The 70,445-nt window shown below is 44.7% G+C and overlaps 3 protein-coding genes across 4 annotated transcripts; 2 read left to right on the forward strand and 1 right to left on the reverse strand.

Annotated features, from left to right (window-relative positions):
• The first annotated feature begins 4,211 nt into the window (after window positions 1-4,211).
• On the forward strand, window positions 4,212-9,789 carry FGF19 (fibroblast growth factor 19). The gene is made up of 3 exons (XM_075426232.1): window positions 4,212-4,428; window positions 4,518-4,621; window positions 8,009-9,789. The coding sequence occupies exons 1-3, from the start codon at window positions 4,212-4,214 to the stop codon at window positions 8,339-8,341; spliced, it is 654 nt and encodes a 217-aa protein (XP_075282347.1). The 3' UTR covers window positions 8,342-9,789.
• Window positions 9,790-13,916: 4,127 nt separating this feature from the next.
• Window positions 13,917-45,814, forward strand: LTO1 (LTO1 maturation factor of ABCE1). Of its 2 annotated transcripts, XM_075427338.1 has the most exons (6): window positions 13,917-14,076; window positions 17,343-17,413; window positions 18,393-18,507; window positions 38,504-38,542; window positions 42,522-42,577; window positions 44,791-45,814. In XM_075427338.1, exons 3-6 carry the CDS (start codon window positions 18,443-18,445, stop codon window positions 45,018-45,020), a joined length of 390 nt encoding a protein of 129 aa, XP_075283453.1. In that variant the 5' UTR covers window positions 13,917-14,076; window positions 17,343-17,413; window positions 18,393-18,442; the 3' UTR covers window positions 45,021-45,814. The 2 variants fall into 2 exon arrangements, with proteins under 2 accessions (XP_075283453.1, XP_075283452.1); XM_075427337.1 differs by lacking the exons at window positions 38,504-38,542; window positions 42,522-42,577; window positions 44,791-45,814 and adding exons at window positions 14,660-14,765; window positions 18,856-21,697 and having other exon boundaries at window positions 18,390-18,507.
• CCND1 (cyclin D1) lies at window positions 32,097-51,452 on the reverse strand. The gene is made up of 6 exons (XM_075427335.1): window positions 51,370-51,452; window positions 49,650-50,056; window positions 47,688-47,903; window positions 47,029-47,188; window positions 41,463-41,611; window positions 32,097-35,498 (listed from the first exon to the last, which is right to left on the reverse strand). The coding sequence occupies exons 1-6, from the start codon at window positions 51,428-51,430 to the stop codon at window positions 35,343-35,345; spliced, it is 1,149 nt and encodes a 382-aa protein (XP_075283450.1). The 5' UTR covers window positions 51,431-51,452; the 3' UTR covers window positions 32,097-35,342.
• Between the last annotated feature and the right edge of the window lie 18,993 nt (window positions 51,453-70,445).

The following is a 70,445-nucleotide window of genomic DNA, read 5'->3' on the forward strand; positions in this document are numbered from 1 at the left end:
TGCACTCATTCACAGCCCAGGGAGAAATATTGTCACCTTTATGCCTCTTGGATTGCAGAAGCAGCTGGGCAGCAGAGTAGTCCTTGACATATGGTGGAGTAACCTCTCCTTCTTAGGCAGGTTTTTTAGCTTGTGCTGTGCTGATAAGGCTCTTTATAGAACAACCCTGTGCTCGAATAACCGCATATCACAGTGTACAATGTCTTCACTTCTGCCTTCCCTCGTTTGCCTGATGTGCTCTGCTCTACCAGAAGCAAGAGAAAGGACTGGACTGTTCTGCTGGCCCTCTGCCATGGGGGAAATAAAGGCTTTCTTTTTGCTGTCACCTCTGGGGTGACATGCAGGAACTACAGCAGAAATCAGAAACCAAAGGAATTAGCACTAATATCTCTAGCTCTGCTTGGGACCTTACTTCCCTCAGAGTATTTACAGCCCCTCTAATTCTCTCACTTCCGACTTCAGAGACAAAGTGAAAGGACTTACAAATGTCTTCTCAAAACTAATATTGAATCACGTTCATGTAATTCCTATTGCTAAATCTGCAGGAGGTCCCAAAAATACCCCAAAGAAAAGAAAAAGTCTTTGAAGTTTCTGTACTATTTTCCTTTTTCTGCAATGACTTCTATATCCAAACGTTTCACCACGATGTTCTGTAGATATTCTGAAGTTATTCTACTTCTGAGCAGATGTCTCTTCATCCTAGACACATCTAGCTCATCACATTGTGACCCTCAGTCAGCCTTGGATGACTTGCTTACATAAATTTTGCTTTGATCTGCACCACAAGGTAGCCTGCTATGACCCACCTTCCACTCATGGGTGACCTCTTGCTCTATTTCTGATCATTATTTGTGGAAGTTTTCCTTGATTCCATTGCAGTTGGTTCCAGTGATCTTATTGTCCAGTTAGGCACAAGCCCTCTGTTATCTTTTTGGCGTGTTCCAGGATCTCTGAATGTTTGACTTATCAGGTGGTTACGTTCTTCCAAAACACATTCGGTTCGGCCTTAGTGTTACAGAAAGCTGAAGCTCTTGTTCTGCAGAAATTACACTGGGACATTGAAAAGTGTAGTGGAAATAAATGATTCATTACAACAGGTGAAAATGCTTTTGCAGTTGTGTGCTATTTGGTGAGGAGGTATTTTTATTCTACAAGACTTTCCTCTTGGATTTTTTTTTTCCCTATCCCCATTAAAAAAAAAAGTCCTGCATACATTACCAGGTTTTTTTGTTGAAGGCTCTGTCTATATAGGGAGCAGGTCCGGCACTGGAAGTGACAGTGTGATTTACCCTGTAATATACTTGTTCTGCAAATCATTTTTTTCTGCTATATATTTGTAGAAATATGTAAAGACATGACTTTCTATTGAACTTTGGTAAAAAGATGTCAGTAAACGATAAAGTTCAGTGACATAGATAGGAACTGAAGTGTAAATCACATGTTGCAATGCTTTTGTTTTGAAAAGAGTGAGCTTCATTCGTTTATTTAGCTCTAACTAAAAATAAGGCACTTTATCTGGGTTAATCATCTAGGCTTTTATTCCAGAGCCAATAAAGAAATAGGCACTTCCAGAGATTATTTAACGCATATCTCTTAGGCAGCTGTTCTGAGATAGGACTGGTACTATCCAGTCCAGATAAGTACCTGGAGGCACTTACTCCTGTCACTGACTACGGAGTTGGAGTTGGCCAAATGATTGAGATTGGACGCTTCCTACAACAAGAGAGGCCATTCCAAAAAAATGTGTGAAGTGCTTCATTTTCATTTTAATTGGATTTGGTATGAACCTTTAAACATCAGTCCCCAAAACGTCAGCAACGGTAACCATGCCAATAACGTTTAAAAGCTCTCTATCAGTTGTTAGGAAATTCTCCCTTACAGCTAGCTTTTTCACTGATTTGAAATATCATTTAGTGCAAATTATTTGCCCTTTCTGCCTCAATTTTTGACCTTCACTAGGGAATAATAAGGCTGTCAAAATGAATAAACAAGTTGCAAGGATAAAGTCATTGCCACTTGAAAGAAGTTTGACCTCTTGATGAACAAAATGTATACTTATGATGGTGAATATTATTCACACTATAGTATAGCAGAAATAGTAATCACAAAATAGCTTCTATTCACTGAGATGCACAACAAAATGAACTAAAAAAGCCTTTCAGATCCATTTCAGACCATAAACTCTGTGTGTGCGGTGGGTGCTCGATACCTTGAAGAATGCATATGTAGCCAGGATGAGTTACGTGCACAACTGCTGTGGGGCCCAGGGTTGCAGGGTGGTGAACTGCCTTTGTAGCAGTCATCTAATAAACATTGCAGAATTCTGTAGGGGGGGAAAAAATTAGGGTCTCGGATGCCTTAGTATTATTTACCGGGTTCATAATGTTGTGAACTTCTGTGACATTTGAAAGGCCAGAATTCCTCAAATCAGACAATGATTTGGAGAACACAGCAGGAGACACCTGCAAATGAAGTTGTCCTGACTTTTATTCGTTATTCATCAACCAGGCAGAGAAAACCGGGCTCCTTTCTGGGTGCCTCAATCTGGTCATCAAAAAAAAAATAGCAGTCAAAATCAGTAGCTGCTTTTGAAATGGTTGGTGACATACAATCCCTCGCTGCAGGGAGCTGGTGATGCAAGACCCCGACCATTCTAACACTGATTAATCAATGTGATTAACTTCAGCACCTAAGCTACACATGATAATGAATATTTAGCGTTATACAAGTGCAGACCACTGTCCTACAAGACTCTATTTTTGTATGACTTCTATTTGCACAACCTCACTGAGCTAAGATTGCTCATAAAGAGAAGTTACGTGTATGAGTTTACATTATTTAAACATTACATTAGTATTTTACATTATTACAGGAGGGAGACGCAAGTGTACAGACAAAAGGATGAAAGTCAACAGGTAGCAAAATATAAAAGCAGTGCTTAAAGCACAACTTTGTGGTTTCAGAGAAATTGCTGGGGGCATGGGGTTATATTTTGCTTAATTGTTATTTAATGTGTCCTATGGGGGAAGGATTTTTCTTCTTTATGAAATCCCACCGGTACCCATTTTCCCCCTCGAGATCTGAGAAAATTCCTTAAATGCTTGGTTTGGAGGGACAGCAGAAAAGCCAGCAGCGATCCCCTAAGTGCCCCTGAGATGCAAAAAGCCCGGTACAAACCCAAACGCGCGCCTCCGCTGCTTCCCACCTCTTCTCCCGCACTCGCTGAGCGAGCTCCCGCGAGAGCAGCCCGCGTGGAAATAACCCACGCACAGACCAGGAGAAAATCTGCTCGATGCTTAGGTCGGATGCCTGGCTGGGAGTAATGCAGTTTAAAAAGAAAAAACACAGTTTGTTGATTATTTCCCACCCTCCATCTCTTCGTGGACACGGAGAAGGGGAGCTGGAGACCCCCCCCCCGGCAGCTCCTCAGGGCCGAGCCCAGCCCGCATCCCGGGTGCCCGGCTCCATCTAGTGACACTGCCGGGGATGGCCGGGCGGCGATAGAGCCCGGGAGCAGCGCCGGCTCCCCCAGAAGCCTTACCGGGCCGTACCGGGCCGTACCGGGCCGCCCCGTCGCGGTCCCAGGGGACGGCGGCCCCGCTTACCCCCCGGGCAGGGGCCGTGCGGCGGGGCCGGTTTCCCTTGGCGAGGTGTAAAAAGCATTCCCCGAAGGCGAGTTTTATTTCTGGAAAAATTAAAAAAATAACGGGAAAGCAAAGGACGGGCGAGCGCTAAGGCGGGAGCCGGGCTGCGGCTGCCTCAGCCCGGGCTGGGTCCCACATCCCCGCGGAGCCGCGGGATGGGGTCGGGTCCACCCAACGCCCACCCCCGCCCCTTCCCGGCTCCCAGGGCTGCGGGACCGGCTGCCCCGGGGGGACGGGACGGGACGGTGCGGCGGGAGGTTCCGGCCGGGCGGGGAGAGGCGCGACCGGGGACTCGGGGAGGGGGAGGAAGCTCGGAGGTGCGGATGGGGAGGGAGCGACTTCAGGGTGTCCCCTGCGACGTGATGTCACCCGATCAATATTTTCAGGGGGGAGTGACCAATTCCCGCTATGAAATGGGCTCTATATCGGAGCTGGACGCGGCCAGATCGATCGGGCTGATAACGCGGAGCTATAAAAGGCCGGGGGGCCGGCTTCGCCCCGCGCTACATCCCCGAGCCGCAGCCAGCGCAGCCTCCGCTCCCCCCGCGCTCCCCCCCCATCCCCGGCATGGCCCCCCGCCCCGCCGCCCTGGCCCTGCTGGCTCTGGCCTCCGCCGCCTCGTCGGTGCCGCTGCCCGACGCCGGTCCTCACGTTAACTACGGCTGGGGGGAACCGATCCGGCTGCGGCACCTCTACACCGCCAGCAAGCACGGGCTCTTCAGCTGCTTCCTGAGGATCGGCGGCGACGGGCGGGTGGACGCCGCCGGCAGCCAGAGCCCGCAGAGTGAGTACCGGCGGCGGGACCGGGACCGGGGGCGGGACGGGGCCGCGGGGCTGACGCCGTTATCGCCTCCGTTGTCCCCCCCTCCGCAGGTCTGCTGGAGATCCGAGCCGTGGCGGTGCGTACCGTGGCCATCAAGGGAGTGAGGAGCTCCCGGTACCTCTGCATGGACGAGGCGGGGCGGCTGAGCGGGCAGGTGAGACGCGGAGGGACCGGTGCCCGGCGGCTCTGCCCTGGGGCTCGCCTTCCCCCTGGGGAGCTGCTCGCCAAAGAGCTGCTGTAACTTTACTTTCGCTCTAGTCGGTGATGGGTTAACCAAGCTTTCGGGTCCCACTCACCCCCCCGCGCCGCCACCATCCCCTTTTCTCTCCCCTCACCCTTTTCTCGGGGTTCTTGGCACTGTCGCCTGCACGCAAGGCCGTCAGGGTTATTAGAAGGCAGCAAGGAAACATCATCTAGAAAGCAAAGCGGGTATTGCGCATCCCCCGCCACAACAGGCTGAAAATACAGTCCGGGGCAAAATTGCCTGGATGGCTGCATTTCTGCCGCAGAGATTAAGTTGGGCCATAGAATCAGAATAATTTCTCACCATTCAGGTCAGGTATTCTGAAAAAAAATCAAGATTATTCCTTTGGAAAGGAGACGCAGGCAGACGGCTGCCGTGCAAACGTGGGGTTGCCATCCCTGAGGTGGTACCAAACCGAAACGGGATTTTGAGGGGAAGAAGGACTCTTCTCCGCTGTCTCACTTCTGACCCGCGATAACAGCACACCTGTGAGACTCCAAAGAGACTCGCTGACACCGCTTTGTCAGGTCATGCTTTTTTCCCTGGGTATGTCAGCCTATCAGCTAGTCATTATCAGCAAAGTAAACTTGGTTTCTTAAGCTGCGGGAGTAAGTTGCCAACTCTAGAATTCGCAGGGTAAGATTCAGATTCCGCCTGTGTATGACTACTTTACAGGAGCCCGAGTTTCACGGAGCGATGGCTTTTTATTACGCCATAGTAAAGATACAGCTTGGTTCTGCTTTGATACTCCGGCAAAACTTCTGCTGATTTCAATCGGGCAAGGACTTGGCCCGTTGTCAAAACTCCCAGTATCTTTACAAAGAGCGATACTGGTGTAGCGATGTTTCTAAATGCGTATACGGTGTAGGATTAAGCCTTTCTGTCTGAATCCCCTTGCTTTTCTGGGCTGGAATCGATCGATGCCGTGATAAGGTGCACAGGTTCAGCCAACACAGTAGGTCAATTATTAGCTTGATGTTTTAATGTATATCCAAAGCAAAACGACCGATGAAAACAAAGCAGAGCCTGGGTCCTGCTCCCGCTGGAGCTGCTGGCCGGACTTTGGCGGTCACAGAATTTAAAAAGAACTTTCATACAACACTGCTATGAAGGTATATGCCTATGCCTATGCCTTGACTGAGATCGGGTTTGTTGGTGTCTAGTAGTAATTGCACGGTTTTTTTTCTGAAAGTAGAAGGGCACGTAGCCATGTTGTCACATCTGTATGTTGCGGACACCTGCTGTCACCTCTCTGCTAACAGCCCGGGCAGGCAGCTCTGCAGGCAGCTCTTTGCCTTATCAGCTCAGGAGTGGAAGAACGAAAGGGCAGATATGGTGTGGGGACTGAACTCGGCAACCTCTCGCACGCCTGAAGCACGCCCTTTTTTAACACTGGGAAATTGATGACTAGGGTTGATTTTTGAATGTGCAATATGCCGTAGTCTGTAGTCTAGGGGGAAATCATGTAACTGCTGAATATACCGACCTACTACAAATTCCTCCTGTGAAAAAAATAGTCTGGAAATACTTACACCGTGTTAGGTACTTTAAAAAAAATATATACTAGTCAATCCCAATGAAATGAATGGGGAACGATACAGCTGAGACACATGGGACACAATCAATAACTGCTATTTGTAATGTGCACTTGCTCAAGAAGCTTTTTTATTTCATCATCCTAGCTAGTGAGGCTAAGCTCTCAGAAATAAAGACAGCTAACACTTCAGCTGTAGATTTGTACCATAGACATGTATTTTTCTGAGATATAAAGTGTGTAGAAGGATAAATATTGCATAATTTTAATTGGAGAAAATGCCTTTTTTAAAATTACTTGATTAGTTTTAAAAGTGCCTTGAAAAGAAAACTAAATGCATACGTTTAATCGTACTCCTTATTATTGAGGGTGTTTGAGAAAGGACTGAAGATTATCAGCTACGATCTCTATTCAGACAGGCAGAACATCCATGTCAGGACACTTTTATCACTGCAGACTGAGACATAATCAGCAATTGTCTTTTATTGACCGTGAGTTCAATCACCTGCAGTGGCTGAGCCTGATACAGCGCTAGTGTAACAATCTGGAAAGGTCTGATCTAGTAATACACAATCCTAATCTACTATCTGCTCAGCTTGTCGCAAATGTAATTCTACAAAGTCATACCTAAGAAAATACATTCTTCTACACAAAATTTTAACTTGTGCTGTTATTAATCTGATAGTTCTAACTAATGTGTAACGAGAAAAGAACACCATGTTAAGTAGTCTTTTGTAATTTCAGTAAATGCTGAGTAAAAAAACCCAGCAGTTACCTCTCTAGTAATCATTTCACTATTTGCCCGTGTTTGTGTAAGTGCTGCCTTTGACAGCACTGCTTTTCTGCGGGCCGGATCCTGAAGCCCTTGCACAGGGAAATCTGTAATAGAGCTGGAGTTTCATACCCGAGAGTTCTTGGCTTCGGGCTTATGACTGCAGTGAAGTACTGTCAGCAATTAAGGACAATTTATATAAATGAGTGCTGTCATCTGAGATTCCTTCTCCTTCTGCTCAGATCAGGATAAGGGTGGCAGCTGTGGAGAAGTACCCATCCAGGATTCAAAGCTTATTTAATGTGATGGATGTGCATTAACTTCAGGAGTTCTAGATTAGGTCTTTTAATGGCCTCATAACCCAAAATGCATACTGTGTGCAGTCTGAGAAGATAGACTAGACTACACTAGACTAGACTAGAATGGGTTGGGTTGGGTTGGGCTGGAAGGGACCTTAAAGATCATCTCATTCCAACGTCTCTGCCATGGGCAGGGACAGCTTCCACGAGACCTCGTTGCTCAAAGCCCTGTCCAACCTGGCCTTCAACACTCCCAGGGAGGGGGCAGCCACAGCTTCTCTCGGCAACCTGTGCCAGGGCCTCACCATTCTCATAGCAAAGAATTTCTTTCTTATAGAACAGAATATTTCAACTGCACAGGACCTACAACTATGATCTAGTCCAACTACCTGACCACTTCAGGGTGCTTCAGGGCACTTCATCTCAGCAGCTGTGGTCCATCACTGAAAGAGCAGTCACCAGAGCAATGGTCCCACCTGCATCCCTGCAGCAGCCAGGCAGAGCGGCAGTGGGCAGCTCACCAGCAAGGGGTTTGCAAGGTTCCCCGAACTGGGGCACTGGTGACGAGCCAGAGGGACACCCCCACTGACAGCAAAGGGTGATGGGCTGGTTGCTTCCAAGGTTTACGTTGTGGTTGAATACACTAAGTCTGGTGGGCGTATGTGTAATTCTCATTATTCCTTGCTGTTCAGCTCAGGTATTCCACCGAGGATTGTTCCTTTGAAGAGGAGATTCGTCCAGATGGCTACAATGTGTATAAATCAAAAAAATATGGAATATTGGTGTCTTTGAGTAGTGCCAAGCAAAGACAACAGTTCAAAGGAAAAGATTTTCTTCCACTGTCTCACTTCTTACCTATGATCAACACCATGCCCGTGGAGTCAACGGACTTTGGCGAATACGGTGATTACAGCCAGGCGTTCGAACCAGAGGTCTACTCCTCGCCTCTCGAAACGGACAGCATGGACCCCTTTGGCATCACCTCCAAACTGTCACCAGTGAAGAGCCCCAGCTTTCAGAAATGACTCTGATCACGCAGACGTGTTTTTAAAGAAGGATTGCAGGGTTTTTAGCTTTTCATGTAGTGATATTTCGAACTTTTTTGAGTATATCAGTATGGAGCCACACTTTTCCTTGCAATGCTTTGTACCTGTAAGAGATGAGTGCCCAGAGGCTTTCCTGAAGAATTGCCTATCCATAGTTTTATTTGGAAAAGAAGGATTAAGTAAGAAAATCTTAACAAACTTCATCAGAGATCCTCCATTACCATGGTGATTATAAAATAATTATAGTTTTTCTACATCAACTTCATTACCACTTATGACCATTCACTTGTTATTTCTGATCATAGGAACAGATGCAGAAAAACCTTTGTCCATTTACAGGGAGGTTCAGAGGCCTTAAAGACAAACATTTGGAACAAAACATGATTCAGGAAAACCTAGCAAGTGTGGTTTCGTGAACTAGTGTTAACGCTGTTTCTTGAAAAGCTGCTGACAATGTCCTGGGGAAACTTGCTGTTGAAAGCATACCACTGAAAAAACAATCCTGCTTGTATATTGAGCTTTTTCTTCCCTTAGGAAATAAGGGAAGAAAGAGAAAATTTCTTCCTTCCCTTATTGCTACAGGGTACTTTGGAAAACTGGATCTTTGATTTCTTTTATAGGCTCATTGACGCTCACTGTGGCACCATCATCATCCAGCAGAGAGTTCTCATTCACATTCGTGAGAGCTCCATGCGTGGTTGGAAGAGTGCACAGAACTAGCATTTACGTCCATCAGCTAGCGAATGAGCAGCTCAAATTCATGGTTAAATTAAGGTTCTGTTGTATATAAGCACGTGTATCATTAGCAAACAGAGCGCAAGACTGGAAATGGATGATGTATAGGTCAAATCAATTGCAAAATAAGTTTTTGTGTTTAACCTCTAACCGTCAGCAATTCTTTCCAGCCCCTTCCAGGCTTCGTTCTGCATCCCTGAGAATCAGTGGAGAGACAGCTTGGTGACTTCCATGCCGCAGAACTGGGTCAGCCACGCCATCCTTCTTGCAGGAAGGGATGAGTACCTCGTGGCCCAAAAGTGGGTGTCTGATGTCTTCAGTTCTGTTCTCCCGTTGTAACAATTTGGCAAAGGAATAACCAAAGTGAAACAAAAGAAAAAAAAGAAAAAACCCCATGACGTGAGAAAAGGGGTTCAGGCATTCTACTTGTTTCCAAAGGTTCATTTATAATAGAGATTTCTATACAAGAAAAGCTCCACTGGAAATACTGGTGTTCTTCTGACCTAGCACTTCATTGCCAATGCAATATTTATAATTAATTTATTGAATACATACATCTGTTTATTTTGTTACTGTTATTTATGCTCAAAATTCTATTTATATACTCCTGAAGGTGGGTTTTTTAGTTGTAACAAATTTTGTGAAGTTTTGTAATCATGAAATTTTAGCAGACGATAGCTTTCTAAATTTCTGTGGATTATCAGTAGTGTAATGTGTACATTTGCAATAATAAAAAAAATCATTTTCAACACAGAAATCTAGCTGACTCTTTCATCACTGCTTTAGTCTAGAGACTTGAAGGAGCTTTAGTACACCGTGGCATCTGGCTCCGCAGCAGCTGGGTGACGATGGCGTCCCTTGTGAAGGTGGCCGAGGTGAGGCACAACAGACAAGGACATGGAGAGACAAAGCGGTATTCCCAATGCTGGAATTTGACTCTGTCTGCTGCCAGTTACTGATGAGCTCCATGTGAAACAGCAAGTCTAGGAAAAATATCTCAGTTACGGAGAAGCTTTGGAAACAGCTCATGAAATTTTGACCCTGGGATATGTGAAGGTCACTCCATCTAGTCCTAAGTAATTATTCTTTTCATACTCCAAATGAGTGAAGCTCAGCTTTAAGCTGTTGGAGCGTGTCCTGAGGTTTTCCTCCCATTCCTCCTCATTCAATCATAGAATCATGTAGGTTGGAAAAGACCTTTAAGATCATGGAGTCCAATCATAAACATTAACACTGCCAAGTCCACCACTAAATCATGTCCCTAAGAGTCACATCTACATGGCTTTTAAATACCCCAGGGATGGTGACTCCACCACTTCCCTGGGCAGCCTGTTCCAGTGCTTAGCAACCCCTTCAGTGAAGACGTTTTTCCCAATATCCCATCTAAACCTCCCCTGGTGCAACTTGGGGCCTTTTCCTCGTCCTATCACTTTGTACTTGGAAGAAGAGACAACCACCCACCTTGCTACAGCCTTCTGTCAGGTAGTTGTAGATCTAGGCTGGGGAGTGCTGCCTGTAGGCATCATCAGTTACACTTCACCTGTGATAAAGCAGTCATGAAATTTGCATCATTCTATAAAACATCTCTTTCACCTTCCATTTATGTTGTTCAGCCCTGTCCTTCACACTGCTTCCAGCCTCCAAGGTGCCAGACAACTAAAGGAGAGCTAAACCCCAGCTCCTCGGAGGATGTGATTCCTCGGGGAGACGGAAGAATTCCCTGTCAGGTGTGGTTTCTTTCATTCTTCTTCTGCTGCGCAAACTCCACCTGCAAAATGCAAAAAATCCTGTGGGTGGATGGCTGCTTCCTTTTAAAAATGGGAACCATATTCAACTGTGCAGCCAGCGAGAAAACCGGTGATTTTGCCTGAAAAAAAGTTGATTTCTGGCAGGAAAAGAGCCTGAGTTTGGAAATGCTGTGAGTCACAGAAATTGCAGCTTTCTTGGCTGGCAAACATCTCCCATGGCATTTCCCATTCTCCTTTGTGCTGAGCCACCGCCACACATCCGGAGGCTTCCCGCTCCTCACGTACTGGGAGATGCAGTCCTGATTTTCAAGTTGTTTTATTCCAAAAGTTTTCAGACTTGTGGGCATTCTGTTTTTCTGTTTTTCATTTCCAGTTTTGATCAGCCACTATATTTTCCTTAAACTTTCGATATCTTTCAGGACCCTTTTGTAAAAAATAAAAACCAGAAAACAAAATAAAATAAATGAGAACTTTAAAAGTTTGGTCAAAAATCCACTTTTACTTTTCTGCTAAAAAAATGCTCAGTTTTGATGGGAAACGCAGTGAATAACAGAGTTCAGAGGGCACACTTCAATTTAACCAGTAAGAGCTTTTTTAAGTAGTTGTAACATGGTTGTCCGTGAATATTGCTCAAGAGCACAAAGATGAGCAACTTTACATTTGTGAACAGCATCTTCAGCTCTCCGGCGACTCTGTTTGCTGACATCTTTGGATTTGCATCTTCCCCCCCAGCAGCAGAATGCTCCTTGGCGCAACAGCGTGGTTCGAGGCTGGTTCAATATTTACTCAGACGGAGGGAAGAATGCCAGGAGCTGAATTACCCACACCGCTTCCTGGAGCACTTTAGTTTTCCTTGGAGGTTTCCCATCCAAGCTCTGACCAGACCTGGCTCTTTTGCTTACAAAATCCAACAACATCCCAGCCTGAGGTAGAAGGATTAACTGGGAAATGCTTTCCTTACCGTCAGACACCTGACTCGCTTGGGAACTGGGTGTGCAGAACCTCCAAACACCATCGCCTTGGTTCTGTGGGAATGTGAACACCACCACCACTGTTCGGTGCACGTCCCAGCTGATCATGGTTCCTCAAAGACAGCAGGACAATTGGCCGTGCTTTCTTTTGCAACAGTACATTTTACAGCCCTAAAAGGTTTTTAAAGGTCAGGTGTCAAACGTCTCCGTGTGAAGTCTGGGTTAGGAGCTATGATGTGCAAATACGAGTTGTTAGAGTAGTGGGAGGGCTGTAGGAAAGGAGATACTGGGCATCTCCATTTCCACTTTGGGGAGGTGTAAAAAGCTATAAATCCTCTATTCAAGAGCCATAATGTCAACTTTACCTCTGCTCAAAGCGCTGAAACTATGTTTGTGGAAAATTTGGGATCACCCTTTCTACTCTGCTGGTGTACTCTGTATACGAACGGAGAACGGCACGATAAATAAAATAAATGTACTTTCTTTCCTCAAAAAATGTATGGAAGCCAACCCTCCTTTCGGGCAGCGTCAGATGCAATGAAAGCAGAGACGCATTTCCCTTAGAAGCGAAGGGAAGTGCAAACAAGACATCATTAGGGCTCTGAATTCGGGGTGAATTTGAGACAGTCTGGGCACACAGCGAGTTTATCAGGAACCCCACTGGATGAGACTGACAGCTGAAGGTACATAAGCATGTCCCCAGATGAGACCAGTGTTTTGTAGCCTTCTTGTCAAGACATTATTACTTTTTTCAGCATTTTTCATTGATCCTACTGTCTGCTGAGATCAAAGCACTTGGTTGTCATTAACTTCCAAAGCAAGATTGAAACCGTAGTTATGAGCTTAGAGGAAGCCTCCAGAGACACCTTGTGTTGCCACTGACGTCAGTGAAACCCATGTTGACTTGTGATCATGTAGTTGTAGAGCAGATAGCTATTCACACCTGGCAAACCTTCAGTGATTTCATGTGAGATCCAGCGATATTTATGCTTTAAATTAACGCAGAGGACAAGCTGGCCAACTGACTACAGTCGCTCTGTGTAAATCAGTAAAGTCCGATGCGATGGAGCATTTTTAATGAGCTGTGACTGCTGCATCTGGTGAGCAAAACCCTGATCAGCATGGCTTTATTTTCACTCTAACGCAGTTTTAGTTTTATTTTTCCTTTTGACTCATCTCTGGATTTGAAAGCTCTTTTCGAGTCCTCTGCCCTCCCGCGTTTGGCTGGGAGGGTAACAGACCCTCTGTACCCCCACTTGGATTGGCAGACTACTGTGGAGTGCCCAGAGCCACACTTTCGTTAAATAGCTGGAAAACAGGAGTGTAAGTTAACATTAAAATATATGCTTATAAATAAGCATAAAAGCTTTCTTTTACCAGTGTCGGTCAGTGGTAACAAATCAATGTTTCAACAAAGCAGTCTAGAATGGCACACTAAGGTTTGGTTTGGGCGTTTACACCAAAAACGCGCACATTTAGGGTATACACATCAAAAACACACTAATTGAAAATCAGAAATGTCTCCAGCCAACCCAAAACCGGCTTCCATCGGAGAGGGCTGGAAAGGAGCCTCCGCCACCGGCCCCTCGCACTCCGACGCGGGGTGCCCCAACCGACCTCGGAGCAAGCGCGGAAGGAAGGCCAAGAAATCAGCGAAAAGGATTCACCGCCAATAATTTTTCTTGGTTTTCCCCCCGGTGCTGCAGCTCCTGCGAGTTCCACGGGGAACAGACCCCAAACTCCTCCTTTCGCTGTTATCGCTGCGGTTTTTTCCCCCGCGCCACCTCCCGCTTACGCCCCGACTCCCGGCGGGGCAGCCCCCAACGACACCGGGGCCGGGCTGGCCGGCAGGGGACCAGGGGCGGCCCCGCTGTCCCGACCCCCCCTCTGTCCCGACACCACCCCCCCCATCCCGACATCCCGCGCCCCCCCCCGGCAGCGGCCCCTGGCGGCGCTCGGGCGCCCCCTGCTGCGCACACCCCGCGCCGTCGCCCGCGGGGGGGCGGCTCCCGCCACTGGGGCGGGGCGAAGCCGGAGGGGGCGTGGTCACTGCCTGACTGGGGCTCGTCCCCTCGCCGCGCCAGACCCGGCCGAGGGGCGCGGTGGGCTTGCGCGCCTGCGCGCTGGCAGCGAGCCGGCCGCGGCCCCTCCGGCTTGCCGTCGTTTCCCGGCATGCCGAGCGGTCGGGCCGTCGGGGAGCGATGGCGGCCGCGGCTCCGAGCTCGGATATGTTCGATGAGATCGTGATGGCCGAGGAGAGGTGGGGTTGGTGGAGGAGCATTGGCTGGGGCACGGGGACCGCGGTGAGGCGGGCGGGGCTGGAGCGGGGCTCCTCGCTAGCCGCGGGGAACGGTCGGCCTAGGGGGAGAGGCCCGGGCCTAGGCCTGGGTGTCCACAGCCGGCGGTAGGAGCTGAGAAGGAAAAAGTGAGGGGCGAAGGGCGGGTAATGAGCCCGGGGAAGCGGCGAGAAAGGAGAAGAGCCAGGGAAATTCTCCCGTTTGCTCTTGCTGAGTGACCGACCTGCTCGATCTCGGCTCTTTGAGTGGAAACTTGACCGGGAGTTGCGAGTTTGTAGTTAGAGGCGTTATTCTGGTGAAAGTATTGAGGTGATGGGCTGCAGATTGCGTTGTTCTTGGCAAATTGTCATACCTTTGTTGGAAAAGATCACAGTGTGCATAATTGTGTCTTAAAATATATATTAAGTTAATGCTGTGTGATATTTCTGAATACAGACAGTTGCATCTTGGAGATCATGCAGCATCTCTTTGTGAGTTGGTTGTGCGCAGCGTGACTTTGGTATGAAATGAAAATAGGTGGTAAGAAATACACTCCTGCCTCTCCAGGTTTCATGGTGAGGGGTATCAGGAAGGCTACGCTGAAGGCAGTCATGCTGGAGTTGTAGAGGGAAGGAGGTATGGATCGCTCCACGGCGCCAAGATTGGGTCTGAGGTAATTGGGAAAATACTTCAGAAACGCACTGTTTTTTAATTAGAAATTTATTATGATACAGAAACTGTTGTGCAAAGCCCGGTACATTGGTATTCTGAGGCCCGCTATGTTACACTGTTTTGTATGTATCCAAGAGGACCCATAAAACTAGTTTAGAGGTGGTGTTTCGATTTGAGCTGTTAAATAGATGGTTTGGTGTTTTGTGAGCTTATTTGCTCTATGAGATTTTGATTAATTTTTTTCTGAAAGGGAGGATAAGAAGAAACAAATTCAAACAAGCTTGCTCAAAAAAAAATCACAATGTACTGTACATTTATTTTTTGTAACCCAGAATTGTGGCTGACGGCCCCCCTATACTATCTCTGTGGCTCAGCATTAGGGAAAAATGTGGAATATTGAGACACTTTGGGTGGAAAATTGTAAAGGGGCAATTCTGGGTGTCTCTGTTGCACTCTTTGTTATTTCTAATACTGGGAGACTTTGTTGGTTGAGACGCTGTTATTTTTTAGTACGTGGAGTCAGTTCTATGTGTTGGCACACTCAGGCAAAGGATTACCTGCGTCAGGAAGCCTTCCCAGAAGTGAGAGGTCTGGAAGGTGGTGGTGAGGCACCTTAACTTGTCTGGTGTGTCTAGCTCAAGTTTATCATAATATGGAGTTGTTCAGTGCTGTACAATGTAGTTATAGTGTTTTTGGATCTGAACTGGACTTCTTCATTTTTGATGGGAAGCTGTACTGCAGGGTTTGTGGCAGGCCTTATTTCAAGTACAGTACCAATAATCAAAATCTGTTTGATCTGTGGAAGTTCTTTGGGTAATTTGGCAGTTTGCCCTTTTGATGTTCTCAGGTTTCAGAAAGTTAATTACCTGCAGAAAGAACAGTAGCAATGGGATTAATCATTCTGAAGTGAAAAAGGTGGACTGTCAAATTCTGAAAGGGTGGTTATTGGAAAATTTTGGTTTGCATTTGAGTATCGTACAAAGATGTACAGTGATGAAATACTTTCCTGTTTAAGCTATAATTATGTACTCGCGAGATGAGAATGTTAAACAGCAGCATCCAAAGCTGGGTCGGTTTATACTAAATGGTCCTAGACAGACCACGATAGAGAAGTGCTCGAATCTGCTTGTACTGGGGAAGCTGCAGAGGACAGCAGGGTTGTAGGCAGCGAGTCACGTTAAATGAGAGAAAGAGTGACCTGGGTAATCTTAGAGCTGTCAGCCTATGTTGTATCTTGGGCAAAATTACGTTACTGATCTGATACTGGCCTTGCTTGATAGAGAATTAAAAATGTTACAATTAAAGTGTGTATGTTTTCGGGCATATCCCTCAGGCAGGCTTAGACACAGTATCTGCTTGGGCTCAAGTAGAGGATTGGCTCTGCGCCCTGTGGTAGGGCAGTGCTAATTACGCTGAGAAGTCTGCGCTAAGTCTGCAGGGGGCCTGGTGTGTTTTACTATCATAGCTAGTGTTTACAGCAGTGCTAACTGCTATGTTTGTCACTTGTCTCCATTGACTTTGGGTCTCTAAGCATTTTTAGGGTGTGCAAATTAAATTTCTGTCAACAAAATATTACCTGGAAGCCTCGCTTCAAATGTGCTTGAGCACTTAATGGAATGTTGAGTCCCAAATCCATGTTTGGGCCTTAAAAAGAACCTCCACTATGTACTTTAACAAACATAACTAACAGAAGACAGGAACTGCCAAGCATTCGCTCTGCTTTGGAGTGGTTTGCAGGCCACAGGAGCTTACAAGTCCAGTAGTGTTTTGCAAGTTTAAATGGCAGGTGTATGTACATGCACACGTATGGACTGAAGTGGGATTAGGCTGTAATTTTGGACTAAATTTCTCAAAGTCGGCTAGCTTCTGTTTCAGATGTCTGGTTGCTTTTCTGTGAATACTAGGTCACTTTTGAAAGGGTCTCCAGCTGATCCAGTTGGTGCGTTGAAGAGCTTGACTGTATTCCTGTTTCATTTGGTGTCCAGAGATGTAATGAAAAGTTCTGGCACCAAGCTAGCTTAGTCAGCTTTTCATGCTTCTTTTTGATTCCATGCTACCCTCTTGAGTTAGGCTGGTAAAATTTTTTGTGTATTAACTCAGAAAAAAGTGTGGTTTCCTCTTTGTTTGACTTGGTAGCTCCCTCAGTCCAGCGGGTACGCCTTTGTGTAGGGCTGTACATGGGCTGCTGAAACGGGCAGTGCTGCAAAAATGAAACCTTACCAAGCATCTTAAATTGAGACAGCTAGAAAACAACTTTACCTTAATCAGTTTGGGGGTTCAAAGCTTATAAAGTATGGCTAATGTTTTTCAAAATTGCTTTTCATACTGCATTTTAAATATTGTGTCCTCTGAGGCTGAACAGATTCTTACAAGAAGTTTTCTGACTCTTGCACTGTGTAACACAGCCCTTGTTTATCCTGCCATAATTTACTGAATTTACCAGCACAGAAACATGTTTGTATATCCAGCGATTTGTTTGCTGATGAATGGATACAATGTAGCACTTCATTTTTGTTTGATTATATATACTATTTTTTTTTTTTTTTTTTTCCCTCCTGACATGCTGATAAATTCACAGATTGGCTGCTACCTTGGCTTTGCACTGACATGGCAGCGTCTGCTCCAGAAGTGCACGGATGAAAAGAACAGGTAAGGTTATTAAAGGCACTGTACTTTTTTTTGTTGTTTTTTTTTTACTGTTTCATATTATGGAGTCCAGTTTTGCCTCTTCCCCGATACAAAAGAAATACTGCAAAAGAGAAGGGAGGTGAGCAGAGGGCCACTAGAGTGGTATTGTATGCTGGACCATGTGGTGCTCAAAAGAGTATAAGGGACCTTTGTTTCTTCAGCCTGAAGAAGAGAAGACAAGGGAGATACCTAGCTGTACCACGTAAGGGGAGGTTCTAGGTAAGATGGAGATGCATTCCTTGCAGAAGTGCACAGTGAAAGGACAATAGGCAACTTTCACAATTTGAAACCAGTTAAACTCTAATGGGGCATAAGGAGAAGGTCCTTTCCGGTGCAGGCAGTGAAGTGTGGGGACAAATTGTCCGGAGACACTCTGGAAGCTCCGTCTTTGTAGATTTTCAAAATCTAGTTGCAGATGGCCCCGAGCAACCTTATCTAGCTTTGAAGTTAGCCTAGCTTCCGCAGAAGGTGAACTAGATGACCTCCAGCTGTTCCTTCCAACCTACATTTTTCTATGACTTTTATTCTTTTCTCCATAATTTTTTTTCTGTGAAGTTCTGATTATTTTTTCTGACAGAATTGCCACCATGCTGTCAGCTATTTTGATAGTGTTCTGGTGAGCTTTTTTTATTGCATTTCTTTGTTTTACTCAGTCATCTCATCAGTATTTCTGAACATTCTTGAATATTTCTCAACTTTTGGCAGGTAAGTTAAAAGGGAAACCTTAACTTTGTCAGTTGTGCTACAGCTTAATTTCTAACTGTGGCTTAAATGTATGTATCGAATACAGTAAACTAAATGGGAGAAGTTGAATTAAAGGCTGGAGGGCTGGGTTCTGATTTATTAAAAGTATTAGTATAATTTTCATATTGAGAGATTGAGAAAAATTCTGTGGTATGCTCACTGTTTTTTCTGTTCTAACTTTTTTTTTTTGTAGCAGAAAGATAAGGGCTTTGGATTCATTAATAGGGATGATTCAGAAATTCCCATATGAAGACCCCACTTACGATAAGCTGCAAGAAGATCTGGAAAAAATCAGAGGAAAATTTAAACAGGTTTGTAAGATTAAGTTGTCGTTTTAGCACGAAATGGTATTGATTTCTGAAAATATTTAGTTTCTAAACCTGCTCAAAACCACAGTATTTGTGCAAATCAATTATTGTTCTCCTTTTGCAATCATAGTAAAAGTACTTGAAATTAAGTGAAAATACTTGATAGCTGAAAATTCCCCAATTGATAGCAAATGCAAAATAAAAGTATTTTTTACATGAAATTTGAAAATATTATTTGACAATGAATTACAAATGGCACCAGGAGAAGAGAGATGGAGGAACTGGGAGTTTTGTTGAGCATTCTTCTTGGAAAATAGATGCTTTGAAACACTTTTGTGTATTCTTTTTTAGGTTTGTTCAATGCTAAATATTCAGTCCGATTTTAGAATCGGTACTGAAAGATCTTCACTGACATTTTGAATATAACAGATGAAGATAAACATGGATGACCAAAGAAGAAACATTAAGAGAACAGATAACTGGAGAAGGTTTTATCTACTCTTATTTTAAACAGAATCAAAATAGTGAAGAGGTGCTAGATACTGAAGGAGCAAGGGAAAACCATTGAACTTGCAGTAGTACTTCTTGTAGTGTCATTTAATGTTTATTGTCTCCAGGTTTTATTTAGGATGGTTGAAACACCAGTGTATAAACCTGTTAAATAGAAATGTTTGCTTTAATTCATCACTAGCCTTGCACTGACAGATGAATTCCTCAAAAGGAAAACATACGCATTTACAAAGTTTCCTTATTTGAAGGATGTATGTTACTTAAAAATCTGCGTATGCAGATCATTCCGTTTACATGATGTGTAGGTATTGTAGGTGAAGTAAAATATAATCAGTTGCCTGCAAACTTTGCAGTAGGAAACATTTCTATGCATAAAGGGTAGAACGACGAAGTCAGAATGTGAAGGAGGAAGAGCAAGATACCAGCTCATAAAGTAGCTGCAGCTCAGAAGATGAGATTTGCACCTTCCATGAGTTCTGCAGACTGAGGCGGTGTGGGGAAAAAGACCCCACCAAACCCTCCAAAAACCAAACCCAAAAAGCTAGCAGTTTTAAGTGATCAAAGAGAGAAGTGTGACTATCGTCAGAGTTGTGATACCGATACTAGTATTTACTAGTACCTTTTATCGTGGAATAGCTTTTTGTCTTCTGGTCTTGAAAATACACTCTTTAGTCTCATTCCAAAAAATGGATGCTGTCAGCTAAACGTATTCAACTATGTTAGTTTAAGAGGAATACAGTCAGGTGTTTTACCTGGAAAGTGTTTCACGTTGGGCTGCTAGATGTCTTTGCATGCCATTTGCAATGCAGTTATGTAATGAATAAACTTCCATCAGTTGTAGCGTGTGCATGTCTGGCTAAATCTACATGGCATAGTGTAGCTTCCTAAAGACAGATGTGACTACCGTGGGTGTCGGAAGCTGTACGCAGGGTAAACTATCTCAGGTGAAGAAAATGTTTTAATATGGCCATATCCTTGAAGAGCACTACTTTATGCCACCTGGACCTCGATGCTATTTTACTTGTACAGCTTTTTTATTATACGACAAAACAAGCAACTTGAATTTTTAAAACATTCACTGTGTATTCACATCTGGGGTGTGAAGGACATGCATTCTGCTAAAATTTTTAGACTTTGGACTCTGAAGATAAAAAAAGTTTTGCCGACAGTATGGAGGGGGTAAAGTGCGTATATATCAATTAATTTCAGAATAATCTTTGACTTTGTTTCCTGAGTGTGCAAGTATGCCACTGTCAGAGGCTTTTCTTAATAACTGGTTGCTGGTGTACTTTTTTTGGTTGTTTCATTGTCTTACATGTGTCAGTGTTCAAAACAGCTTAGTGATGCACATCGTGAGGGTTAGGGCCATCTAGTGGAGGAGCACGTTGTATTGTGTAAGAAATAGATCATAAGAGTTCACAAATATTTATAGAGATAGAAGTTGTTAAAGTAGAGAGTACAGATGATACCTGTAAATGTAAAATTTCCACTTACCAGAGTGATTGTAATTAAACTAAACTAGAGCCTTGCTGTTCCTTGTAGGCATGAGACAGCTCATTATGTGGTGAATTTCTTAGAAATAAAGTAATATTGAGGTAGGATTTATTTGTAGCTCGTTTCCTCATTTGAGACCCTGGAAGAGTCATGACAGCGTTGATGGTCTTCATTTAGGGCAGTTTGAGTACAGCTGGCTTTTAATTCTTATGCAGCTAAACCGCTGTGAACCAGAACAAGCACCAAACTGCAAGTACCTGAGAATGGAGACAAAATAAAATAGCATACACTGTAATCTCAGTAAATAGATGGGCACAAACCAGAAGAATCACATACTAGAGAAAAGAAGGCTAGTTTGACTTTATGATCACTTCGGAGAAATCCAAATCTGAAAAGGTTGCTTCTGCATCCACAAATCAGTTTATTTTTGCAAATAGAAGTATTTTACCTGTTTACTTCAAATTAATGAAAGGTACTAGTTAATAATGAAATCACCTGTGATTTTGACTCAAAATGTTTCTTGGTGAAATCCATGAATTACGCTTTTAGTAGCTCCCCCTGGATCTTAGTCTGAAGAAGGCAGTTTTGTTGTTCTTCTGAATGATAGTACAAAGAGAAGTAAACGCTGGAGGTCGAAGTATTCATGTTTTAAAATGTGGCCCTTCTTGGAATCTCTGTACATGGTTTACAGGAAGGTTTGTAAAAGCAAGGGAAGGGATGCGAGAGCGACAAGTAGCTGCGAAACATTTGATTAATAGTAGTCTATGATATGTAAATTATATGCAAAGTGCTGCTCTAGAGTTTGTATCAAAAACAAAGTTATTTTTGTTCCACTAGGGAGAGAAAGGATCTTTGCAGATCAAGCGGTTAATGACTGTTGTCTTGAAAATTGGTTTGGTGGCTAATTTTCTTGTATTGCTTTAATTTTATAACAATTAATATTATTAGAATAAATTATTACATAAATATATATACACATATATAACTATAATGATTGTAGCAACCAGGATTTCAGTCTGGGATATGCCAGGTTTAGGGTTGTCTACGAGGTCTTTAATGTAAGCTCCATTTGTGTGTACATACTGATGGAGTCTGTTGTTCCACGAGTCTGTATTTTTCTAAATGTCTTCTGTCTCATGTCTTGTATGGGCCCGATGCTGTTTATTAAATGAGGTATGGTTAAAAATTCTGTTGGATATGTAGTTGTATACTTTCTTCACTGCCGACTCTTTGGACTGTTTTCTGCAACAGAGTTGTGGGGTTTCCTGTGATGTTCAGGGCTGTAACAGTGGAGTCTTCACAGCATACTGCAGGGGTAATTTGTTACCTTATTTACAGCTAAGGAGTTATCCTTGATGTAATCTGGGATTTATTGACTTGCTTTAACCCATATGAGATGTCTAATGTGACTCGTTCAAATAATTTTGCATTTGGAGTACTTGAATACTTCAGAATGTGCTTCTTGCCAGTGTCAGGAGTGGCTATGAGTACCTAGCTTTTTTGCATGTCTGTATTTTTGCCTGTGTTTCTCAGATGAGTCACCTAGAAAACGAAGGTAAGAGCTAGCAAACACCCGTGAAAGGTATGTGCTTAAGCCAGTGAGAATGCAGGGGGCGGGAAATCCATGAAGATTTGGGAAGACCACAGTTCTCAAAATGGTATTCAGTGTTGTGAGATATAAACATATGGTTTCTCTTCTTTCGATGCCTTTCCCATTTTGTTAACATCTTCCTAAAATCCATAACAAATGAAAACAAATTCTTACAAATAGCTTCATTAGATTCACACCCTGCTTACTCATCGTGTGTGGGAATGGTAGGGGTGGTGGTGGAAGCAAGTGTTACACTGTAATTAAAGACACTGTCGGAAGATCTGTGCACAGAGAGGCTAAAGAGAGCTGCTGTGGACCACGGTCAGTCAGGCAGTTCCCCATTTGAACGCTTGACTGTGCAGTTTAAGTATTGCTTTAAGGACTGGGTGGAAAAGATGAGGGGGGAAAAATGCCATCTTGTGGATTATAGTATTGATTATTAATAAAGCAGGGAAAAAGAGATTGTGGCTTGAACTGATTTGAAATTTTGCAGAAGTACTGGATCTGTTAAGAATAGTTAAGGTAGAAAATTTCTGCTAAAATTATTGAAGTTGCTAAGGCTTAAAAATATATTGCTATATTCACCACCTCTAGTTATTGCTCAGTAGTTAGGGAGGAATGTTTGAAACATTGAACTTACAAATCTCTGACTTGCCTGGGCTGCGTTCTAGCTTGTTTTGTTTCTTCATAATCATCTCTCAGCTGAAGTTGTAGAATACAGAATTTTATTAAAAGGTGGATACAGAGCTAATTACTGCTAGTGTACAAAAGTCTTTGCAGTCCAGAAGACTTGTAGTTTTTCTTTCTACGATACGTGGTGAGTACAAGAAATAGTGAGTTTTGAGGCATCAGCAGAGAAAGGTAAACTGACTACAGTGAATTCATTCCCTGCAGAACTGCATGCTGATGCAGTGCTGTCTTACAGCCGTGGGATCATCAGCTGCTATACCAAATCAGCCATCACTAGAACATGTAAATCTGACCTTGTAGGTTATCTGTGTCATTGTACTACATCAGTATGGTTAAAAAAAAAAAAAAAAAAAAGTTTGTTAAAGCCCCCTAGTAAAATTTGTGAATGAAACACTTGTTCTGTCTTCATTAAGCAGCAAAACTTTCTTTCCATTTGTTGTAAACTGTAAAGTGAAGGGGGTCAATTTCGGCTTTGAATGAACATCTGTAATCAACAGAAACGGGTGAAATAGAAAAAGATCTGGATATGCAATTGTTCGCTTAGAAATCAGCGCTGCAGGGGTGGTCTGGCTCATTCAGGTCCTGTTATGTTTTTCTGAAACAAGGCTATGATAATTTACATGTGGATGTGTAAGGGAAGTCTGGCTTCCCAGTCTGGCATGCCTTGTTTGGTTATGTGATTTTTTGATTCCATTGCTATTGAGTTCCGAAATATGTAAGCAACAGTGTGTTCTAATATGCACATAGAAGTGTGCAAACTCATATTGCTAGCTTGCTGGATATACGCCATTTAGAGGAAAAAAAAATAAAGACTGGCTTAAACACTGTTTTTATAGCATTATTTTTGGTGAGTAAAGTACATCTTTTAGCCTGTCTTTAGGATTTCCAGAAAGGTAACACATTTTTACTGATTATTTTTAAATAGATAGATTACGTTGAGATAAAATGATGAGGTTTAATTTTTTCAGTAGATCAGTTCCAAAGTTTAAAAATACATTGGTTTTGCTTTTTGAAGCGATGCAAGAGAAAGTTTGAGCCCTGGGATGTGTTTATGAATGCTTATTTATGCTTTGGCTGTAAATACAATTTCTTTTATTGGAACAAAGGGAGATTCATCTGTCAAAAGTCTGCCTTCACCCTAACACTCGGTACTATAGAGTAAGAACTGATACCCTTTTAAGATATATGACTTAACCCACAGAAATAGATCAAATCATCTGAATTTTAGAGGTTTTAAATCCATAAGTTCGGTTCTGTTGACATCTTTTTGTTCTGTATGCATCTACATCCCCTTTTGAATGTAAAGTTTAAATAACTATCTCCACATTTAAAATGGAGTCTTTTATTTGTAAAAATCGTGCAGCTACAGGCCTGGGTCTAATATTTACTTATTTACTCACAAGCTGCCAAAGCTATGTATTTTATTAGATACAGCCTTCTGTTTCAAGATATGATTTAATAATCTAAGATTCTTTTCTAATTCTTTTGAGTTTATTCTGAAATAAAAGTGGGTGCTTTCTCCCTGGGTGGTTTGTTTGACATTTGTGGGGATTTTTGTGATGTCCTGCAGTTGCTTGGGAGTGTTGCATGCTTGAAGGGGAATGCTGGTGATATTAACAAATGTCATTTTCTGGAGATAAAGGTGTGGGCAAGCAAGATGGGGATAAGACTCCTTGTCAGGGTAATTGCTTTCTTAAACACTATCTGCAATGATAGCAGCATGAAGTACTACACATTTTTGACAAAGTGCTGTTGTTGGTGTACCTCATGATCGTAAGGTTATAGTTTGAAATCTGCTGGAGTATTAGAATTATCTGAAGTCCCTTTGGATTAGAACCTTTATTTCTGATGGGAGTTTGTTCAGGGCACTTCAGAGAAGGTTATAACAAAGCTGGGCCAGGCGGACAGAGCTGCGTGCGTGATATTGTATCTTATCCTGATATTCTTAAAGGGAAGGGCTTTGGTTTGAAACAAAAGGTTTAATATTTCTGCTAATTTTATAGTTCTTCATATTCTAGGTGCTGCTCAGTGTGAATGTTAGTGCCTTTTGAATACTGCCCTTTGCAACTTCTTATGGCAATGGCTTCTGGTCTAATTACAGCCTAAATTTTTGGCTTTCAGTTTGGCAAGTAACTGTGAAGATTCTCATTTTACAGTCTGCCAGAGTTGGTTTTTTAATGGATAAAGTTCGGATAGTACACATTGCCACAGGAGTGTATATATCACCTGAGAAAATGGAGATTTGAGAGGTGTGAAAAGAGTTCTGTGACAGGTTTCCAGTTGCAAGTTTTGGTGCCTACTGTTGACATACAAAGGCCAGCTAGAGCAAGCTGGTACTGAAGCGCTTCAGTGTGTCCCAGTGTTTGGAACTGCAAAACCCGCTCAGCCTCTGTTGACATTAAAAATAATAATTAAAAAGCTTTGTGGGCTGTTTTTAAAGCAGTCTTCTAAGTGTGTAACTCCATGCACTCAGACTTGAAAATAACGATTTCCTTAGAAGAGATCTTGGAGATCTTGGATTCTTTGGGATTGCCTAGACTACGCTCTGCAGTGGGGTGATATCTGGGCTAAAATGAAAGCCAGCTTAATGCAGCAGGAAGAGTATCCCTATACTAGAACAGAGCGCTCATCTAGCTGATGTACAGTGCTGTTACGTCTCTAAATAAGCTCTGTTTTCACACGGGTTATACAGTTAGTTCATTTGTAGCTAACTTGAATAGCTCTTTGGCATCACACTAAATATTCCTGCCTTAATCACAGGAGTGTTTATACCTTAAGTGTAGTAATTACATTCTTGCAGCATTTTTCATCCTAAGATTTTTTAAGTACTTTGCAACTTCTGAACATACATATAGGTCTACCACATAATGTAATACCACATGGAAGGAAACATCATCAGCAAACTTATCTGAAACATAACCGACATAGGAAACTTTGGAAATCTTTCTTAACGTAAAGTAGTACCTGTTCATTCCCATGAAATTTATGAAAGGTAAAAAAAAATCAGCCACAGTAAGTGGCAGTTGATTCTGAAGTAGTTTGTTCTACATTGTTTTTAATTGCTCTATCATATTTCATAGACATATGTAATTAACCAATAATACGCCATTCTGTGTATCTGGTTTTGGCGTGGCAAAATTGCCTACGGAAGATTTCTGAATAGGTATGGGAAATTGGATATAGCTTTTGTCTTGAAAAATTAGGGAGCTTGATTGTAGTTGTGCAGAATTTACATGGATGGCATCTGAAGGCGCAGTATACTGACCAAAAGAATTAAACTGATATTTGTTTATAATAAAATTACAGAGTTTACTTTTAGCAAAATGTTTAGGCAGAAAAAAGATTGATTATTCAGTCTCTGCATCCTGACTGTGAACTAGACAGAATCAACATCAGTATTTATCACTGCCTTTCATTTTTCATTATTTAGCAGCGTATTTTGGTGCTTTATCTAATGTAATAATAATTACAATTTTTAACCTTCAGCATCTTCAGGATTCTAGGGAATAATCAACATCGCATGGAATCTTTCTTGATTGTAGGAACTGTGAGTCAGCAACCCTTTAATTTTTTTAGTTGCAGCTATTGTTCCAGCAGCAAGCTTTACTGCTATTGTCCACTGTTTGTCCAGCTCACGTTTACTGGACTGTGGGAACGGATTAGGGTTTCATGGCTTTTTTTTCCTTCTTGCATAAACTCTTGATCAAAGACATTCCTTGGATGACAAAACACTGTATACTGTGTCACACAGTCCTGACCAGACTGCACGAACAGTAGTTTAAAAACACATGCCTACATTGTTCTCTAAACTGGCTTTTTTTTTTTTTGCAATGTATGTGCAGACATTGAGTTTTTGAGCCCCCCATTTACCTCCTCTAAAAAACACACATACAGAAGTTACTGTTAATGAGCACTTGACAGTTTCTGAAATACAAGTAAAAAATAAATGACTATTTGAAACTAAGAATCGATGTAATAGTATGTGACTTCTAAGCAGAGCTAGCCGTGATGTCTGCAGTGTATTTCCTTCTTGAGGAGACCTTGGTCATGGTGCAGTTAGTCAAGTGCACCGTAAATCTAAAACCACATGGACTTATGGCATCATTTTCTGCGTCACATCCAGAACACCTGAGTAAGATGGAGAATGATTCATAACCCTGCTACACCATAGGTACATTGTTAGAACCACATGTTGAGGATCTGGCCCATTACACTTGTGTGTCTTGCTCTTCTTTGAAGTTCTTTTATGCAATAAGATGAGATCAAACATCTCAAAAATCCAGTAGCATCACTATTTCTCAAACTAATGAGAACGAAACAAAGCATGTTAGAGAAAAATGTGGAGAAACTTTTTCAAGGAGCTTTGACTTGTGATTTGCATGAAATTCTCCTCCAGGAGAAGCATAGGAGAAATGGAAAGAGGTCCCTGAAGACACCTTAAGCAGGTTTACAGAGGGATTTAAAAACATGGAGGACTGTATTTAGGTGACTGGAACGTTGTTTGAGGATGAGAGAACATCTGTGTTCCACAAACATCTGAGGCTTTGCATATACTTGTTTGGCTCTGCAGCACTGTTGAGCACTATTGTGCAAGAGTGAAGGCAGGTGAATTCTTTCATTTACATTAGAAAGATTCTGTCTATAAGGGAGGAACCTTTCTGATCCTTTGCAGGCCAAGGGCCTCCATGAGAAGAGAAACCTGAATTAGTATGTGGCTGATAAATATCTGGTCTAAAAGGAACAAAGGGGTCCTAGTGAATGACTGAAACGGCTGCAGAAATACTGAGTCAAAAGCATGAAATAAATGTATTATGCTTATAAGAAATAATGTTTGCTTTTGAGTAAACGCTGATGCTTTCTGGAAATCTTTGGAAGATGTGCATGTAAAAAGAACATACCTGTATTTAACAGATATGTTTGCTGAAAATCTGGTCTTCATATTTAAAGTAGCCAGCAACCAAATGTAAAGAACTATGGCCTGCGGGTGTTCAAGGAGCAAAAAACAGCTGTTCAAAAATAATACCCTGTATTCAAACAATCTATAGTGATAAAATCTAATAAAAGGAGAAATAAAACATCAAAAAGCTCAATTGTCCGTTTCAGACAGTTTGCCATCAGAGTAGTGACTTAGAACGCTGGGTCACTCGTTCAGTGCTGGCTCAGGTGAGCTGTCGGAATGCTTTACTGGTGGCTTCGTGGTCCTTTTTAAATGATCTGCCCATCTCAGCCCAGCCCCTGGGAGACTGGTGCTGGTGTTACAAATAACATCCTTACGGTGGGTAACGTGTTAGCTGTCGCAGGAGACCAAGCATTTAATGGAGTATAGCTTGCGGATGGGTGAAGACGAGTGTCCCAGGGCAGTCAGGTGGGATGGATGAAATAACAAAACTGTGCCACTCAGCAACGTAAAGTCAATAATTTGTTTACTTAGCAGGTTGGGAATGGTGAGTGGATAGTCATTTCCTTTTTGTGAGACACACGCTACACACACGAATCAAGCCCTAGACCTTCACCACGTGGACCCAGGAAAAGAGGACTGCTGCTCCAACTGGTCAACGTGTCAGGTCCTGGCTTGGAGCTTGGCTTGTGCATGTAGCAGTTCCTTCTTTGGTTTAGCTTTCTTCGTCATGTTAGATGTCTGTGCCTCGAGCTGTCTTCAGCCCTGAGGGGTTTCCCTCTTACCCAGTTACTCCTGTATATGTTTGTCAGCACAAGCAGTCCCAGGCCATTCGCTGTGACTTTTTCCATATCTAAGGCTAGTTACTGATGAGAAGGAGGTTCCTATCACCCTCTGGTTGTCCACCCCAAAAGTGTTAGGAAGTGTGAATTTAGCAACAGTTGCCTAACAAAGTTCTTATTTTGCTTCTTTGTTTTCCAGTTCATGCCAGATTAGTCAGAGCTGAGCAGACGTAGACAAGGTCTCATTTGACTGGGCAGTCTTTGGCTTTCAGGTAGGCTTCGCCCCTTGGCAGACATGTTAGCAGGGAAGATTGTACTGTGACTGTCCATTAGCATATATTGTGACTATGATGAGAATATAATTTTCTACTGCAGTCTTCAAGTGAGCGGACAGACTGGTATTCTGGTTTTGAGATGGATCACTACATGGTTTTTTTGTCTGAAATAAACAATAATTGTTGTATTTCTTCAAGTTTATTATCATAAATAAGAAAAGTAACATGAGCTATACTTGAAATTAGAAGAAAGATGAAATCCACACAGATGGATTTTTTTTTTTTTTCCCCTACTCCATTAGAGGGAAGACCTCTAGCAGCCACTAAACTCAGCCTTCTATGTTCAGAGGGGCAACTTGGGAAAAGTAGACCTGTTGTTGCCTTGGTCTGTGTGTGGTAGTGACTGCTCCCTAAAAGCTTGGGGCTGTGCTGTGAAGGAACTGATGCTCCGAAGACCGCATTAAAAGCGGGTTTTATATACAGGAGTTCAACAGAAGTGGTGGTGTGTACCCCAGGAGCAGATCTGTTGCCCACGCACTGCAGGTGGTGCTTCTGCATCAGCAGATGCTGTCCCTGTGCCTTATCCTGATTTGCCGTGAGCGCACAGTCTTTCTGCCAGTAGTTCCGTCTTCAGGTGAGAGCACTCAGGAAAATCATGGCTGTGACTACTTAGTGACTTCCCTGAAATACCAGACTTTCTAATACAGGGGCTTCACACAGGCAAAAAGTAGGATGGATCTAAGCAGGGCTCTGTAGATGCTGATGGGATCACTAAGAAACTATTTCTGTCTTCTTTAATGTCTAGCACATTAAAGAAACAAAAGGGTAACTAACTTCTGCCTTGCTCCTAAATCTGTAGTCCTTGACCCTAAAGAACAAAACCAGAAGTCTGGCAAGTCTCACGATACCAGTGCAATCCAGTTGACCAAGTTGCAATCCCTTTCTCATCATTTGATTGGAATATTGTGTGGAACTCGGTCAAAAGCCAGATGGGAATCTATGTTTGCCATGCCAATGCAATTACTATTATCAGTTTTTTTTGTGGAATCATAAAAATACTATGTTTGTCTGAAGAGATACATTTCCCATAAAATTATGCTGGTAGGAATTCATTAAAATGCCATCGTTTATAGCTTTACTGCCTTTGTCCCATTGTAGCGCTTCAATGACATTGCCAGGAATCTTTATCAGAGTATCTAGCCCACATGTCTGGTCATTCCTATGACTCCTTTGAAATAATAACTCCGAGCTTCACTTTCTCCTCTATCTTCTGGAGTTTTCGATCACTTAAAATGCCAGATACACTTGAATGTAAGTGGGTTCCGAGTTTTTGTTTTTAAGAGATCTTGTTTATTCTTTATTAAAGAGTATGTGAATGTACGTGTTCATAAAAGGTTCAAGCTTGCCAATCAGTCTGCATTCAGCAATGGGATTGAGGAGGTTTTCTGGAGGTCTTTTGGAGGTTTTTCTTTGTACACATCTCAATCTGATGGAAAAAATACAGTCTTTCTCCCTTTACTAAGCTACAGCATAGCCTAGCTGAACATGGGTAATTTTTACAGCCTATAGTAAATTGTTTTTCTTGCTACATTCTTGTCTTTCTGCCCTTTGCAATGTGAGTAATACTGGCATAGTTCACTCAACATTCAAATTTAGTAGTCTGCATTTAGAGATGATGTTTGAGAGAAGGAAAATGTAAATAACACAGCTGACTGTGTGGGCTTAAACCTACTTAAGTCACAGAACACTTCAGTCAGTTTAATAGAGTTTATAAAACAGAGAGGAAAGGCAAAACCCACTTAACATGTTCAACAAAATGACATGACAAAAAATTAACATGTTCAACAAATTTCTCACTGCATCATTTTGGTTTTTTACCAGCAAAAAGGCTTTTGTCCCAAATCAAGATTTTCTACGTATATGTCTCAAGTTTCAAACATTTAAAATCAGAGAGGTTAGCCATCAGTCACACAAAAGTGAGTCAGGTTTTTTTCCTGTTTTTTTCTTTAAAATACACTGAAATTTTGCAGAAAACTGATAAAGTATCTGTGTGGAAAAAAAATGAGTCTTTTTTGACTGAGTCAAATTTAAGCTTTGGCTTGATCTGTATTTAAAGTCACTGTGAATCTAGTTTAGGTCTTCTTTCAGTGCTGTACAAATCTTCCTCCATGGCCTGCCAGTGTAACTTGACCATATCGAGGAGCTCCCCATTTCAAATGGAAAAAATTACAGATCGCACGATGTGCTGATACTACTTTACCTACCTGATCTGTGATTTTACAGCAGGCCATGTGGTTCAGGCTTCTGTCTGAAATGACTGGGAAACATGACAGGCTCCACTGGGATTCTTCTGATGCAGATGGTTTCCCATCCATTGGTAACTGCACTAAGACAACCTTACTTTGCTCTAGACTATAATTAACATGTTAGGTGTTAACTTGGGAGTTTCATTTTTCATTTCTGTTCCTGTAGTTTACTGCCTAGAATCGTTGTAACGTGAAGTTTAGTCAATGAGAAACTCGGGAGGCAGATACTAGATTTCTAATTTGTGACAGGAAAGACAAACACTTGACATTTTACGTAGATTGATTTGGGTTTTTTAAGGCAGAAATATTTTCATAGCATAAATAGTCAAATACGTAGGTGAGAAGCTTGACTGTTCTCCACTAAGAATAAGCTGTTTCTGCCACATTCACCTCTTCTACTGTTTGATAGTATGCATCCCCAGTTTTCAGAGATATTTTTGGAATGTGAACTGGGACACAGGTTATGATTTTTTCTCATTTTACTTTATAACCATATATAATTTCTGTCCTTTGAGGTCCAGTTCTTTCTTACGTATTTTTAGTAGGCTTTTACATTTATTGCTTATTAACTTAGTGATATAACAGTAAGATGCAAAAGCTGCGTACGAGGGGAAGGAAAAGAAGGCAGGTTAACCTTACCGCTTTTAAAACAAGCTATCTTCTGTCAAGCTATTCTAGGACAAAAAGCCTTACGTTGATAAATACAAACAAGCATTCCGTACCATCCAACAGCTACTTTACCTTTTCTTGAAAAGAACCACCAAATGGTGTTTAACTCTGTAATTACCTTAATGTTTAAAACTCTTCAGCAAAAATATTTTTTTGCTTTTTTAAAAATACGCATTACTGTGACAGGCACGCACCTTCCCACTGCTAAAAACGCCTACCTACGGTTTCCTAAAATAACGACAGAAGGTTTTCAGCAAGCACAGAGTCAAAACCAGAAACTGTCATGTGGTTTACTACCATTCAGCATTCATAAAGGCAATTAGGAAGACAAAAAAAAAAAGAAAAAAAAAAGAAAAGACAACAAGCAGACATTGGGTTTTACCAATTTTATTTCTAGACTTTAGTTTTTTTTGCTGGAAACTTGTCTGTTACAGGTCTGTTGGTGAAAATGTGCATTTCAGACCAGTGATGCCAATAAGTACAATATAAAAATGTACAAATCTGAATTGCTTGCTTACTACAGATTGTTATAATAATGTGACAAATAAAGCATCTCTGTTGGCACATGAACCCACTTAATCTGGATTTGGCCTTTTAGTACGTACAATATTTTAAAGAAATTTGCAGTACACACTGCCACTCAGTGTAACACATAATATAACCAACAAGCACTAACTCAATAATCATGTTTGGTTCAGAGACACAGAGATGCCACGAACAGAAGTGTTTTATGAGGTAAGCAGTAAGAAATGTTCCTGAAATTTGGACAGAATGTATCCAGTCCTCCTGGGTCCTGCGACTGCTAGTAGCATTGCAATGCTTTATTTATGCACTATGTGGGATCTCAACTGCATTTGCCTCGAAATGAGTTCTAATTCTGTTTTGGTTTAGCAGCATACAGGCAACAGCTAGATTATTCTTCAGCATACAACTCTGTTAGCTGGCTTATTTATGAGATTTACAGGCTTTTTAAATTAGCATTATGCTATAATTAAAACAAAAAAAAACCAAAACAAAAAAAACCAAAATAAAAACCTAGTATATCATAACAGATTAAACACACAAAATACTTAGAGTTCCAGAAGATAACCTATCATACCAAATGATGTGTCCCAACTGATGGGAAACCACATCAGGTGGCATACAAGAGTTATATTATAATGCACCTTTCATATATCAATGTGGCTAATAACACAGCTTAAAACTACTATGATAATAAACCCCAGATCAGACAAAGAATCCAGCTTTATAAAATGCATAACAACAAAAAACTGACATTACTCGATCTTCTGAAATGTCTGCTGTTTTTTAAATTAATGCAACCTAGTTGCAAATCGCGAGACCCATTCAGAATAACGTTCGATGCATTTCCATTTGCAGTAGAACTATGAGGCACTGTGTACGAACATTAAAACCTGGTCTAGACACGGTTAACTGAAGTATGAGGTATTGTGAAACAGGAACCTTTTTGGAATAGAGCAGTAATCACATTAAGTAAAAATTGATCACATAAAAAATCTACAAAAAAATGATGTCAATAATATAATTTTCTATGAGAAAATTAAAACCTATAACATGGCAGTATATGACATTGTATAACAAAAAAAAAAACTGATCCACAAAATAGCAGCAAAACACAATGACAAAGATACAGAAAAGCAATGTTAATTTTTTTTTCAAACCATGCTGGGAATTTATCCATAGCAGCTCAATAAAAATGGAGCATCCACTCCTTTTCTTTTATCTTTTTCTCTTTTTTTTTAATTTTAAATTTTTTTTTCTTTTTTTTTGTTGGTTTTTTTTCGGTTGTTTTTTTACAATCAACACCTTAGCGGCAGTTTTCTCACATACATTTCACCATCACATTCTCCTCGAGCATCAACTTCAACAGCTATGTCCACGTCCCTTCAGCTACTTTCTAAAATAATAATAAAAAGATACATAGCCAAGATGTGCAAATTTTCTATTTGTAGCTAAATAAGAAAATGGGGCATATACTGGAATAAGAACTTCTTTCAAGTACTCCAATTTTCATATCTATTAACTATGGCGTTCTCATGGTTAGACTGCTTTTGAAAAATGTATAGGAAGGGGCCAAACAGACTGCTTTGTTTTGGGTTTGTTCTTTGAAGCGTGTCCTTTTTTCTTTAATCAGCTGTGTTAAAACTGCAACATCAAGGGTAGAAAGATCTTTTTTAAAAAGGGGCGATTGCATTATTTTACAAATCATACTGGCCTTACGAACATCCTCTGCAATAAATATTCTTTTTAGCCTTAACTATAAATTATATATTTTAGTGTTTAAAAACCTTCAGTTGTAAAACATCTAGCGACAATCCTTAAACTATGTGTCCTATACGTGAACCTTTAAGGCCCCTAATTTATAAAGATGAGTTGGCACCAAAGGATTTCTAAACTTCAACTTTTCTATAGAAAAGGATAGGAAGATATCCTGGCAATTTGTGAATGTGTTTTCTCTCACTGGAACACAACCTTCGGAAAAAAAAAAGTCACCTCTCCTCTAACACCATAGTTAAATGCACTTGCTTTGCAATTCCAAGTTTGCGAACAAGCACTTATATATTTTCCAAACCATTCCATTAAAAAAAAAATTCCCACACAATAAAAGAATGTATTTCCTATATCTAATGGACTGAAAGTGCTTTGAATGGAATGGTTTTAGAATATTACAAACAAACAAAAAAAAAAAAGACTAAACTGTGGATTGAACCTGACCATAATTAGGCTGAATATCTGTGGGGTCAGACCAGCATTTTACACAGGTAACTACAAAAATATGAAGATTACAAAAATATAATATATTATGTCACTATTTCGGTTTCTCTTTATAATAGAGTATCGTATGAGTAGTACATTGGCCTTTCCCAACAATGCTAAGCTGGAACCCTACAAATGCCTTATGCACAGGCAATCCACAGGCACAAAAAAGATTAACATATAATAATGCTGCATACTAACATACACTAACTTATGGGTTACGTTAACCATTTATAAGGTGAAGAGGATAAAAAAAAACCTAAGGAAATAAAATAAACATTTACAGATGAATTATAAAGTGACTAAATGCACAAGCAAGCAAGATACAGAAAAGCCTAGAACTGCGTTAAAGCTATGCTTTTTAAAGAAAAAAAAAAGAATATTTCATTTACTATCTAAAAAAAAAAACCCTCTTCTACTTTAAAAATGGTTGGTTGGTTTTATATGTAAGAAATCAAATCTAATACCTCCCCTGGAGACATTTTGTGTGTTAATGCCTATTTTTACAACATACAGACAAGAACACTTTAATATAAAAACTAGTTGATTATTATTGTATAAAATCCTCTATTTTTGTAGCACAAACCCCTGGGGGTAATGCAAATACTATTTTTTTCTTTTTTTAAGACAGTTTTTGGGGTATTTTTTGTTTATTTGTTTGTTTGAAGTCACAGATGGAAGGGAGACAGAGCAAGAAAAAATATAACAAGACTGGTTTTCCCTTCTGGTATAAAAATGTCCTGGAGAAAAGGGTTTCTGGGGGGGAGATCCTGATGCTGATTCCTTCTCAGATGCCCTTTCTTTGTCTGCTGCTCTCGCCAAGCAAACCCATTAGAAGAAGTCCTCTTAAATGTTCACATCTCGCACATCAGTAGGTGTGCAGGAAAGGTCTGCTTCGTCCTCTACAGTCTTTGTTTCTGAAGATACGTTGTGCTGCTGTGCCTGACGTAGACTGGATTCAAGGAGGGATTCGATCTGTTCTTGGCAGGCTCGTAAACAATCCTAGAGAAGATTAAATGGAAGGAGAAAAAGACCCAGAGTCCTTTAGAAAAACAGTAAGATCACAGACCAAATACCATTTCTTGAAAAAGCAAGAGAAATACAGTCAAGTTATTTGGGAGGGCAGCGGACTGGAAGGAGTGTGGGAAGCGCAAGAGAAACACTGGCTAGCAAAAGGACTGGACAAGCCAACCCATTTTCTGCAGGACACTAGCCTGGATCCAGACTTCAGCAACTAACTCATGCCAGCTTGTGTTTAATGGCCTAGGTGAGCATCTCCATACATGGTCCCCCTGGACAAACCATGATTTGCTGTTTTGTTGTCTCAGCCCATAGGTCATAGAATCATGGAACGGTTTGGGTTGGAAGGGGCCTTACAGATCGTCTCATTCCAACCCCCCTGCCACAGGCAGGGACGCCTTCTACCAGACCAGGCTGCTCCAAGCCCCATCCAACCTGGCCTTGAACTCTGCCAGGGAGGGGGCACCCACAGCTTCTCTGGGCAGCCTGTGCTGGGGTCTCACCACCCTCATCATAAAGAATTTCTTTCTTATATGTAATCTAATCTACCCTCTTTCAGTCTGAAGCCGTTACTCCTTGTCCTGTCGCTACATGCCCCTGTAAAAAGTCCCTCTCCAGCTTTCTCGCAGGCCCCTTCAGGTACTGAAAAGCTGCAGTAAGGTCTCCCCGGAGCCTCCTCCAGGCTGAAGACCTCCCAACTCTCTCAGCCTTTCCTCACAGGTCTGCAGCTGTGTATGATGAACGCTCCATGATAATGACACATGTAGTAACTAACCCAGGCAGGACCGTGACACACTAAGATGATGCTGTAGCTTGCACTACTACTTTTCTTCCCGTACTGTTAATGCTTCAACAGTTCTGTAAAAGTCCATTCATACTATCTTTCACCTCACTGTCCTTTATACCTTTGGAAAAACAGGAATAGTCTGACTGGACAGCAGTGTGAATCAATCAAAATTAAGTGAATGGAGTTGCAAAAATATGAAATTGGGCTGGAGTCAGAGTCGGTCCACGTATCGCTGATGCTGTACTAATTTCTACTTTTACCACAGAAACGCTTTGGCAGTACAATCTACTAGAAGTGATGGTCAGAAACAGCGATTTTCCCAGGCTGAGTTCTGGTAATATAAAGTTCTCAGACATGAGTGCCATATACGTATTTAGATATACAGGCCCCAAGTTGCCTGCCAACTATGGCTGTGTCCAGCAGTGGGCAGCTCACATCAGCTAACTGATTTCTAACTCAGAAAGCATCTGAACAGAAACATGTACCGGACTGTATGGCCCCAAAATGGAGAGATCTTTAGGAAGCGCCACTAAGCATCTTCATAACCATGCATTACAAAGTGCTGCCAAGCTTTCAGTTTGCTACCGCATTCACCTGGAAATCTCACGTCAGGGTGAGATCTCTTTCCCTTGCTTCAGAGCATTTTTGCAGAGCTGAATGCGCACGCAACCCTCGAGCGTTCAGGAGGGTGCAAGGGCCTCGCTGCTTGCACAGACTTTGGTGCGAATTAAAAGCATAAAGCACCTAGCAGGGTCACGTCTCCTGCGAGGAAAGGTAACTTCCCCCAGGCATTAAACCATACCATGAGCAGATATATCCAAGTCTACTTTCCATCCACAGCAATTAGACCCGGAGAAGGCCTATTCATGAAACCTGTTTAACTTTCTGCAAGTTACGGTTGTGTTCATCAAAGCCATCGCAATGACACAAATGGTGCCTTGAACAGGCAAAACAATCACACTGCATTTTGCCAAAATTCCTCCAGCACGCTGTTTACTCCCATCTTTATAACAAACACGGTAAGCTTTTCCCCAACATATTTAACTCTGTGTATTAAGGACTTTGAAGTTTCCTTTCAGTATTGCCTTTTCTGATTTAACCTATGACATGTGTTAGCCCTTGCGGTGAACCCAGTCTTCCATGATAAATTGCCGTCAAAAGTGTTAGGATGTGCATGACTGAGAATGAATGTTGTTTTCCTGAGAGGGTGACCTGCCTGCTGTTTTCTTTATTTCCCGGTTTCAATTCTGCCTTCATTCAGAGGCTTCTTGTGTGATCTACCAGCTTTTCACTGATTCCACTACCACAAGAATCTCCTCTGCCACCAATAAGGGCACATGGCATTTGGGGTAAAATAAGATTAGAAACCCAAGCAAACAATTCTCTGCAAGTCCTTTCTGAGAGAGAGGGAGGTTAATCCCACCTCTAAGCAGATCAGACCATCAGTTACAGCTCACTGAAAACACATAACCTATGACCTTTTCTGGTTTAAACCCTAGTGTAATATTTCCTCTTGACAGAGACACACAGCGTTTTAAATGACAAAAAGAAACGCCTCATATCCTAGAGTCATCATGCCTTTGGCTCCTACATACCTCTGGCCTTCACAGTAAGATCTCTGTGAAGTCCTTTCACCCCTTCTCAGGATATGACGGATCAATCCTGACTGTAAGGCTTCTACTTGCGTGTCCTGTACCACGGCCCTCAGTGGCACTTGGAATTAGATATATTCTATAGAGTAGTGCATGAGTACAGGTTTACTTATTTTTGGTTTTACAAATCCAGGCACTTTTGAGGATAATTCTGTTTTAGCGAGGTACCACGTTCAGTGTTCCAAACTGAAAGCCAATTTGTTTTCAGAGCAAAACAAACCCTTTTGGCTGTTTTTTGGGGGAGAGGGGGGTGGATTGTTTGGTGGGTTTTGGTGGTTGTATTGTGGGTGTGGGTTGTTTGGTTTTTTTTAATCCTAACCATTTGCATATAGCATGTTTGAGCTCTGAAAACTAAAAACATTCAAAAGGATTTCTATAAATACCTATTATTCCCCCTCTGGTGTCCAATCATGAATAATTACATAGGACTATGTAATTTAAAGGTAATTTTTGAACACAGAAGTTTTTTTTCCTGTGAGATTCTCAGAATAAAACATGTTGTAACTGTATTTGTTTAAAACCTATTCTTTACCCTTTATTATGAACAGACGATGTCTTAAGCTACAGTTGAATCAACAGTATTTTAGGTATTTTTGTTCATTTCTTATTCAGAGGACTATTAGAGGAGCAGTTTGTCTGCTGGAATGTATTAGAGCTAGCAAAAATAACTGCAAAATATAAAATTCACTGTGAACAACCTCACCAAAGCTTTTTTCATTCTCAGTACTTCTCAACACTGAAAAGCAAATAGAAAACTTGTGCATTACTCTGATAACTTCTCCCAACAACTTTTCTGCTTCACTACCCAAATTTTCAATGCCCACAGTTTGTTCAAGGTCATAAACCCTTCCTGGATTAATTAAGCTCCTCAGTGGAAAAAAAAAAGGAAAAAAACCAAAAAACCTCAACTTGCTAGCTTAACTGATGTGGTCAAATACCTTGAACACACACAGCAGACATGATCAGACTCCAGGGTCAGATAGTAAAGGAAACCAACAACAACAAAAAAGAAACTGCTTGGAAATCCTTTGTCACTGCCTGACCCATTGGGGATAACAACCACATGTCTGAAGGTGCCTCTGAGTAGGGGCAGGCACAAGACGAATTCCAGTGTACTAACAGACAGCATGGAAACCCAATCTAATCTAGTTTAGCAAATTTCTGGCCTGGAAATGAATGTCAGGTAAAATTCAATCCGTTTGGATGATGGGGTCAAGAATAGAATGATGGAAGACAGCCCAAGACTTCTAATTGTGATTATCTGACTTCTAATTACCCCTGATCAAAGGCAAAATGGGAAACTGGACTCCTACCAACGTAAACATGAACCATAAAGGAATTCCAATCAGGTGATATTCATTTTACTTTAGATTCAGCTTTCTTTGAGACTAAAGGTAAAAAAGTGTAATTATATAACCTGAAATCCAACAGACCAGCTGCTCTAGCTAATAGATAATCGGGGAGAATGTTAGCAGTGTTATAATGCATGCTCTTAATTTTTCAAGACAAGCCAATATAAAGCGTATTCATATGTGCGATCTGACACGGGAAACCATCACTGTGAAGTAACAAACTTCATGTAAAAGCTAGTGAAATAAGATAATAGGAATAGCATTTGATACCGTGGATTACACAGGCGCATCTTACGGGGAATTCTCTCTGCAGGGCAATCATGCTATGTGTGAAACCAAGCAGTTTTCTCTACTCCAAGCAACAGTAGTGAAAGGTGCTGTTCCCCCACCCCATTACAAACATAACAGTATAGGTATACATGCATATAATTTTAGGATGTTTATTTTCTGTAGCAACCTATACAAAAACCTTACTTCTAACTCTAGCTGCTCTAACACATAAATAAATTTAGCAATGAAAGCTGGAGGGGAGTTACTTCCCTCTAAAGCTGGTACCTAAGCTCACGTCACACAGACTGTGGCCTTGCAATGACTCTGGACCACAAAAAAGAAATTCGCAAGAATTCTCCTTCTTGCTAAAACTACTCTCCTTTTGTTTACAAAAGAGCTCTGTCATCAGCTAAGTCAAGTCACGTAAGGGCATGCTGTTGTTCTGCAAGGTGGGAGAGAACCTGCTTCAGTGCTCTGCATCAGGAATGATTCAATGATGATGTTTGAATCAGATGCTGTCAGAACAGATAGCAAGCCTAGCATTTTTCCGCAGTACCCACTTCAAATATCTCACACTGGGTAGTGGCCAACCATACACTGCAATATCTACATTGTTCACGGACTGACTAAGAGCATTACAGGTACATAGCAAACTGAGCAGCATTTTATGTCAGCATTTGAAGTTCTTACAGTATTTAACATGTCAACACTGGATCCGTATTACTCTAGCTGCAGTAATACACATGGCAAAAATGACGTGCTCAATACTGCAGCATTGTTAAGGTGATCAAAATAATAAGCTGAGATCCCGTATTTGTCAGCAATTGTTTCACACAGGCTATCAAAAGTAAAATATTCTTTTGTGAATAATTAATGACAATGCATTCATGTTTCCAGAAATCACTCAATCCTGTCAACAAAGTCCAATTAAAGAAACCTAGTTTTGCAGTGTCTGGACTAGTACAGTTCTCTATGTATTTAAATTATTAATATGTAAAATAATTTAAGAGCATCCCAAAGATTCTGCTGCTAACCACAGAGTTGTCTTTATTTGACTCATTGTCCAGCGCTTGGAGACCTCACAAGAACCTTTTTAAAGCATCTATTTATTGGTCTTCCACATTGTTACAAAACAAAGCTCAACTCTGCCCCAACTTCACACACCATTATGACATGGATCATTGACTTTAGGTCTTCCTTGTAGGCTCCCTTCCTGGCCCATTCACTCATGAAAGGTTTATTGCTCACTAGTTACTGATGTGCATCTCCTGGAAGCTGCAGGGCAAAATGAGAGTCCTGTGAGGACCATCTACCTTGTCAGAAAGTCGTGGGACAAGCATTTGTTCCGAAAAGGAATTCAATACCAGCTACTGTGCAGGTCTAGCACGTAATAAACCAAATTAGATCATTAGAACTCTTTTAAGAAGGGCTTTTTCACACCACTTGGCACAATAAAAAGCCTCAAGAATGGTCAAAGATAAGGTCAGAGATACCACGAGGTCTCAGTAACTATTTCCTCGTCTTATTTTCAAAGTTTGTTTTATATCAACTCGTGGCGTAATTACCTACAACCAACCAGAGCCTCTGCAACGTCCCAAACGGATGCAGGGTTTCCTTTGCTTTGTCAGATGCGCCCCGATGTCAGCTAACATTACAGCCTGATGTGGCATTCCTATCAGTGAACTGCAGCAGCGTAATCACCGATTATTAATGGATATAATGACAGCTAAGTAACTCAGACGGACACCAGAGAACACGTTCAAAAACCCCACTCTGAAGTTTGACTTTTATCAAGATTTACTGTCGGATTAGCTACTATGCAGTAAGCAGGCGTTCATTCTTAAACTCTAAGGCAGGAGATCAACCGAGAGAAAGAGTCACTTACCGGATCACATTTGATAACTTGTGATAGGAAATGTGTGAGGCATTGATAGGAGAGGAAAGTGTTAGTGTTCCCCAGATGCAGGCCTTGCACAGCTGCTACCACACTGCCAGCTGCGATCATGGAAGGCGGGTTTGAAATAAATTTTATATCTGTATGAAGAAAGGAGAAAAAAAAAAAAAGACTGAAATGATTGCTGTAAGAGAAGCCTGCCCATACACATACACTCGTCTACCAGCATGGCTTCAGCTGCCAACTATTGCATCCGAAAAGGTCGTGAAAATTGCGAGCAGAAAGGTGCCTCCTGCTGTAAACTGTTACAGGTCCAAACCTGTAAACACTTATCCACATGAGCAACTGTGCTGGAGCGAGTAGCCCTTCCCTGCGCTAAGCCTGGGAGGCCATCCATCACTGCGAGGTATTTTCATCATAAGCAGGGCCCCCCATTCTTCAAACGTTAAAATACTTTGCTCCTGTGAATAATGCCACTGGGGTCAGTGGCACCATACATCTGAGAAAACCTGTTCGCGTTCTGAAGTGTTTCGCATGGTCAGATCCTAGGTGCGCTCTAACAAGGAGTCCTCGGGCCCTTTAAAGCAGAAACCTTTGCACTGCCATTCAAAGGAATATAGCTTTAATGAACAACAACATCAACAAAAACGAAAGAAAGAGAAAGACTGCTTAACCCCGTCAGGAGGCAGATAATCCATATTTAAATTAAGGTTTCATCTTAAAAATGCTTTGTCTCAACCTAGTCTCTTGTCAGTGGCTGCCATCCATCCTGGCAACAGGGATTTAATGTAAATGTGGCATAACTAAGTGACGGGGGTCCCAAGAATTGGCGGACAATCAGTTACATTCTGATGTGACACCATGCTGACAAGAGGCTGGGCCCCCTTCCAGACTGCATTGCTGTAGGTCTCTCCACAAAGCCACTCCCATGATTCCTTAAGGGGCTGTCTCTGCCATTTAGCATGTTTTCGGTTTGGTTTTTGGTTTGGGTTTCTTTTTTTTAATGAGAATAATCCACATTTTAATGCTAAGACTCTTTCTGCTGAACAGGAATGCATTTGATCCGTTGCAGTGTACACCTTGGAGGAGAATCGGAAACAAAGGAAGTAAGTGGCACCAGTAAACGTCTGATTTTTTGTGAGGAAGAAAGGGAAATGCCACATTATACACAAGAACCTGAGATACATTCCTTCAGCTTTTATCGCAATACAACTTCCTCTGGGTTGAAAAAATATAAACCATCTGTCAAACCCCTGAATGAAATCAAAGGAATGGACGGCTTAGAGGGCTCAGTGGAACAGTTTAAGTATTAAATCATGCATCTCCTTTATTATGATAAAATAACTTTTGTGCAAATGTTTTACCAGTGAAACTAAAGACTTTGGGACTCTGTGAAAGTCCTCTCTCTGAATCCATTCAGATACCTCTGACGCTCCATTGTAGCCCTGACCAATACCCACCTTCAAAGGGGCATTTCGCCCAGCGTTCTACGAACCTTCAAAATTAAACTGATACGATGAATTGTGGCCAAACTTTTGTGATGCGCTGCCAGTCAAAAGGCAAGCTTGATCTAAAAGTCATCTCATTTATGTTACTGTGCTTAAAATAAATTTAACGTATCCCCTTTTCCTAATCTGCCCATTTCCAAGTAGAAATACGCCCACCTTCTGGCAAGCTTCTGTCGTTCCCAAAAATCAAAGTAGTCCAGACCGCTTAGTGACGCTACATGCATTCCAAAGCCAGACCCCGAACTGAAATACTGCTACGCAGTTGCAGGTAGACTTGAGAGATGAGGCATTTCAGTAGGCAAGCGTGAATTCCACCAAGACTGGGTTGCTCGCAAGGGTACGGTGGCAGCGCGACACTTGTTTACCAAGCTCCACAAACAGAACATGACCAAAATGTGTCAGTTTAATGAGCCGGTCCTGACAGGATCACGTTTGGGATTAATATTTGCGTTCTTCTTTTAAATGGAGCAGTAAACAAGAACATGAATTCATAGTCACACCCTCATTCTTTCCAAGGTGGAAAAGTGATAATGAAGTTTAAATGACCAGTTTGTGTCTGTCCCTGTAACCACTCCAGACAAGCAGCATGGACTGCCTTTTTGTTGCAACTCAACAAGGAATTATTTGTGGCAGAGGCCACTAATTTCAGCATATTAATCAGGGGGCCCCTCTCGCCTGTAATTGGATGCCCCCAAGTGAAGAGTGTGGCATCATTGTCAGCCTCCATCGCCTCATCTTGCGCTATTGAGCGCTCAGGAACAAGGGGGCTTCGGTGAGATGAATTAGACCTGACACAGCCACAATGGGGTAGGGGGCCCCATCAATTGAAGCACACATCCCCAGTAGCCTATCTGAGACTTCATCCAAAAAGAATAAACAACTTCAGCGTTGTTAAAAAGAGAGAGAGAGAGAGAGAGAGAGGAGGGGGAGGAGAGAGAAGAATGCCAGCCACCCTGAAGGGAGGACAAAGCAGGCATATAGGCGCTGCAGTGCTTTAAAAAAAATTCCTAACAAGGCGAGTCACCCCTTTTCCTTTTTAAATGGAGCAGCAATTCCATCCGTCTGGAGAGCTGGGGGCTATGAATGAAAATCTTTTCATTGAGGCAAATCAAAACTGCGAACATAAATCACTTGCTGCAAGATGCAACAGGTTCCAACTGGTCACATACCTTGAGACTTCCAATTTTATAAAGGCCAGAGAAAAGGAGAATTGTAACATGCTTGTTTCAAAGGGGGATCTTTCTTTCTCCATCCCAGAGGAGGAGAGCAACAACAACAATAACAGCAATAATAATAATATAAAAGGAGCCTGGTATGTTTTGATAACCAGAGGAACATAATGAAATGCTGAAGCTCCAATATTTGTTGCTATTCATTGTTATGCTTGTATAGAGCTGCAGTTCTCCCTCAACACTGGTCTTAACTTGGGCCAAAAGAGGCCTGCTTCCTTTTGAGCTCTCCCTGCCTTGCTCGGCCATGCCAAAGCCCCATTCATTAAGCTCAATTATGTGTTAACTTCAAACAACTCCTGGTAATTTTTTTTTCTTTCCTTTGCTTTCTCTCCCGAACCTACCACAGCACAAAGACATCCTTTGGTGAAAATGGATTTTTCAAAACTTCTGCTAGCCAGACAACTGAAGAGGGAGCTTAGAAGGAATTCCCCTCAACTTCACCTTGCAGCGTAACCTTCTCTTTCTGGAGCAAACACGTAACACGCTCCTCTACAGACACTTCCACAGCCTTCACCTCGTTGGGCCAACTGGCGGAGATTTTATTTCCTAAGCAAGCGTTGTTTTGCTGTCTCTTCTTAGGAGGAGACCCTCCTGTACAGCAGAGGACACGGGCTGTACTTCAAGCAAAGGATATACCGCACTTGCCCCTGAGGCTGCTTCAGCGAGTGTCAGTGTTTCCAGTGGACTTTGGATCGGGCCCCGCAGCATCCAGGCAGCGCAACGCGTTTGCAGTCCATCTAGGTTCATTTTGGCAAGGGGAAACACAACACAACCCAGCAACAGCAAAGCAAAGTCCAGATGCTACTTAAGCCACATGTGATCTTCACTAGCCAACAAAGAAGTCATGAGGAAAGCAAGAGGTAGAGAAAATCCCGACATCCAAAAATAACAGTAAAAACGCAGAGCCCAGTGGCAGCCTTCCTGAGCGCGCTTTCCCCAGGCAATATTCCCAACTTCAGTAGGGAGCTGAAGAGGGCCCCAGTTCTGGTGAGCTCAGCGCTGTGCTTTTTAAAAGCGACGTAAAACTCCCAGAACATGGTTCTCATTTGCTGATCCATTCTCCAGCTGTGGCGTGTAGCAGTGTTAAATAAAGGCTCTGGATGTGCTTCCTAAAAGAAACATAACAACACCGACAGTAGATCAAAGTACTGGACTCTTAGCAAGTCTCCAACCTTTGAACTACTCTTGTTTTCATCCCTGTCATTGCCAGCACAACAACCTAGGTTAAACATCCCCATATCCAACGGGGAGGCCAGGTAGCTGTTCTTTTTAGCCAACAGCCGAGGAAGCTTCAAACTTAGCAGATCGCGCCTTCGGAGTCACGGCAGCCTTATCTCGTAGAATCTGGCATGGAGAGTTACGTCCGATTTCCCCCAAAACGTTGCTGCAGGTAGTTGGAAGGCTGTTTGAAGGTTGTAGCGCTCCGAACACTGAGCATTAGCCCAGGCAATCTAATTTACGAACTGCCTGTTATGCTGATGTCAGGCCCCAGATCAGGAGCAATGCCAGTGTTTATAGATTTCTCTTTTATGGCTTGGTCGTTCTATCTTTAGGCCTCGCAGCAGGGCCGATTCTGTGAAATAAAAGTTTTTTCTTCCGAGTGCCTGCGATCTTTTTCTTCAATCTTTTTACCAAATCCGTTTCTGGAAAGCAAACTACGCAACATTAATTTGTGCCATTGACCACACACATCCCACCAAGGTTTTCAAGTGTGGACACCTCACAGGCTTGATCTCTTTTTTTTTTAGCACAACTGCTACTGATTATTAACGTTTACTAAAGCACTGCATCTCCTTTACACTAAGTTTTTATCAGTGTCAGCAGAGTGTCTGACATTCCCCTTTACGTGCTACTGCAAAAGAACGTTTGCTTTAACTGCTTTTTCTTCCTTATTCTTTTGCCACCCCTGGATGGGTCTCGCCATACTGAAATAAAATGCGCCGAGCACGTTTTGTTTCATCAGAGCATCTTCCCTCCAGAGCTGCTTTTGTCCCCGCTTCTCCGCTCTGTCCTGTGGGAACAGCGAGATCCGGAGAGCAGAAAGACTCTTCTAAAAACTCTTTTTCTTTCCTTCCCACTCGCTAGGGTTCAGCGGGTGAAGCCGGCGCATGGGCGCACGCACACGCACGCGCGCAGAGTCCACACGCAAGCACGGAACTTCAAAGAGCCGGCGCCCGCGCACGGTGCCCTTGAAACCAACGATCGGGCCTCTGCCAACCTGGCCCCAGCGAACGGCCGGCGCCTTTGGAGGGCGGCCCCGCACGCGGCTCCGGCGCAGCACGCGGTCGGAGGGGCGCGGATGGCAGCGGCCGGGTCCTGCGCCAGGAAAGCCTCCGCGCCGCGGCCCCCTCCTCCCATCCGCCGAGGAGGGGGCGGAAGGAAGAGGCAGCTTGAAGAGGGAAGTTTTAAAACCCCCACGCGGAGCCAAATCTCCCTCCGCCTTTAAAAAAAATGAACGAATCCGCGCAGGGAGGGATTCCCCATACGGGCAGTGAGCCCCCCCTGTAAAACCCGGCGTGCAGAGGTGAAGAAATCGTGCCACGCTGAGCTGCGACGCCACGGCTAAGCTACGAGGAGAGGGGGGGGTTCTGCCCCCTCCCCAACAACACACGCCAAGAAGTAAAATATCCTCGGAAAAAAAACTTACCTCTGCAAAGTAAATCCACCTTCTGCAAACAACAAGGGGCAATAACCGGGGCTTAACGAACCTCCCCGCGGCTCTGCGAGCTCCACGGCTACGGGAAGCGTTACAGGCCGGGGGGGCGGGCGCGTGGTGGGGGAGCAAACACGCTTTGCGTTAACGTGCAGGGCTCATACCTGTAGCGCACAGGGCCACAAAAGTCTGAGCATGTTTACGGATGATCTGCTTGGTGTCCTCTGCCAGAGGCATTTTAGTAAGGAAATGTTCAATGAAATCGTGGGGGGTCATTGCAGCCAGATTCCATTTCAGCTTATTCACCAGCAGCAGCTCCATTTGCTGCAAAGACAAAGAGGGGCGGAGGGGGGGGAGAAGGGGAAGGGGGAGAAGGCGGTTAGCCCCGCTCGCACACGCTCCGCCGAGCCCGCAGCCCCGCGGGGGGGGGGGGGGGGGGGAGGAATCGGGGCCGCCCCCCGCCGGGGAAGTGCCCGCCGCATCCCCCCGAGACGCCGCCAGGGGGCGCCCGCGCCGCGCTCAGCCGCTCCGTGGCGGCGGCGGCTCCGGCCGGGGCGGCCCGCGGGGGGGGACAGGGGGGAACGGCGGGAGAACGGGGGTGAACGGCTCTTCCCCCTACCCCCGACACCGACCCCGAGCCGCTCCCCTCCCCGCAGCCGCCGGGGAACGGCTCCCGCCCGCCGGTGGGGGAGGCAGCCCCCTCCCCGTCTTCCCCGGTGTGTGTGGGGGTGGGGGGGTGACACTTCCTAATCGGCGGGTTTTGCTTTGGGTTTCATTTATTTATTATTTCCCCCCACCCTGAGGTGATCAGACGTGAAATTACCAGTAATTCGTCGGGTCTAATGGAGTTATCTGTATAAATGCACAGTTTTTCTGCGGTCAGAGGAATAGTTTCCTTCATTTTTGAAGCCACAAACATGCAGGTAGCTCCCAGCAATTGCAATCGGCTTTTCTTGAGGGGTTCGAACGACAAAAATCTGTCCAAATAATTCATAGCCAAGGGGAAAACTTCCTCTTCGCACTTCTGCTCCTCGCAAACCTGCAAGAAGGAGAGAGGTCGTTGAAGAATAATTTAATATACAGACGAAAGCAAGGCTCGTCCGGCCGCCCTCGTCTTCCCTCCCCCCCTCACCCCCAGGCTTTGCAGGGCAAGGTTGAAGGAGACGAGGGGGAAAATGCAGTTGGGGGGGGGGGGAACGGATAAGGAAGGGAAAACGTAGGCATCAAAGAAAATGAAAAAGAAAGTCACGAGTGACAAAGCGGGGAGAGAAATGTGGCGTTGGAAATCCGCAGGCGATTCATGGTAAAAGGGGGGGGGGGGGGGAGGTAGAAATCGAAGAGGAGGTCTGTCCCCATCTTTCCAGCCCCTGGAACAAATTTTTAGAAAGGCAAGAAAAAGAAAAGCGGAGGAAAATGCGAGCCCCCGTGCCTGGGAATGGGGTGCAGAGGCGGGCTTGCCCCCGGATTTATTTATTTCGCTTTTATTTTTTCATCTGATTTGCCGTTGTGCTGCCGATTCCCCTCTCTGGTCGAGACACAAAGGTGGCGTCCAGCCTCATTTCCCCAGACGTCATCTTTTCAAAAAATATTTAAAAATATTTAAAAATTTCTCCGAGCTTTCGAAAAAGGTTGAAAATGAAGCGGCGGGGGTCCTTTACCGAATCCCGTGCCGATGGTCCTGCTGGGGGGCTCCGGGGAAGCCCCCCGAAGTGAAATCCACCGCCTCCCTCTCTCGCCCCGCAGCACAGCCGGGCGCGACATTTCCCAGAGCAAGGCAGGGCGCTGCGCTTTCAAAAATTAATTAAAAATAGATCGCGGGCGCCCAGGGCTTCCGAAAAGGCATGAAAATGTAGCCCAGCTCCCGGGGGTCCCGCTGGGAGACCCCCCGGACGTGTCCCGCCGGGGGACGAGGCCCTTTCCAAGCGGCTTTTCCCAGGCGACCTCGCAGATCGCCGCAGCAGAAGCGTGGCTTTGAGGGGTGACCGCGGCTCCAAGCCTCTCCTCGGCGCCGAACAAAGAAACTTTCACCCTCGCAGCTCTCCCCAAGAAACGCCGGAGCCCCTCGGGCCGGTCCCCCTGCCTGCAGCCCCGGCGGGGTGTCGTGTGTCCCCCCCCCCGGCCCCCGACCTTCTTCCCCCGGCCCCCTTCCCCCGCTCCCCCCCGCCACACACACCCTTGGCTTGCTCCCCGGGACTTTCTTAATTTCTTTTTTTTCTCTTTTTTTTTTTCCTTCTCTTTTCTCCCCTCCCGATTAATAAACACTTTTTGCTTTGCAAATAAAAGAACAAAGATGGCGCATAATACTGGCACGGGTAGCCACTTGCATACGTGTACAAGGATATTAATTTAAAATAAAAATCCCTGAAAAAAAAATAAAAAAACCCACAACTGCCCCCGGCCGGGTTTCCCGGCGGCCCCGCACGGCGCGGCGCGGGGGCTCGGCGGTCCCCGGTGGGGCGGGGGGGCACGGCCGGGCGGGCTCCCCTCCGCCGGTACCGCCGTGCCCCGACGGCCGGGCGGAGGTGCGGGGGGCACCCCCCGGCCCGGTGTGCCGAATGGGGGGGGGGGGGTCCGCCGGCTCTCCGGCTGCAGCGGGGATAACGGCGGTGGCGGTGCCCCCGGGCCGCGTCGCTCCCGGTACGGGCTGCGGAGGGCGAGCAGCGTGTGCCGCGCCGGGGAGCTTGGGGGGGGGGGGGGGCAGGAGATGGAGGAGCAGCTCTCCCCGGCTTAATTCATTCCGTTGCCGAAAATCCCCCCCAGCCCACCCTTCCCGAGAGATACGAACCTCCAGCATCCAAGTGGCAACTATTTTCCTCATATATGGCAAGATTTCTTTCTGCACGCACTTGAAGTAGGAGACGGAGGGCGAGCAGGTCTCCTCCGCCTTCAGCATCGCCTGCAGCACCCTGTCAGTGAGGAGGTTGGCATCCAGGTGGGCTCGCCGGATGGTCTCCACCTCGCAGCACAGCAGCTGATGTTCCATCTCTGCCTCCGCTCGGCTCCCGGGCTCGGCTCTCGGCGGCGGGACTGAGTCGCTCGCTCGCTCGCTCCCTCTCTCTTCCCCTTCCAGGAGTCCCTTGGATGCTGCTGCTGCTGCTGCTGCTGCTGCTGCTACTGCCGCTACAGCCCTCTGGAGGCTGCAAAACTTTCTAACTTCCAACAAAACTCTCCTGTATGGTCCCCGTGACGTTACTGTTGTTAAGCAGAGATCAAAGCACGAGAGAGAATGAGAAGGGGAGAGAGAGAGAGCCAAAAGCAAGGGGCAGAGCCCTAAAGCCATCCCATAGGCTTCAAGTCCTTCCCCTTTGCTCAGCTTATAGAGAGCGGGGGTTTAATGCAGATGCAAATGAGACAAGGGCTCGCTTTCTTCAAGGGCAAGGGAGAGGTGGGGGAAACCCAAATTGTCTCTTCAGCGCATAATTTTGAAAATGGAGCGAGTTCTGCAGTGGGAGCCAAGCGATGAATGGGGCCAGGCCACACACAGACACGCGGGGAGACGAGCGCGGCGAGGCTTCCTCGGCGCTGCTCTGCCGGGGGCACCGGGGACGGGAGCGGGGCAGCACCAGCACGTCGCTGCTCCTTACCTATTATTATTATTATTAGTATTAGTATTAGTATTAGTATTAGTATTAGTATTAGTATTAGTATTAGTATTAGTATTAGTATAGCTGTCACTGGCGCATACTTGCGAAGAATGTTGCTTAGGAAGGCACACTCCCAACCCGAACTCGCGGCCTGCGTAGCCGATCCCGAGGGAAACGCTTCCTCCCGTTTCCCCAGCCCCGACTTTTTCCCGGCCTGGACGGTTGCGCTTGCGCGCCAGAAATTTCAGAGGAATTGGGGTCTCCACTCTGCCCCAAGACGGTGCTTTATTTCTCCCCTTCTTTTTTTAACGCCTTTCCTTTCACTTTAAAGGTTTTCCCCTCCGAAAGGGGCGCGGAGGTGGCGGGGGACAGGGCGACAGCGGCAGGCCGCGCTCAGCACCCCACCCCCACCGCTCACCAGCCACCCAGAAAAAAATATCCCAGCAGAGCAGCAAAATGGTGGCCAGAGCTTCCTCCAGCACCTAGAGGGGAGATGAACTGGGGGGGAGGAGGGAGGTGCCGGCAGCCGCCGCTGCCTGCCGGGGCCTCATCTGACACGCCGCGCTGCCGGGACAGCCTGTCCACGCGTGACGTGCAGCAGCGGGGCCCTGCTGTAAATAACTCCCATTCCCTGGCGGAACTGCCTGTACCTGAAAAACGCTAATTAAAAAATAAAAAAAGAGTCTTTTAAACCCCTCACTTTTCCTGGGGCTGATGGGGGAGCTTGGGGCCCGCTGGAGAACACCGGAGGTGAAGCCAACGCACTGACGCGCGGCAGAAACGCCTCATCCTGCACTGGAGTGGGGAGGCCATAAACTGGGGTTCACGCTGCCTTCTGCCCACCCGCCCCTCGAAACCCGAGCACCGGGGTTAACCACAGCCCCGGTGCTTTGGCATCGCCTGGATGGTGGGAACACTGACCGGCAGGCGTCAGGGCAGCAGGAGGGTCTCCTGGCCATGGAGGACATGCCGTGGAGGACATGCCATGGAGGACATGTTGTGGAGGACCATGCCATGGAGGACACGCCGTGGAGGACATGCCATGGAGGACCATGCTGTGGATGACCACGCTGTGGAGGACATGCCATGGAGGACCATGCCGTGGAGGACCATGCTGTGGAGGACATGCCATGGAGGACACAGCGTGGAGGACCATGCTGTGGAGGACATGACGGGGAGGACCATGCTGTGGATGACCATGCTGTGGAGGACATGCCATGGACGACCATGCTGTGGAGGACATGCCATAGAGGACCATGCCGTGGAGGACCATGCTGTGGAGGACATGCCATGGAGGACACAGCGTGGAGGACCATGCTGTGGAGGACATGCCGGGGAGGACCACACCGTGGAGGACCATGCTGTGGAGGACCATGTCGTGGAGGACCATGCCATGGAGGACACGCGGTGAAGGACACGCCGTGGAGCCACGCAGCATCTCTCCTGCGTGACCTGCGGGGAGAGCAGTGCCAAAGATCACAGGGCACGTTGCCGCACCACCGGGCGTTTACGTAATCTCGTTGCGCGGAACATCTGCCCGTCTTTCCCAGCCCACCCGTTCGCTTGACCATTTGCGTCCATTTTGTCTTCGTCGGCCGGGAGGACGCCGGCGGCCCTGGGGATCTCAGTTCCCCTCGCGCGCCGCAGCCCGTGGGGCGAACTGGGATGGAGGAAGCTGTCCCCCCGCCTACCCACACCGGACACGCGCTTCTCTTTCCACCGCTCCATTCGTCCCGGGGGGGGGGGGGGAATGTGTTTAATTTTTAATTTTTAATTTTTAATGAAGAAACACGCCGCGACCGTTTCGTTGACTCCCCCGACTCCTCTCCGGGGGGTGCAGGGAAGGCACCCGGGGCAGCCGGTCCCGCTCCCCCCCCCACGGATCCAAATTGTCGCTCCCGGCCACGTCGCCCGGCCCTGCCCGGGATCGCGGGCTCCCAGCCCCCCACCCTCCCGCTGCCTCCCGGTGGGGCCGGGCTTGCCAAGGGGGGGTCCCCCCCTTTGCTTCTCCCAGCACGAGGCCGGCGATTCATTCATAAAAGCCGGCCGGCGGGGCGCGGGGCTGCGGGCGGGCGGTACCGGCGGCGGGGCGCGGCGCTGGCCCCGGGCCCGGGGGAGCCCCCGGCGGGGCGGCGCTGGGGGGCGGCGCGGCCGCAGGAAGCGGCCCGTTAGCGGGAGCCAATTGGGGGCGGCGGCGGGCTGTTACCAGGCGGGTCAGGGCAGATCTGGGAGCGGGGCTCGCCCGGTCCCGCCGACACCAAAGGGGACGGGTTAAAGGTGCGGGAGCCGCCGTCACCGGGCCGGCCCCGCACCTGCCCGCGGGGTCCCGCCCCCGCCGCTACCCGCCCGCTGCGCCGGGGGGGGGGGGGGTGTCGCTCCCCGCCGTACCCCGCCGCCCCTTCCCCCCGCCCAGGGGCTTCCGCCGTCGCTTCCTTCCTGCCTCCCCCCCCCCCCCCCCCCCCGCCGGGGACCCGCGCGCGGCCGGCACTTTCTCATGATGTCATCCCGCCCCGCGCCGGCCCCGCTGACAAAGGGCGGGCCGCCGGCCCCCCCCCCCCTCCCCTCCGCGGGCGCGCGCATTCCTCGCGTGCCGCCGGCCGCCGTAATCTTCCGAAGAGCCGCGCGGTTGGAGCGGGGGGGGGGGGGCACCACCAGGGAAGCCGCTCCCCCCCACCCCGCCCCACCCCGCGCTGGCGGGGTCGAGCCGGCCCGCAGCGGGTTTAAAGCGGCGCAGGCGGGCGGGGGGCAGCGGCGTCCCCCGCCTGTGCCTCGGCGCTCCCGCCTGTCACCTGCTTCCCCTGGCCGCCGCCTCTCATTAGGCCCTGCTAACGAGGCGGGGAGGTTCCCCCGGGTTGCGGGGGGCTCTGGTGAGGGGAGAGGCCCGGGGAGGGCCCAGCCGCTGCGGGGGTGCAGCCCCCCGCCGGGTTTTTCCCCTTGGGCCGTGCTCCCGCGGGGCCTGGTGCAAAGCCCCGGGTGTTCGGGGTGGGTCTGAGGGGACCCCGGCCCGTCTGCCTTGGGTGGGCAGGGCGCTCCTCGGAGGCGTCGTGGGAGAAGGGGGTCCCGGACTCGGGCCGCGGGGCAGCTCCCCCTCATCTCCACGCTGCGGGCAAAATGGAGGGCCGCCGTCCGGGGCCTGCGGAGGGAAGGGTGTGAAGGAGCAAAGCTCCCGGCGGGTTTCCGTGGGAGATCCGTCGCCAGGCCCGGGAGAGGCAGGAGCCTGGCTGGGAGGGAGGGTGAGCCTAGCGCGGGGCGAGGGCCGGGGTGTCCCCATGTCGCTGGTGGGAGACCATGGCCACTTTCCAGAGCTGGTGGAGATGAGCCCAGCCTGGAGAGCAGGAGGTAAGAAAGTGGGGAAGGGAGGCAACAGGGCTGAGGACAGGGGAAGAAAAAGGAAGGAAACAAGGCCTGGTTTTCTTTCTTTCTTCGTCAAGGGAAACCTCATGTTCGGCCAGGCCAGAAACGAGCCGGTGGAAAGAGAGGCACCGAAGGGAGCCTGGCAGACAGCATCAAGGTGAACAGACAATGTGTGCACCGACATCCTCGAAGGGAAAATGTTTCAGTGGAAAATATTTTGATTTTAAAACCAGCAGTTACAGTTTCTGTTTTTTCTGCGCACTGTGAGAATAGAGTCCTCAGCTGATGGTACGTTTTGGTAATACATCAGTAAGTTTTGGTAATACATCAGCATGAAAGTGACCGGCATCAGCGCTGGTGTTGCATCTGGAGTAGTGAGCTATGAAAAAGCACATCTTAGCCACACAGGGCATTTAAACTCGATTTACAAGGCAGAAAAGGAACATTTTCCCCATTCCCCAAACTGACACTTCTTCCGTGTAGGACTGCAAGGCAATTTAAAGGCACGTTATAAATACCACTGGAAGTTTGTTGTTGAACTTGGATGTTGGTAGTAGTTTCTGAAGCATGGTGTTACCGTTTTTCATCTCACTTTCCACCAATATTGCAAAACAAAAATCACAGGGAGGTATTTTGTGGTGATTATAGGTTCAGTTCTTCTCCCGCTGAGGTCAGCGGCTGTTGAGTTGCTGTAACGGGGCAGATTGCTGGTGAGATGACTTGATTGGGGCGGTGGACAGAGAGTTTACTGGAATGATTCCTACACTGTGTTATTCATTAGTGGTGAAGTCCGAATCAAATTTTGCGGAGTACCTTGCACAATCCCTGGTAAGTGCCAGTAAATCAGTATGTATTGCATACGCTGCAGGAAAGTTATGTCAGGAATGTCTTAGGTGTCATCTTCTTAATGTTTTGTTTGTCTCCCTCTGCCAGAAAATATGCGTTAGTAATCGTGATCAATGATCAGATGAATTGAGGGCTGGAGCACCTCTCCTACAAGGAAAGGTGGAGAAAGCTGGGGCTGTTCAGCCTGGAGAAGAGAAGGCTCCAGGGAGACCTTACTGCGGCCTTTCAGTACTTGAAGTGGGCTTGTAAGAAAGATGGGGACAGGCTTTTTAGCAGGGCCTTTTGTGATAGGACAAGGGCTCATGGTTTTCAACTAATAGAGGGTAGATTCAGACTAGATACAAGGAAGAAATGTTTTACACTGAGGGTGGTGAAACCCTGGCACAGGTTGCCCGAGAGGTGGTCGATGTCCCATCCCTGGAAACCTTCAAGGTCAGGTTGGACTTGGATGGCGTTCTGAGCAACCTGATCTGGTTGAAGATGTCCCTGCTCACTGGAGGGGGGTTGGACTAGGTGACCTCTGAAGGTCCCTTCCAACCCAAACCATTCTATGACTCTGATCCAGACTATCCGATAGCCTGGACTGGTGGGGTGGCTCCATGGAGGCAGATTTGTTTCCTGGCTAAGTGCGTTGACTTCAGAGAGAGGTAGCTGCAGATGTCAACACACATCCCTGTGCACTTTTCTGTGCAGTAAAGAGGTGCAATGATAGAAACTTACCTGGGGACTCTGGTCTAAATACAAATGAGATCTGGCACACTTTTTGTCACCATCTCTCCTACCTGTTCTCCAGCTCTCCCATAGTCCAGAACCAAGTCTATGCAGTCACACACTGCACTTCTCGTTTCAGTCCGCTGTCGCGTCCATTCCTTCTCCGCCTGCCTGAAAGTGGTAAATCTGCTCGCCGCATCCTTGCCGCTCACTCTTTAAGTAAAAGAGGTACAAATAGCCTCTGGGGCCAGATGTTTTTGGGGTGCTCAGCACTGCTTAACTCCAATTTAAGCCAGCAGCAGTTCTAGGGGTCAGTTCTTTGGCAAGTCAGGTGCCTGACTCCCCTGTAATCTCCTCACCTTCTTCAGTTGCTGCCTGTGGTAGGTCACCAGTCCTCTGGTGAGGTCCCAGTCCTTGGTACATTAACATGGGATGGAGGGAGAGGCTTTCAAAATCAAAGTCCTATGAACATCTGACACCTGCCTAATGTTTTTTGTATTCTCTCATCCTTTCTGTTGCCTTAAAGTGAAGTCCCGCTTTTGGGAAGCTCATCTGCCTTGTTCCAAAACTTCTTTAATATTGCTGTAGAATACAGTTGGTTGAATGACCGCGATGACTGGAAGAACTCACCTCTTACTACCTGACATTTCTCACCATTCAGTATTTTCTACCAGGGGCTGAGAGGAGGTGAGGATGAGGAGAGGAAGAAACCTGCTTCACTTAAAAGTGGTTGACTGGAGAATGTAAATGATTAGGGCTTAGGATGTTTCACTCAAAGAGCTGCAGTTCAGTAGCATGGACAATCCCAGCAAGTCTTCTTCGCTTCTGGTGTTCTGCAGGTGACTTTCCCAACTCTTTCTATGTAGGAGGGCACCGTCATGCCCCCAGCAAGAGGAAGGTCTTGCTGTTTGCTGCAGCAAGACCCTGGAAGCTGAGGTTGCTCTAGTCACATGTTCGTAGTCATATGTTTGCATCCCTCAGACCGTTTTGAAAACCTCAACCGTTTTACTCCTTGGTTGTAAAGTGGATTGGCACCTCTCTGAAGGACAAGTATGCATTCTTTGAACCTTTAGTGAAAATCATTTGGCTCAAAACCAAGTCTAAAACACTGGATTATAACTTTGACCTGAAGCATAGATGAGAAAATGATAAATTTGCAAAACTCGGGCATTTTTCAGAGCACATGAATTCAATGGGAGTGTTACCGTCAACATCAAAGGGAGCAGGATTGAACGTGTAATGTATAGCACTAATGACTACAATCAAATAAACTTATATTGCTTGGGTTTTCTACCACCTTTTGCCTTGTGTGTGTGTGTGTGCGCGCACTTTAATGTTTATGCCAAAGGAGTGGATCCAGAGTGCTGCCGTTTCGAATCTGGGGCAGTTGTACTAGAGTGGTAAAAACAGAAGTAGTGATGCAGGGGGATGAGCCTTGGGGAATCTGGTTTACTTGTTTCCGTAAGTCGGTAAAGGAAGTGAAGAACTGAAAACCTTGGAAGATGAGATTATAGTCTTAGTGAAGACTTCAGAAATATTTACACTTAATTTGATATGTTTGTGGTAACTGGTATTTTTTTACTTACTTGTGGTGCAGCTCAATTTGATTAAAAATGAGTATGCAATAGGATCTCTCTGTGGAAACACGTACTCCTAGAGTTACCTTTTTGAATACTATTTATTTTATATTTATTGTTTTTTTTGCCATGTTTGGAATAGTGCACAAGGTCAGCAGTAGCTGTTTTGTCCTCTCTGGTTCGTACCTGACTCGCTTTCCACGGAGCTACAGCTAGTGACAGAAGAGAATGTGAGGTATGATAATAGCCTCCTACTTAACTCAATTGAATTTCTTTTGTTGGCTAATTTTCATTTGTGTTTACATCGTTTTCTAAATTGCTCACATTTACAACCTTAAACTGTGGATGTTGCTTCTTGGAGGGGGGGGTGGAGAGAGAAAAGGAATCACCTTTCTGAATGTGTATTCCATTTCAGAGGGATTAAAGTAAAAAAGGCAAAATAAAACATGAATGTCAGTTTTGATGAACAGCTACATCAGAGATGCTTTGTTTTCAAAGTATGACATTTTCTGTGGTGTTAACTTTACGTTGGACAAGGAAAAGCCCAGAGTTTGTAGCAGCATCAGTGTCCACTTTTAAAGAACAACCAAAATTAAAAATGTGATGTCATTCCATTCTAAATTCCATTTATCCTTTACATTTTCTTGATTCCCTGCTTGGGACTAAAGTGGCTTTATCAAAGTGCTTAGTCTGCTGTTGCCCGTTGATAGGATCCCCAGTCCTGGTTGATAGGATCCCCAGTCCTTTCAGAAAATGCTAAGGCTCAGTCATCATGTGTGAAGCCTCCATTCGCTTGGTCATGGCAGGGAGGCCTTTTTCAGGCAGCTAAAAAATTCGGAGGATGCTCTCATGGGATACCCTAGTCATGATTGCATCGGGCTAAGAAGACATCTGGATGGACGCAGTGAAGTTAGACGAGATCATCTGACAGAGATTCTCAACTGGAAAATGGTACGGCACGTGGATCCAAGACTTCAAACACCTGAAGAAAGAAGCAAGGTAAACCTTAATATTTATTTCCAAACCAAAACACACACAGAGGTCTCTGCCAGGCAGAAACTTGTGTCGCGAGCATGTGTATCATGGCATGAGTGCTGGTTGTGGTATGTCTTGAAACGCGCAGGTAATTTCCCAGAATGTTGTGCTGGGAAAGGGAGGATCTAGAAAAGGGGAATGGCTGCATTTTTGCTTGAAACGCATGATAAAGCTATGCCCCCACCTTATCTCTCCTCTTTAAAATCTGTGTATAGTTTGAGCATATTTTGTCTACAACCAAAGTATTTAATCAAATCCCAGCTTTGGCTCTGTATTCACTCTGGGGCTCAAACTGGTTAAGGAAGCTGAATCTCAGCAAAATGTTAGTATAAAACCAGGAAAACTTTCTCAAGAAGTACCCAGAAAATATTCTTCCTGCTTCTAGAGTACTCAAACGGTGTAGCACAATGATTTGCATTGATGGAAATGAGGCCAGATTGTGAATGATTTAGAAGCTAATTCAGGAAAAGACTGAAACATGTGCCTGAATTTGAGTAAGTACATACACTGGAATTACTCATATGCTTAAAAATTAAATATATGTTTAAATACATTGCTGAACTGGAGCCTAAGGGTACAGTTTGAAGTTAAAGCTAAACTAATCTAGACAGTAGCTGTTGCTGAAAGTGATTTGTCTCCCAGTTTACTTCCCTGAAATGGCCCACACTGGAGTAAAACAAAAGCTGTTTGTCAACAATAACTGCTACTTCCTCAACAACTTTGAAAAATACTCATTTCTCATAAAAATACAAGCAAAAGTCTTTAATACTAAAAATCAATGGAGATGCAGTGAAGTATGTAACGTGCAATCCCTATTTGATTTCACACCCTGCAGCCTGTTAGAGAAGGAATTAAGGGGAGCAGTTCTCACACGGACTAGGATGCATTTATTTCTTTTCCTTATGGGCTCCTACATCCTCCTAGAAAAAAATTAAGGATAAGGGAACAGCAAAGCAAATATGTCACAGACAGCAAGCTGGCTGCAAAGCAAGCAAGAAGTAACAGGGGATTTTGAAATGCTCGCCCTTCATGGTGGGATGCAGAAGACATTGTAGGCACAGTATCATCGCTGGTGGTCTCTCAGCCTCGCTGAAACCAGCTGCTGAGATATTAGGGCTTCACCGCTTCTGTTTAGCCCTCTGTGAAGGTTTTGCTACAAGCAAGAGGACCGTGCTGTCTCCTGGCAAACTGATTGATACCTTTCTGGAATGAAACCATGGAGGCTGAAGGCTGTTCAGAGGACCTGAACGGTGAAGTGGATACAGAACTGGCTGAATGGCAGAACTCAGAGGGTTGTTCATCAGTGGCGCTGAGTCTAGTTGGAGGCTGGTGACAAGTGGTGTCCCCCAGGGGTCAGTACTGGGCCCAGTCTTGTTTAACTTCTTCATCAAAGCACTGGATGAAGAGTTAGAATGTACCCTCAGCAAGTTTGCTGACGACACCAAACTGGGAGGTGTGGTAGATACACCAGAAGGCTGTGCTGCCATTCAGCATGACCTGGATAGGCTGGAAAGCTGGGCAGAGAGGAACCTGATGAGGTTCAACAAGGGCAAGTGCAGGGTCCTGCACCTGGGGAGGAACAACCTCATGCACCAGTACAGGCTTGGGGTGGACCTGCTGGAGAGCAGCTCTGGGGAGAGGGACCTGGGCGTCCTGGTGGACGACAGGTTAACCATGAGCCAGCAGTGTACCCTGGCTGCCAAGAAAGCCAATGGGATCCTGGGGTGCATCAAGAAGAGTGTGGCCAGCAGGACGAGGGAGGTTCTCCTTCCCCTCTACACTGCCCTGGTGAGGCCTCATCTGGAGTACTGTGTCCAGTTCTGGGCTCCCCAGTTCAAGAAAGATGAAGAGCTACTGGAGAGAGTCCAGAGGGCTACAAGGATGGTGAGGGGACTGGAGCATCTCCCCTACGAGGAGAGGTTGAGGGAACTGGGCTTGTTCAGCCTGAAGAAGAGAAGGCTGCGAGGGGACCTTATAAATGCCTACAAATATCTGAAGGTTGGGTGTCAGGAGGACAGGGCCAAGCTCTTTTCAGTGGTGCCCAGTGACAGGACAAGGGGCAATGGGCACAAACTGAGGCACAGGAAGTTCCGTCTGAACATGAGGAAGAACTTCTTCCCTCTGAGGGTGACGGAGCACTGGAACAGGCTGCCCAGAGGGGCTGTGGAGTCTCCTTCTCTGGAGATATTCAAGACCCGCCTGGACAAGATCCTGTGCAGCCTGCTGTAGGTGACCCTGCTTCGGCAGGGGGGTTGGACTAGATGACCCACAGAGGTCCCTTCCAACCCCTACTATTCTGTGATATTCTGTGATATTCTGTGACCTGGCACAAAGGCAGGTCTCCCATTGGGAAGGTTAAGGCTTCCTGCACGTACACGGGGAAGTCATGGGCTTGGGGAGATGATGCTTGCAGAGTTGCCTGCACTTTTAAGGGTGGTGATAGCAAAGCTGGATCTCTCAGGGCAAACATTTAAAGGCAGCGGATGTCTGAGGACCTCAGGTACTCTTCTGGCAAGCTTTCTGTGGAAGGAGGAAGACTGGGGTCTTCTGTCATGGTCATTGTGCTGCAGCTAAGCACTTGGCTGCCTGCCTATGACGGCTTTGTGACAAGAGTCTGTGCAAAGATCTAGCGTATTTTTAATGAAATGTTTCCATTAGTTTTAATATATCGTACCCATCAGATTACAGTCACTCAGCAAAAATCCAGCCTTCGACACACAGTCTCATTTATCCTTGTTCCTACTGTGCACCCAGCTCTGCTTTGCTGACATTGGTTCTGGTTGTACAGTCCTGTTGTGGGTGGAGTTTTTTTTTTTTGGGGGGGGGGGGGGGGGGTGCAATTAGCCTGGAGCAACTAGGCCAAGGAACATCTAGCAGTAAAATAAAGTCTTGATGACATATTTGAACTCTTGTAGACCATGGGTTATCTGATCTGCAAGGTCACTGCTATTCTCTGGGAAAGTTTAAAAGAATCTGCTCCTGTTTCAAGCTTAAAGGGCCCTTCTTGACAATTTTGGGATGCAAATTCAGTTTTTCTTTAAGTATATGCAGTTCTGCATTGGTGAGTGTTTCAGAGTATTTACTACCTGTATTTTTATTTGATTTTCTTTTAACTGCTCATCAAAGGCAAACAGAGTAGAATTAGTTTTAATGAACAGAAGAAAAAAGTGACTCCAATAAGGCTCCTTCTGCTGCCAAATCTGCGTGAAATATAGAAAGGAAAATAATAGTAACGTGCAAATGAGAAACCTAAAAAGAACTGTAAAATTCCTTTCAATAATTTAAACTGTCATCAGTAGGAGAAATAAGGAATTGTATTTCAGACAGGACTTACACCAGGCATGTCTTAAAAAGAAAAAGAGAAAGACAAATTGATAATGCCTGAAGAGACTGTCCTTGGGAATAAAAAAGTACAGAATTAGGGTCTGGGAAGACCAGTATCTTTTCCACCATTCAGTCTGTAAAAAAAAGTAGTTATGGCCCTTGATCTTTAGCAGCTTTAACAGACGGACTTGGGGAAGCAGTAGGAAAATAACATCATTAAAAGTTTTGGCTTTCTGTATTTATGAAAAGTCAGGTTGTGCCTTACTCAAAATGCTTGAAGCTATTATATTACAAAGATTTGGTACTAATATGATTAGCTTAACAGTGTTCTTCTGTAATATGCATCATAAGGTCCTGTCAGAATGCAACTGATTGCTAAAAACATCACATAATAACTTTCACAGACCATTAAGGTTTAAGGCTGCAGCGTGGGAGTTTATTACAAAGAGACCCTCTTACATCAGCATATACTTTAAGTTAGAGGTGGTTCCTTCCCTGCCCCCTCCCCCCCCCCCCCGGCTTTATTTGCTGCAAAGTATGATGTTCTGACTCTGTTTATGTTCGTATACGACTGGCTTATCTTTACGGTGAGGTTGTTGCAATAACACAAGGAATCCTATAGGCAGGGATCGAGGAGGCTATTCTTTTCCTTTTGCAGGAATCTGACTATGTGAACTCTTGTCCGTTCTGTCCTCGCTGGCTGTAGCAAACTGTCAGCCCTCTGTATCCCTCCTATGATAGCAACAGCATTATGCGACAGGATGAGGTATGACTTTCCCTCACCGGTGTCTTTTATGCCACTCTGTGTAGTGTTGGGAACAAGGATAATTCATGCCCTTGCCTCGGGGATTATAAATTTAATGCCCTTAAGGAACATGTAGTTTATTTACAAAGCAATGCATTACTTGTACCATAAAAATTTTTATTACCCAGCAGGAATAGGGATTCAGATCTGTTTATTTGACTCTGCATAGGTATTGGAGTTTAAGGAAGGGTCCTATTACCTTGCGATTTATCTCCTTGGGCTGATTTTACCCTGGTATAATTCCACGGGCTCCCATGAAGCTATTTTGGACTCATGTTGGGCAGGTGGGAAAAGATTGAGTGCGTGTACTCCATGCTGTTAGAGTGATAGCAAAATGTGAGCCGGAGTCTTTGGCGGGAAAATCTATCATTCTGCATTGATAAAAAGTTTATGATTAATCACTGGCTTGATTACGTTACCCTTTAATTAAACTTGTAAGTGCCAAAGAATGGGGACTTTGGTGTGTTTTTTCTTTTGTTATCTCCTGACCATGGCTCTGCTGGTGTGATTTTATAGAATCATAGAATCGTTTAGGTTGGAAAAGATCTTTAAGATCATCAAGTCCAACCGTTATAAAAATTCTTGCATCAATTTCCCCTTACTACTATTGTTCCCAGCCCTTAAAGGGGAATTAAGGTTATATTCTTCCTTGCTGATGCAGAATGCAAAAATGTAGGTGAAAATGTGTGTTGGTTTCATTTATATCACAGAGTTGCCATCCTCTACCTTGGTTTCATTTCTCAGCTTTCCTTGGAGCTCTCAGGAACCCACACAGGCATGCATGGGATTTTCTTCCACTGAAAACCGCTGATGCTAACTACGGAGCTACAGTACAGGCAGCTGTTACCAGCAGTTTATGGTAACCTTCCTCACACAGGATCCCACTGCACTTCACAAACTAATCAAATACAGCAGCACTGACGTGCAACGAGCGCTGGGGCAGAGCGTGGCAGCTATTCAGCACAGACTACATGGATCAGGATAGTTTTGTCCAAAGCCACAGGAGTCAATTCCATCTCTCGTGAGAAGTGTCCTGGCATGATCAAGGGCCAGGATGATGAAAGAGAATTTTAGTTCTAAACATAGTACCTGGGAGGAGAAAACATTGCAAATCTCAGCATGGCTTCCCCAAAGAAATAAAGGGCGTCGATGATGCTTGGCAGGCTGAAGGACTTTTGCTGATGGACTCACTGAGGTCTTGGATCACCTCCTGACATTAAGCCATTTTAACCCCTTTGCTTTTTTCTAGCATTTCTGATGCTTTTCACTGTCTCACACCTTGGACTTTGGTACTAAGCAGCCCTTTTGATAAGTGCAGTGCAGTACTGTAGTCCCTGAAGATCTCCCCCATTCCCGTAGCACCATCAGCACAAGGAGAAACAGCCTTGACAAAAATCCCAGCAGGACTCTGCGTGCACAGTTCCTGCGCCGAGAAGTGAAAATTCAAGTGCAATGTGTGGAATTTGCAAGTGCAGCTTCCCTTGTTCCTAGCCCACCCTCTGTGCTATAAAAACATTTTTTGACTAGTGGTTGTTATCCTTACAGCAGAAATGTAACAGCAACAAAGTATTATTTGAAATGTCAACAAGCAGGGAAAAGGCCAGAGTGCGTTGCTTTGAGAGGGCTGTCTCGCAGATCTACAAAAAAACCTCAGCTCCTTTTGTCCTAAGAAGGATTCGGTGGCTGGGGTCAGTTCAAACAGCCACCCAACGGGGTGATGAAGAGGGACCAAACCCCCTCAGGAGAGCGGGTGACCGCTCTGGGTGCCGTTGTCAGTGCTGGGACTCTCCCCACGCAGTTTAGCCAGTTTGTTCCAGGTCGTTGTCCCGCTCCAGGGACCACACCCCATAGGACTAGATGTTGAGGCACCTATTCTACAAATATCGAGTCCCACATAGAATCCAGTCCTTAGTACCTTAGAAGCTACAGTAGTGGGTGCGCCAGTGAAACCCACATAAAAATCCAAGCTTTAGCCACTTTCACAAGTCATTCATGTCTATCCAGAATCAGTCCCAAACCAGAATAGGCTGAGACCTTTGATGGTATCAGTGTGAAGGTAAGGAGGAGACTTTCTAAGCCAGATGTTGGCTTTCATTGCATGCCTGGCAGGCAGCTGATAAGGGATCCATCCTTTCACAAGTCACCGTCAGGAAAAGTCACTCTGAAGATTTACCTGCTAGGAAGCGCAGGCAGGAGTTGGAAGAGGGTAAGGATCAGGCCACAGGTCTGTTACACCATTTCAAGCTGTCGAGTTCAGCATTTTGTCACTGGCAGTGGCTGCTGCTGGACTATTTCAGACAGTGCTGTCACACTTCCAGTCCTCAGTCCAGTGGAGCTGGCTGCAAACGCCAGTCAGACACAGTTCACTTGTGCTCTGATGCATCTTCTTGCTAGGAAGGACAGATCCTCAACTCAGGCTGAATCTTCTTTCCTGCTCTTCTGACAAGGGAAGTTAGCATAGTTATCATGCTCTTATTCACAAACTTAACTCTTCTTTAGAAATCCTCTCTGCCGCCTGCGCTCCCAAGCTGATGGAGCCCAACCAGCTCGAGGCCCTGGCTTCACTTTTGGTGTAGTTATCTCATCCGTCTGGCTCAGCTGATCGAGAGAGAGATGGAATTGCACACAGGTATGCAATTTTGGACTAGTTTAAATGATATCACATAATAATAGTAATGATAATGATGATAATATCTTATGCTATAGATGAGAAAAATAAACCATTGTCTCAAAAGGTACCTGACAGGCAGTGCAATGCAGTGTTATGTTCGCAAGAAGGAGAGAAGAAGTTTACTTCACTCGTTTGCATCCCATCCTCTGAGTCTTGTCTAGCCCACGGGTTAAATCTGGGAGAGAGAATCATCTGCATGAGAAATGTGGTATGAACCATCAGCTCAGGCTGATAGGAACTACAGGCTCCCACATGGCCCATACCAAACGATAGTACTATCAGATGGAAAGAGGTTATATACCTAGTGTAGTGTATCAGTCTCAGCTAAGTGTCTTTGCAATGCTTTCCCACATCACTTAGCAGCTTGTTTAATGTATCATGATTAACCAGTAGGCTCTGCAAGAATTTCTCACAATCAGTCAAAATACAACAAAAGACCTAGAGGACCACAGTAGAAGGCAAACATGATGATGGACTGTAAGTGTGTATTCATGCCTTTCCTGAAAAATGTCCACAGCTCTTTAGCTTCCAAAGTATTGTAAATTCATTGCTAACATTTTTGGGTTTTGTCCTTGCAGCATAATGTTGTAGTCAGGTTTGGGAAAAGCAGCAGCAATCTTGATTACTGAAGTCCTGTTATATGTATGATGGAACTTTGCAAAGCCACAGTTTTTTGCTCAGCTTGCACAAAGTAATCAGTTATCTTTCTTTGATTCTCAGAAAAAGACTTGATCATCAAGTGATTGTAGCACGATCTTTTACTTCAGTCTGTAAAGACTTCATAAAAGATGACAGTTGATAAATGCTGTATCTGGTATGCCAATTTACTTGGTATTAAATTCAAATAGAGAAAGATAGCATGTTTTATGATGCTTTTCACCTCCTTTTTACTTTTGCCTATTTACTGTTTTGCATCGTTCAGCAATTGGTAATGGATTTGCCAACCACGTAATTTAGAAAGTTACTCTCTCTGTTATCAAGATCAATGGTTTCCTCTCTTTCTAATTGCAAAACACTTTCTTTATCATGAAAATTTTAAATTTCCATAAATCGCCTTCCCAAAGGCTAAGTAAGTGCTAAACAAAACAAAAAACAAAGTGAGAGGAAGTACAGTGAAAATAAATAACTCAAATGCAAAGCCTGAATTCTTTCAGGAGGAGAACTTATGAGGTGCTGAGCACCCCTGAGAGCTGCTTGCATTGATAAAGTTCAGCATGGAGGTGCAAAAGCATCCTGCAAGACCTCTTAAAACAGCCCCTGTTAGCCTTCCTTCTTACACAAAAGTCCGAAGCTGATTCAACGCAGTATTAAGCCACAAAACTTTAGTCAGAGATGGAGGAAGGAACAGCTGGCAGATGAAGATGACAGATAGCAAAAGTGTGTCTCAAGTGAGACTTCTGGTTACTTGCACAGAGAACTGATGCACGGTATGTCGGCAGTGATGTAATGTTGACAGACAAATACAGCTATTGTATTCATAAATGTTCGCTTTACAAAGCAGAGAGCATTGTAACAAAATATACTTAATGCTAACATGATAGACTGCAGTGTAATCAGTGTCTTGGATGAGTTGAGAACACAAACAAAAATAGATTAGCTAACAACTAAATTGTATTTATTTTGCTTGACAGGGCTAGTTCAATAATGAGTCATTTTCTGATCTAATATCGCTGCCATCTCTAGTATTGCAGGTAATTGTTACTGCTGAGAGAAAAAGTTCAAACAACCCAAAGGCTGAAGAGGCAGAGGGGTATTAGCATGTCTAACGTAGGAGTATTAGCATTAGTCTGTCTGATCCCCAGTAGACGCAATATACCAATTAGTTGCATACTTCCTTGAGCCGTGAAACTGGGGTCTCAGCCACCTGGGGTCATTACAGATCTTGTGGGGCTTTTGTGAAAGCAATGTTATTTTTCCAGGTGGGATCGTAGCTGAGGGCCTGACATACCCTTCATGTAAGCTGTGCTGTCCATGCTCTGCTAGCTGCCACATCCCTCACCGCCAGTGGCTACAGCGAGAAGAGCGAAAACCTTGCTCCACTGAGCCTGTTGGGCTCTTCCACGGCTGCCGAAAGCCCTGCGACGTAGCCAAAGGTTAGATTCAGCCACTTTTATGAACCCTGTGTTTATCTACCCTGCGGCGACGGCGGCTCACGTAGCCGGCTCCCCAGACCTGCCTCCCAACTAGCTAGCACAAGCAATGGTAGCAGCGTAACTAGAGCAGCCCAGTGCTCAGGACAGGCTAGTAGCCCAAGTATTTACCCAGGGGCCTGGGTGGTTTTGCTGGCCACGCTATGCTCCACGCTGCAGCCAGCAACATCCGAGCCGACGCGCTCAGGCATGTCTTCACGAGCTGCATTGCTTTGGGGACTGCAGCACTGACGTATCTATTGGTTGATAATCAATGTGGATGAGCAGAAAACTGTATCTCCAAGCGTGGTTCTTTGAGGATTGAAAGCGTTCTGCATTTATAATGGAGAGTAATGACCTTTTTTTGAAAATAGCTGGCAACTTAATTTTAAATAATAAAACTTTGTGCTGAGGTCAGTCGGGTTCCAGGTGGAAATTGTGCTGTGGAAGACAAATATTCAAAGCAAGAATGGGCATGAATGTGATTGGGCTTGATTCTGATCGAGTTTACATTTGTTTAAAGGCCCAACCCAAAGCCTGTGAAAGTCATTTGACTGACGGAATAAATCAGCTAAAGTCAATGGAATTACCCTACTGTCAGCCCAGTATGGGTGAGATCAAACCCCAGATCATTATCTTTTTGTGGTTTTCCTTTTTGCATATTGAGAAGGAGCCGGTGTGAAGGGCCATTGATTGTTTTGTAAAACACCCTTTAAGTTCAGTGGGAGTCCGCCTGCCTGCGGACTGTTGGCAGGATATGGCCCATAAAGCTACCGGGAGGCTGACGATTCATACTTCTGGATGTGCACTGCATCTGTTTGGTTTTGCTGCCAGAGGTAATCAGACAGTTAATAGCTTTTGCACAGAGAGCCAATTTACTGTGTGCGATGTGAGAGCCTAGCCAGGCATGAAAATATAAAATGAAAGAAGAAGTTAAACCACCACATTCTTTGGGGAAATGCTAATGGGTGACAGTTATCGCTTACCACCGTGGTCTCTTGTTCTTTCATCACAATCAATTACTTAATTTTTCTTTTTTTGTGCATGATGATGATGCTTTCATGAAAAACATGTCTATGGAAATACTGAATACCAGCAAGTCAGAAGAAGTGAAGGATGCAAAACTGCAGTTTTCCCATGGCCTGAAAATGACTCCCTCCCTGGCTTAGGGCAGCCACAGGTATGCTGTTAATTTTAAGTCCTCTTGCCAGAAGGCTATAAAATGTCTTTTCATCTTATGTTACATAAGTATCCAACAAATAAGACGACTGTTATTACAAAGGCAACCACACTGAAAAAAGGTTTCATTTACTCTGAAAACCTGCATTAAAGACTTCTGATGTCTCTGTGTAACTTGTAGGTTGCTGTACACTGTTGGAGAGGAAAATTCATTGGATTCTTTTTCTTTTTTAAAAAAAGTAAGTTTGATGCAACACCAAACTGGGATGCTACTAGGAACAACATGATAAATCTTCAGTTAAATGTAACGATGATTTACTCTCAAAGATGAGCTTCTAAATTTTTTCAGTATACCAGACAGCATTCTGGAAAACAGTGGTTATATTTAGCACTCTCGAATTAAACATTTCAATGATCCTTCTGAACTAAACAGAAAAGGAGTCAGGAGTGAAAACTGAGGTGCTAAGTACATCTTAAGAGATGAGAACACCATTGAGTCTGAGGATGCTCAGGATTCAAGAGAACGTGCTCAGCAGCCGCAGGAAGGGTCTTCAAAATCCTCGTGCTTCTTAGCATCAAAGAAATAATTCTGCTTGGTTTCATTGGGTGCTGAATCTTTGCTTTGCACTTTGACACGATTTTGTCCAGGAAAATAACATATGTTTTTGTGCCAGTGAGATAAAGACATGGTGACAGTGAGATGAGGCCTAGGAGGATGCCTCTGTGAAGGTGATTCAGCATGCATTCTACATACCTCCTAGTAATTAAGGCATTCTTCCTGAAGTTGTTTAGTTGTATTATATCCTTCTACATCTTCACACATTGATAGGCATCAGGTATATTTAAAATATGTTCTAAGTCGGTTAACTTCCAGGCAGTAAGGCATCCTCACCTGCTCATTTCACAGGGAAAAAAAGCCCCAAACAATAGAAATCACCATGTGCGTGTTGACATCCTGCTTGTGAACCAATATTGTCACAAGCAATAGGCTTAGAAAGAACAGACCAATCAATGAATATGAACTGACTTGCACTAAGCTAAAATTAGGTCCAATATCCTGATTGAAGTTATTACAATTAACTAAATACACATTCTCAGTTAATTATTTTTGTAATACCATTGTGCCCAGAGGCCACATGCGAGACTGAAAGCCATCCATACTAACCACTGCAAATATGTCCAGTTGAGATACAGCCCCGGTCTTGAACAGCTTGCTGTTCATATAGACAAAAGAAACAAAGGACTGGAGACAGAAATCATTCTTGATTATCTCCACATCACAGAAACAGGCCCAGAGAAATTGAATTGTCTTGCCCAAAACTGTGTAAGAATGATTTGGCAGGACTGAGAAGCAAATAGAGAACATCGGTATCCACTTCGCGAGTCTGCCCGCCCTTTCTCTAGCACAAGCATTTTTTTCACCGAGAGACTTCTCATGCGCAGGACAGCTCTGGACTCTTGCTTCTTTACATGACATTCCTCCTTTTTCGAATGCAGCACAGTATGTAATAGCAAGAGCTTTTGGTTTCTGGTGGCTGTTGATGAACCTGTGTCCTGTTTGTCTCACCAGTGTGAAACACGCCACTACTCTGTATTAAAGAATGAGGTTTCACCAGCAAAAATTCAAGGCCTCGAAAGCGCAGATCCACGAGCATCCACAACTCCGTTGACTGCTTTCACTTGGTTTAAGAGCTCATGCACATTACTCCTCAAACCTAGCGTCAAGCTTTGCCTCCTCTGAGTACATTTGGAAATCTGCTATGTAGAGAAAATCTCATTGCAGGGGAGCAAATGTGTCTTGTAAATCCAGAAATAGCCCATTCTTTCAGGTCAAAGCAACTGACGGTTATAGCCTCATCTCTTGGAAAGAAGTCCAAAAACTTACCAAAGTAGCAAATACTTTGGCTTCAGCGATTTACTTTTGTCACCATTACCATCTGCCGATTGGTTTCTTCTGCATTATGTACTTGCACCTGGAGAATATAAACTCATCAAAGCAGAAATTGTGCTGCTTTCTGACTCCCTCTGTGTGCTCAAAAACATAGCGAAATAGAAATACGGAGTATCCAATGAGTGGTGACTCTACTGTTTTTAGAGACATCCTGCAGTGGCATCTTCGAGCGTTATAGACCTAAACCCAAGATACTTGCTTTGGCTTTTCTCTCTTTACTTTCTGTCAGCCTTGGTTCTTTCAAAATCGATGATAAAATGTTGCTGGTATTAATTTATTCTACAATTTCATCTTCTGTCTCCAGACAAGCAGTGCAGTGATGTAACTAGTGGGTAGTTATCAAAGCTTTTTTCCCCCTTCTCTGCAGAAAACAAATCTCAGAAGAAAGCTGAAAATCATGAGGTTTCAAAAATAC

This window comes from Opisthocomus hoazin, chromosome 7 (assembly GCF_030867145.1).
Source record: "Opisthocomus hoazin isolate bOpiHoa1 chromosome 7, bOpiHoa1.hap1, whole genome shotgun sequence".
Lineage (NCBI taxonomy): Eukaryota > Metazoa > Chordata > Aves > Opisthocomiformes > Opisthocomidae > Opisthocomus > Opisthocomus hoazin.

What these genes read in the sequence shown, in the direction of transcription:
- CCND1 (XM_075427335.1), bottom strand. Translation starts at nt 51,430, where the DNA reads ATGTCCTCCACGGCATGTCCTCCATGGCCAGGAGACCCTCCTGCTGCC. An exon ending in TGTGGCCCTGTGCGCTACAG is followed by an intron (nt 41,612 to 47,028) that starts GTATGAGCCCTG and finishes TTCTTCATACAG; the next exon opens with ATATAAAATTTATTTCAAAC. An exon ending in AAGTTATCAAATGTGATCCG is followed by an intron (nt 35,499 to 41,462) that starts GTAAGTGACTCT and finishes AATCTTCTCTAG; the next exon opens with GATTGTTTACGAGCCTGCCA.
- FGF19 (XM_075426232.1), top strand. Translation starts at nt 4,212, where the DNA reads ATGGCCCCCCGCCCCGCCGCCCTGGCCCTGCTGGCTCTGGCCTCCGCC. An exon ending in CGGCAGCCAGAGCCCGCAGA is followed by an intron (nt 4,429 to 4,517) that starts GTGAGTACCGGC and finishes CCCCCTCCGCAG; the next exon opens with GTCTGCTGGAGATCCGAGCC. An exon ending in CGGGGCGGCTGAGCGGGCAG is followed by an intron (nt 4,622 to 8,008) that starts GTGAGACGCGGA and finishes CTTGCTGTTCAG; the next exon opens with CTCAGGTATTCCACCGAGGA.
- LTO1 (XM_075427337.1), top strand. Translation starts at nt 14,018, where the DNA reads ATGGCGGCCGCGGCTCCGAGCTCGGATATGTTCGATGAGATCGTGATG. An exon ending in ATCGTGATGGCCGAGGAGAG is followed by an intron (nt 14,077 to 14,659) that starts GTGGGGTTGGTG and finishes CTGCCTCTCCAG; the next exon opens with GTTTCATGGTGAGGGGTATC. An exon ending in TCAGAGGAAAATTTAAACAG is followed by an intron (nt 18,508 to 18,855) that starts GTTTGTAAGATT and finishes ATTCTTTTTTAG; the next exon opens with GTTTGTTCAATGCTAAATAT.